This window comes from Physeter macrocephalus, chromosome 9 (assembly GCF_002837175.3).
Source record: "Physeter macrocephalus isolate SW-GA chromosome 9, ASM283717v5, whole genome shotgun sequence".
In the NCBI taxonomy this organism is placed as follows: domain Eukaryota; kingdom Metazoa; phylum Chordata; class Mammalia; order Artiodactyla; family Physeteridae; genus Physeter; species Physeter macrocephalus.
This window is the reverse complement of record NC_041222.1, coordinates 73,896,783-73,967,121: the sequence shown is the minus strand read 5'-3', so window position 1 is coordinate 73,967,121 and position 70,339 is coordinate 73,896,783. Positions and strand designations below refer to the sequence as shown.

Below are 70,339 nucleotides of genomic sequence, written 5' to 3'. Positions count from 1 at the left end.
TGGCAACCACAAGTCTATTTTCTATGTACCTGATTCTGTTTCTGCTTCATATATAGGTTCATTTGTGTCATATGTTAGATTCCACATATAAGTGATATCATATGGTATTTGTCTTTCTGACTTACTTCATTTAGTATGATAATCTCTAGCTGCATCCATGTTGCTGCAAATGGCATTATTTTGTTCTTTTTTATGGCTGAGTAGTATTCCATTGTATATACATACCACATCTTCTTTATCCATTCATCTGTCAATGGATGGATAGATGGATGGATGAATCCTTTTTACTGTTTTTGTTCTCTGCTGTTGAATACCTTAAAAGCAATGTCTACCAACTGAGAAGGATTCATTCCTAATGTGCCATCTAATTTTTGCAATTTTCTCCTGGTATCTGGGGTGCTTTGCCCAATGAAGGTCATATTTACCATTCTAGCACTTTCAGGGGCCTCAGGGTCTGCACCTGTATAATGTCTGTAGGCCTGATAAATCCTTTCCAAAAATTCAGAGGGATCTTCATTTGTTTTTTGCTGAATTTCTTGAATTTTGTTCAAATTCTTTCGCTTTGGTACTACTTTTTGAAGGGAAGCTCTGCCAAGATGCACTTATGGCAGTGCTCTAATAAGGGCATTCCTCCCTCAGTGGGGTCCCAGTCTGCTTCAGCTGTGGGTACTGTCAAGTGCTTCAGGTGTACCATTTGGGTGTGTTAGGTGGAGCTAGTACACTTCTTCCCTGGCCTTATCAGTGACCATTCTCCTTTCATCTCCTGTAAGCGTTATATTGAGAAGAATGTGCATGTCTGCCCATGAAGGGTGGTAGGTAGCAAAAATAGAAGTGAGGATCCTCCCTATAAGGAAGGTTGTGATCTTTCTCATTAAACAAGTCTTAGGTGGAGAAAGGACCATGCATCCATAGAAATCCAGCCAGCTGGCCATTTGCATTTAGACTTCCTACAGGATAACTGCGTAAGGGAAATTGCCCTGCCCCGGGAGTGGCTCCTGGTCCTAACTGGGTGCCCTGTCAGGTTTTTTTTTTTTTTTTTTTTTTTGTGGTATGCGGGCCTCCCTCTGCTGTGGCCTCTCCCGTTGCGGAGCACAGGCTCCGGACGCGCAGGCCCAGCGGCCACGGCTCACGGGCCCAGCCGCTCCGCGGCATGTGGGATCCTCCCAGACCGGGGCACGAACTCGGTTCCCCTGCATCGGCAGGCGTACGCGCAACCACTGCGCCACCAGGGAAGCCCCCCTGTCAGGTTTAGATGGACAATACCAGACCAGGTCCAGATGCCTCAGGAACAAACACAAGATTTTCTCTTTCTTTTTCTTTTTTTTTCAAATATTTATTTATTTATTATTTATTTATTTGGCTGTGTCACGTTTTAGTTGTGGCACGCGAGATCTTTAGTTGTGGCATGCAGGATCTAGTTCCCTAACCAAAGATCAAACCCAGGCCCCCTGCATTGGAAGCACAGAGCCTTAACCACTGGACCACCAGGAAAGTCCTCACAGGATATTCTTTCTTTTTTTAAATTAAATTAAATTTATTTATTTTTGCCCGCGTTGGGTCTTCGTTGCTGCCCACGGACTTTCTCTAGTTGTGGCGAGCAGGGGTTACTCTTTGTTGTGGTGCACGGGCTTCTCATTGTGGTGGCTTCTCTTATTGCGGATCATGGGCTCTAGGCACATGGGCCTCAGTAGTTGTGGCACGCGGGCCTCAGTAGTTGTGGTGCACGGGCTCAGTAGTTGTGGCCCGCGGGCTCTAGAGCACAGGATCAGTAGTTGTGGCGCAAGGGCTTAGTTGCTCCACGGCATGTGGGATCTTCCCGGACCAGGGCTCGAACCTATGTCCCCTGCATTGGCAGGCGGATTCTTAACCACTGCGTCACCAAGAAAGTCCCCCTGTAGGATTTTCTAATTGATGCCTATAAGGATGGGGCGTCAGTCTGACCACTTCCTGAGCCCCAGTGTTAGGAATTGGGTATAGGAATGGGAGGCTGTGGAAGGAGTGGATATCTTGGCACAGCGGCTGGAGTGCCTGGGACAGCCATCTCAGCCAGTAAAGCAACAAATCCTCACTCTCATCTCCTTCCTTTTTAAATTTTAATCACAGAATAGTTCTAATTGCAGGATTGTATAGAGCCATTCAAATCCACCATTCCTCAGTGTTTTATTGTAAAGCAATTGATCTTCTCTAACCATTAAAAGAATGCCTTTTTTTGCCTTGCCATCAACCAACCGGGCTGAATTCTGGGCTGGAGCTTATTGATGATTTTAGGAACCAAGTGTAACCTTTCTCTTCTCCATGGGAATGTGCCTCTTTTAGACAAGAACAGACAGGTTTTGGGTTTTTTTTTTTTGTTCTGTTCCTTTCCTCTATTTGACATTAGTAAAAGTTTTAAACATCACAAAGGATTTGGCTATAAGTGGAGAAATGGTACCAAAACAAAATGAAATGAAAAACCCAAAGGACAAAGAAAAAACCCTAAATAGACCCTCAAGTTTGGTCTTGGGGTTTCACCTATCACAAGGACCATCAAATCAAACCCCATGCCATGTGACTCCTTGGAGAGCTGTTGGTTCCAGACCAATGACACAGGAGACCGCAAACAACATAATTAACGTGGCAAGAATGACAGTACATGGTACACAGGGTCCCAAGATAATCCTGCATAAATCCCTTGTGAATATCCTTATAGGTACTATGGTCACACATTGTTCATCTTCCTCTTAGTCATGGGTTCATAGCTGTAATCAGACTACTTATCCAAAATGCACCTCAGAGGACTTTCTTTAGGGATAAATGAAACATTCCCCATCTTTTAAAGACAGAAATACAGGACAAACAAAACTCAAATGGCACACACAAATGCTAGCCTCTAAAGAAACAAACAAACCAGTTCACAAATCGGGTAAAAGTCCAGCAACTATTTCCTCTCTCCAACAGGGTACCCCACTCAACTACAAAATAGCTTGGCTTATTCCAGAGAAAAAAGCCCCAAACAGAGAGTAATAAAATTTCCGGCTGTACACAGTGGAGTGACTTACCCTACTGTATGGAGTCCATCAGCTTCCAGATGTTGATTCCTTGTTCCACCTGTCAAGTGCTGGGACAGCTAGAGCTCCTTCAGAGAATTTTGAAGGGAAGATCCTCAGGACAAGTGGTCCCAGGAGCTGCTTGGGCCTTACTTGAAAATTCCCCAACTGGGGCTGGCTGGCCGAGAGCAGCAGGGCTCCTGTCTGGCTTCTCCAAAATTTGTTACCAAGTCCAAGGTCGTACTGCTCACCACATGACAGGCCAATCAATTGAGAGACAAGTAGTGACTCCATTTGGAAAGTCCGCAAACTGAGAAGGTGGTGGACTAGTGTCCCAAAGAACCATATTGCCTGGGTTTGGATGCCAGTTTCTTTTATAGAGCAAAGAGGAGAAGGTGAGGAGGTAAAGTAAAGAAAGGGGAGAAGTTGTTGCAAATATTTCCTGGTTCCAGTGAGACTCTGGAGGGGATGTGTTAATTTCTTCTTTCCTGCAGCCATTCACAGGTGGGCCTGGTCAGGATGTTTCCTGTGAGCTAAACAAAGGATTATTTTTTGTTGTTTGTTTAAATTTTATTTATTTATTGGCTGAACTGTGTGGCATGTGGGATCTTAGTTCTCTGACCAGAGATCGAACCCATACCCCCTGCAGTGGAAGCTGGAGTCTTAACCATTGGACCGCTAGGGAAGTCCCTAAACAAAGGTATTTTTAGCTTAAACTCAGGAATGGAAGGCAGGATTCCCAGAGACTGGCCATTATGTATACATTCAGCTATAGGCAACATCCCTTTAGTGATTAACTTGTAGCAAAAGCAACACAATACAAAGGTTAAAGTAAAATAAACAGATCCAATATGGACTCAGACTTGTTGTTCCGTGTTACATCACTGATTTTCAGTTTAATTCTTCAGAGTAACACCTCCTTACACAAAAAGAGTATTTTGGGGGATGCCTTGATCTATAAAACCAAAAAACCCTCACACACTTGATAGTATGTTTACGAAATGAGGGAATTTGAGAAAATCTTATCAGAAATATGAAAATAGGGGCTTCCCTAGTGGCACAGTGGTTAAGAATCCGCCTGCCAATGCAGAGGACATGGGTTTGAGCCCTGGTCCGGGAAGATCCCACATGCTGTGGAGCAACTAAGCCCGTGCGCCACAACTACTGAGCCTGCTCTCTAGAGCCTGCGAGCCACAACGACTGAAGCCCGCGCACCCAGAGCCCGTTCTCCGCAACAAGAGAAGCCACTGCAGTGAGAAGCCCACGCACCGCAACGAAGAGTAGCCCCCGCTCACCGCAACTAGAGAAAGCCCGCACCCAGCAACAAAGACCCAACGCAGCCAAAAATAAAAACAAATAAATAAATTAATATTTAAAAAAAAGATTACTGAGGTCTTGTTAAAATGACACTGGAACCAACTTGAAGACACTTCCAGTGGCCACAGATGGGAAAATTTGAGCACCAAAAGAATACTGAGTGTAATAGGTTGAAACACGACAAATGTATAAAATCAGTACATCATAAAGATGCTAATAAAAAAAGCAAACTTCATTTAAAAAAAAGCAATATGAAAATAAAACCTGATGATACACTAAGCCTGTGCCTCCTCCTTTGTACCCATCTCAGAGAAGAGCACCACCCTAGCCAGAAACCTGAAAGTCATTCCACACTTCAGGCTCCTATACCCCCAGAGTCAGTCATTCACAAGCCCAACCCCCTTTTCCCCGCTTTGTTCCAACCACTACCATCTCCTGACTTCACTACTGCAGCTGCCTCCTAACTAGTTTCTCTGCTCTACTCTTACTCTTCCCACCCCAAATTCATGCCTTCTGAGCTACAGCCATGCTGAGCTTTCTGATACACTAACTTACCCCTGCCACTCCCCTGTTTATAGCCCTTCAGTGGCTCCCCATCGCTCTCGAGAGCAAGGAGAAAACAGTCCATGATCTGGCTCAGGCTGACCTCTCTACCATCACCACACTCCCACCATACTCCAGCCACACAGAATTTTGCTCTTGGCATTTCCCAGGCTCCCTCTGGGCCTTTGCATGAGTTGTTTCCTCTCCAGGAGAAACAATCCTTTCTGCTCCACACTCCTTTGCCTGGCTAACTAACTCTTTCTCACATCTCAGCTGTTAAAGTGAATGTCCCTTCCTCCAGGAAAGCTTCCCTGGTGTCCCCCTCTGCCCAGCTTGTTTAGGTGCCCCTCCTCTCAATTCCTACAGGCACTTGTGCTTATTATCTCTGATCTCTGCATTGTGACTTCTTATTTGCTCACCAGCTTCCCTACATGCCTTGTAAGCTCTCCAGTGCTGGGCCTATGACTTGTTCTTCATGGCACATCCGGCAACCAGCATTTGGTAGGTCTCCCAACGCTGTTGAATGAGTGAATGAATGAATGAATGAATGAGTAATTAATGAATCAAGTACCCCTGTAGGAACTGATTAATACTTCTTAAGATGCTCAGAAGTAGACATTCAGAAAAAAGATGCCCTGGAAGGATCCATAAATTCTCCAAAGGGGATGAAATTGTCTTATGATCTAAGAAATAATGTGAATTTGACAGGCAAGAATTTGGGAGTGAATGTGTAGTTAGGAACAGTGGTGTACTAAGTGAGGGGCAACGTGAGTGATCTACTCCTTCTGAAAGAAGTATTTTATTATTGACATTGTTTAGAATTGCTGCTGATGCTGATAATAAGCAGACTGACTTTTAGTCAGTTCGGTTGTTTTTAGTTCTCTGCAGGTCACGCACCCCCTATTGCCTGTCCCAAGGAGGACTGCTCCCACCCCCCCCCATGTAGTATGCCACTGGTAAGGAACACTGATTACTGGGTGAGCTGGTCTGTTTTCTTCCCCTCAACACTGAGCTGGGAGTGATGTCAAGGGTATCCAACTTCTCAAAATTCTGCAGGGCAAGGTTGTCCTCTGCTAGAATTGACGCTGGCCTCTGACTCCTCTGGTACCCCCAGCTTCCTCCGGGGAACCCTCTGAGTCTCCTGGCTTGTGGCTGTCCATTGCGAGGAGGCCATCCTGTGCAGGGATGGGAGACTATGCATAGGATCCAGCCCTGGATCTAGTCTTGTCCCTGCCGCTAACCCACCCTGAGGCCTTGGGCCGGCTCTCAGGGTCCACACTCTCAAGGCCCTCTGGGGGCCTCATTTTGCCCACTCGTAACACTGGGGCTTTTGGTCACCTGCTCCTCTCACTGACCTGAGTGAGACAGTCTACCACAGGGGACTAGCTAAGTTGGGTGTGTCAGCCAGCAGGACAGAAGGCGAGTCTGGACAGGTGGACAGTGGAGCCTGGGCCCCAGGATGGGGTGTGTGTGTTTGTGTCGTGGAGAGCGGGTAGGCGAGGGTGGATCCCAGGCAAAGGTCAAAGATGGGAGAGGTGGCTCCAGCAGGTCAGCTGACCTGGCCTGGTGACAGCACTCAGGAACTGCAGAGATACAAGCTGGGTTGGGCTAGGTCCTGGCTCTTTCGTGGGGTTGGGGAAGGGCTGGGGGTGGAGAACTACCCCTTGGTGAGGTCACTTCTAAGGTGGGAGCCAAGGTCCCTTTCTGGGAAGGAAAGGCGGTGTCATGAAAGCAGGAAGGATTTAGGTGAGACTGCAGGGGGGGCAGGTGATGGTGGATCAGGAAGGATGAGGTGCCTCTTCTTGGACTGCTTCCTAGGAGGGTGGGGAAAATCATTCCACCCAGCCCCAGTGGGAGAGAGCTGTCTTGTTAGAAGGCAGGGGAGATAGACAGGATGACCCGGGGAACAAAGTAGCCTGTAGCTCTGAGCCAGTGTTTAGGGGATTCACAGTTGAAGAGGAAGCCCTGGGATATCTAAGGCTTGGTTCAGGCACCTGCCAGCCCTGGACCGTGGTTGTTTCTCTGTGAAATAGGGAGAATCTCCTTGGTCCTCGTCTACCAAAGACAAAGTGTTTCCTGATCTGGTCACCAAAGACCAGGGAGTCTCCCTTATAAATTCCTTCTGAAGTGTTGGGGAGCTAAGAGAAAACTCCGTTGAAATTTGGGCTGAGTGAGGTGGAGAGTGGAGAGCCTGTACCTGTTGGGGGCAGAGTGGTGCTTTAGGATACAAGTAGCCTGACCAGATATCCCCACCCAAAGGTGCCCACAGCAACTAGGCAACATTCTGACCCTGCCTTCCCAGACATTCTGAACCCCTGGATTAAGCCCCTCTCATCAGCCCACTTCCCTGATCCTGTTTCTTTGCTGCAGGGTCTTTCCTCAAGGCTCCTCGGCCCTTCCCTGCTTCATTCCACAAATATTTGTCCAGCACCTGTTATTTGCCAGGTATTTTCTAAGCCCTAGGGATTCAGAGGTGAACAAGATTGCTCGTCCTTGTGCACAGTCCCCCCTCAGGGGAAAACAGGCAGGAAAATAAGTGAGGTAGCTTTGCCTTCACTGGCTACGTGAGAGAGGCCACATGGCTGTGGGAGCTCAGAGAAGCCCAGGGGAGGTCAGGGCCAAGGTAACGTAGACCCTGAGCCTGGAAAGGTCAGTGGGAGTTTGCCAGGGAGGCCATGGGGGACAGCCTGGTTCAGAGACAGAGGCAGAGGTTCTGAAGCCACTCCAATAGGCTTACACGGACCAATTGTTACGTTTTCAGGAATTTGGCAAACCGCTTGTTAAACACAGCCATTATTAAAAATTAAATTGTATAAATGTATAATCACAGAAATTATTTTTAAAACAAAGGTAATAATTAATGACACTTATTACTTCCTAATTGTTATTACATTTTATGCTTTTGAAGTTATGTATATCTACTGAATCTTTGGGTGGAGGAACTACCTAATGGTGCAGTGCTGCTCATCTCTATGTTGGTAGTTTATAATCAGTCATGGTGGTAGTATTTGCATCATTGAAAAAAAAAAATTTTTTTTTTCTGGCCGCACCACGCAGCTTGTGGGATCTTAGTTCCCCGACCAGGAACTGAACCTGGGCCCTCGGTAGTGAGAGTACAGAGTCCTAACCACTGGACCGCCAGGGCATTCCCTGCATCATTGAAATGGACTAACGCTACAGATCAGGGCTTAATTCATGGTTTTGTTGATCGCATGGACCGGGGGTTAACAAACTACAGCTTGCAGGTCAAATCCAGCCTGTGAGCTAATAATGGTTTTTATATTGTTTAATAGTTAAGATATTTTGTGACACGAGGAAATTCAAAATTCAGCGATCGCAAATGAACTTGTATTGGAACACAGTCTCGTGCCTTTGTTTACGTACTGTCTGTGGTTGCTTTCATGCAGCCATGGCAGAGCTGAGTAGTTGAACAGGGACTGTATGCCCTACAAAACCTAAAATATTTACCATTTGACCCTTAACAAAAATGTTTATTGACCCCTGGTCTAGACTTAAGAAAGCGATGGAGAAAACATTAACGCACATGAAACATAAAAGTTTGTCATGTCTATGGCCATTACATTGTGAATAGCACAAAACCTTGAGGAAACATTCTTCCAACATTTGAAGACCATCATCCAATTCAGCAAAAAAGATCACATATCTGATGTTTCAAATACGTGTCTTTGTTCTTTTACTTTTGTCTTATTCTTTAACGTAAATGAAAATATCAGCCAACATTAAGGTCAGAATTATGCTCGTTAATCACTGATGTGAATGACTTTTTGCAGAATTGAATAGTAATCAAGCATTTGTTCATGATCTGATTTTGTCAGATCTTGGATAAACTGCAACCATAGATTGGCTACAGATATAAGGGTTGGCAAAAATCAAAGAGAGAATTCTATAGAGCAATTGATGCTGTAGAATTTACAATAAAGAACATTGTATATTTTAGTAGTATTTGTAAATTGTGTGCTATTTTATAGCTTTGTACCAATAAAATTTATGATAAATTTGTGTACATATATAGAAGTACACATTATTTCTAGAAAGCCAGGTGTTAAGCATTTACCAGCACACCGTGGAACAGAGGGTTCAGGCAGAAAGGGTCCAGGGGAGTCCAGGTATTCAGGGCAGAGTGAGAGGGGAGATGGTGAGGCTGGAGCACCGGAACAGGTGTGAAGGGCCTTGTGAGCAGAGGGCTCAGAAGCCAGATACCATCCTGAGGGCTACGAGGAGCCACAAAAGCCACAAAAGGAGTACAGAAGAGATCCCACTGGATCTGTGTTTAGATCATGTTGGCAAGTTGTGCGAAGACTGGATTGTTAGGGACACCTTATAAGGCACTGGATTAGTGGAGGGAGGGAGAACAGTCACAGCAAACTCAGCACTTACCCTAGGCCAGGCCCTCTCCCAAGCACTTCATGTGTGTTATTGCCTCCCTTTTACTGATGAGGAAACTGAGGCCCAGAGAGATTAAATAACTAGTAAGCGGCAGAGTTGGGATTTGAACCCAGGGGTCTGGCTTCAGAGGCAACACTCTTAACCACGACATATTTTCAGACGTGAAAGATAACGAGACTTGGAGTGATGTTTCTTAATATTAATGCATGTACAAAGTTGATCAATGTTTACAGATACGCTTGGCAGATAATAGGAGCTTGAGGACATTCTTCAGACCCGGCAAGACTTGACTTGCTGATAATGGTGTGTGAGGAGCCAGGGTAGGTGGGCTTTACCAGCTTCCTTCATCTGGTGGACAGTACACTCACCTGGGCTACTCTGGCCTCCTGGTTCTCCCTCTGCCTTCAGCGAGCCCCCCGCCTCAGGGACAGACTCCTGAACAGGCATATACAGGTGGGACAGAGCCTGTCTGGGCCCAGAGTGGGGCTCTTGACTCAAGTGTACACAAGTTAAGAGGAGAAAGAGATGTGATTTATCATCAATAGGAAGGACTTCCATGGAGGAGGCATAGGTAGGAGGCTTGGGTTTGGATGGGGAGAGGAAAGGGATGGGTCCTGCTGGATTCATGGTTTTTCTCCGTGGGCATCTGTATTTAACAGCAGAAGTTTGATGGGAGCCCTTGAGGCACAGTGACAGACAGCTAGCTCAGCTGCAGATATATATATATATATATATATATATTTGAAAGGTCTAGAGGTGCCTTTCTGGCATGAGTTCTGGCTGAGGGTGTGGGCAGGAGATAATAAGGGTGGAAGTGGAGTGTTACGGGGGTACTGTGGGTTGGTGGCAGGGCGGGCCCCACATGGGGTGTTGGTCCCTCAAGGCCACAGCTGTCAGCTTGGGGCTTCCCATCCTGCTGGCTCAGCAGGTCCCATGGGTTGGCAGGTGACTCACCCCTCACCTTCACGTGACTGTGGTCCAGGTAGGGGCAGTGGGGGTATGTAGAATGGAACTGTGTATTCTTCCATACAGGGGTACACGCTGTGTTACATGCCTGAGTCTGAGATGTGTGCTCATGTCTGACTGTGCCTACAGGCCATGTGGGACGTCCAAAGATGCGGGCCACAGGTGTGGAGGGTGTCCCACGAAGACTGGGGGGGTGGCGAACACGTAGCTCTTCCTAGGGCACGTGTGCACGGGTTCAGGTGTCTCCCTGAAAGAGGGGTGCGGCTTTGGAGCATGGTGAGCCGGCAGAGAAGGAAGCCTGGGTGGGAGGCAGGTGAGGAATCTCCCTGATGATGGTCATCCTCCCCAAGGAAGGCTTGGCTGGACCACCTGACAATGCCAGGCACTCTAAGCCCGTGCTGATGGCAGTGGCTTCCCTGAGCTTATCCCTTAAGCCCCCGGCTACAGGCCAGGATGGCTCCCCCATCCTAACCCTGAGAGGGCAGGCACGCTCCACAGACCACAGGCAGGCCAGGAGCAGCGAGTGTGGGCATCCAGCCAGAGCTTCCTCTCACTCCCTCTGTGGGTGGGAAGGACATAAGGGTCCGAGTGGTGTCTGGTCTGCTGGGATATGGGGAGAGCACGGCGGCCCCAGGTTGCCCATGCCCCTGGTATGTGTGCTGGCATGCAGTGTGCGTGCGTAGCCACGTCTGGGTGTGCTGGCCCCTGACCCAGCACCCGGGGCTTGGTGCCGCCTTCCCGTTGTGCTCCATGATCTGAGAGATGCTTGAAGTGGGGCAAAGAGCTTGGGCTAGGAGCCAGGAAGCCTGAGTTCTACCCCAGGCTCTCTTACTGACTTTGGAGAGGTCCCTTTACCCTCTCTGAGACTCAAGTTTCCCTTTTGTAAAATGTGGAGGGGCAGCAATCCCTGTGCTGCCACCTCACAGGCTGTTGGGTAACAGAGTCTCACGGAGGTGTTGAAAAGTCAGGAAGGCTTGGTTCTGGGGGCTTCACAAGGGGAATGTTTGGTTGGAGGACTAGGGGTTGAAAGCAGGGAACAACTTTCAGAGAACCTGCCCTCTTCCCTACAAGGGGTATTCAAACCTCCTGGAGAAATGAGGTGTTTAGAGTTCTGGGGCTGAACTTCAAAACAACTTGACGTTACAAGCCAAGACCTGCCTGCAGTGAGGCTGGGAAAGTCTGTCCACCCATCCTTGCCCCTCCCAACCCTGCTTGCCTGTAGTGGGGTGAACAGCAGATTCCCTCAGACCGAGGTTGGGAACCAGCACACAGCTCTCCCTCTCTCATTCCCGCCCCCCACCGCCCCCCACCCCACTCCCAGCTTGCTGTCTTTCAGGCTCAAATGCCCCGAGTTCAGACTTCTTATCCTGGGGCTGTAGGCTTAGCCAGAGCAAACAGACAGCAAAAAGTCAACAAAAGGGCTTCCCTGGTGGCGCAGTGGTTGGGAGTCCGCCTGCCGATGCAGGGGACACGGGTTCGTGCCCCGGTCCGGGAAGATCACATATGCCACGGAGCGGCTGGGCCCGTGAGCCATGGCCGCTGAGCCTGCGCGTCCGGAGCCTGTGCTCCGCAACGGGAGAGACCACAACAGTGAGTGGCCCGCGTACTGCAAAAAAAAAAAAAAAAAAAAAAAAAAATGTCAACAAAACAAGAAAGGAAGCAGCACAGGTGACGTGGAACAGAAAACTTGGAGGCCACAGTGAAGGTGTGTGGGTTGAGCTGGACGGAGCCGTGTGTCCCTCCTAAGAGCAGAACCCTGGGACTAAGGCTGGCCCAGCCAGTCCCTCGTGGGGCGGGGGTGGAGGGGGGTCCTGGGGGGTGCCTCCAGTGGACTCTGGCCAAAGGCGTCAGCTTAGGCCGCCAGCAGGGGTCGCTAGTGCCGTCTCATGAGTCTTGCAAAAAGGATGTGATTGGGAGGGGGACAGGGTTCAATATCCCCTCCCCCTCAACCGCCCCCCTGAAGCCTAGGCTAGGTTGCCTCACCTGCTGTGGAAAGCAGTTGAGAGGCTAATTGGGAGCCAGGGTTGCAGGTGGAGCAAGAGTGGAACAGCCTGGAACTAGAGCCGGAGTGAGGATCTCCCGGCTGTACACCCTGCCTGGCTGTTCGCCCCAGGGCTCAGGGTCTCGGAGCCATGAATTCCTGGGGATGCCCAAGACTTCCCCTCACCCCACCCCACCCACAGGCCTAGTTGCCCTCCCTGACAGCCTATTTCTCTCCCACTCGGGGCAGGCGGAGCTCAGTTCTCTTAACATACATTTATTGTGCACCTGCTCTGCACATCCTGTGTGGGCCAGGGCATCCCCAGGAGGCTGCCTCCTCAAGGCCCTGTCACCCCTGGAACTGACTGCCTGTTGACTGAACTGGCGATTGCCAGGTGCCTGGGGCAAGCCCCGCCCCCAGACCCTGGGTTGTGGGGCGGCAACCGGTAAGTCAAGTCCAAGAGCTGAGCGGCCGAGCTGTAATGGGAAGCACTGGAGACCAGATGCACCCAGCTGGCTGGAGCGTCTTGAGATCAGGGCGGAAGACCATGGGCTTTGATTTTGCTGTCTGCCTGTGGAATGAGCACGGTATCCTTCCCTACCCCATCCCCAGGCCCCGCAGCCCTTCTAGCTTTGGCCCTGGAGTCAGGCAAGGGTCAATCAGGGCAGAAGGGATGGGGTGCTGGGTTCCTTTCCTCAAAGAGGCATCCTCTTGGGAGATTGGATTGACATATATACACTAATATGTATAAAATGGATAACTAATAATAATAAAAAAAAGAGGCATCCTCTCCACCACAGAGTGTTTACTCCCCACCAGGCACTCACCACCAACTCATTCTTCCAAAACACTGTGAGGTGAGGATTAGTATTTCCATCATACAGATGAAGACACCCAATTGAATATCTTGCTCAAAGGCACCCAGCACCAATTAAGAAGCCAAACTGGATTCAAGCTCAGGTCTGCTGGCTATAAAGTCTGAGTTAGGAACCACAGCTCACTACCTGGATGGGGGGAACCATCCCTGAACAGCCAAGCCCCAAAACAGCCCCACACTTAGGCTCCCAGCCAGGAGGTCCCTGGGGTTTTCATTGCTCCTTTCTGCTACCACCTCACTCTTTCGTCTTCTCATGAAGCATCCCTGATCTGGACTCCCCTCTTTGCTCTGATTAACTCAGTACCTGAGATGCCACCATTATTAGACTATTTTTAAAAAAATTAATTTATTTATTTTATTTCTTTTAGGCTATGTTGGGTCTTTGTTGCTGCACGTGGGCTTTCTATAGTTGTGGCAAGCGGGGGCTACTCTTCGTTGTGGTGCGCGGGCTTCTCATTGCAGTGGCTTCTCTTGTTGTGGAGCACAGGCTCTAGGTGTGCGGGCTTCAGTAGTTGTGGCACATGGGCTCAGTAGTTGTGGCTCACGCGCTCTAGAGCGCAGGCTCAGTAGTTGTGGCACACAGGCTTAGTTGCTCCGCGGCATGTGGGATCTTCCCAGACCAGGGCTCGAACCCATGTCCCCTGCATTGGCAGGCAGATTCTTAACCACTGTGCCACCAGGGAAGCCCTGACTCTTGTTTTCTTGTGGGTTAAGAAATTGCTGCTCAGAGCTTCTCCTTTAAAATGTTTTACTGTAGAAGGATTTTTTATATTGATTTAGGCAGAAATCAAAGGATGAAACCAGAAGGTGTATGGCTGATGGGGAACCTGACAGTGGTGGGATCAGGCTGCCACCCTCTGAACCCACTGACTGGTCAGCATCACTAAGCTTGGGGCAACTAGACATTATGTGTCTCTGGATGAAGTACAGTAGGAAGCACACAGGACTGTCCACAAAGGGTTCCCTACCCCCCAGATTGATCCTAAATAAAATTACACGATTAGAGCTAACTTCCTATATATTCTAAGAAATACAGGGGATGGAGGAAAAGTTAGATGACACCACAAGGAAGCAAACACAAACCCAGAACTGTGACTTCCTATGGAACCACATTTACTCAACAGTGACAGTGACAGGAACAGAATGAACTGAACAGAAAGGGGAACTGGTCATATTTAAGACAACATTTAACCCAGTGCAATGTGTTTGGATCCTGACTGGAACAAACCAACAAATTAAGATATTTGGAAACAATGTGAGCACTTGGTAATTCCATGGAATTGTTCATTTTGTCAGGCATGGGATTGTCATTAGGTAATTAAATGTTCATAGATTTGAGAGATGAATACTGAAGAATGCAGGAGTGAAATGCCATAATGGCTGGAATTTGTTTTAAAATACTTCATAAAAAAAAAACCCAAAAACATCTGTGACACCAGAGTGCCGAAAGGTTGATGATTTTATTGGGTGAAGGTTATGTGGAGGTTCGTACACTACTTTGGTGCATGTTAGAAATTTTCATTTAAAAATGTTTTAAAGGGGTATGGAGCCTGCTTCCAGGCATTGGGCTTGGGCATCTGAGCTGACCTGACTGCTGGGAACTCATCTCTGTCCAGTCCACCACCTCCATCTCAGCTCCTCTGACATCTGCATAGCTGGTGGGAATCCTTGTTTGGAACTGAAACATAGCACATTGTCCCCAAGACGGGGCAGGCCCTCTGGGTCAGCCTAGGCAGACATAGGCAGCCCTTCTTCCAACTCCACTCACTCTGTAATCAGTCAAGCCTTCCTGCCCTCCATACTTGTCTCTCCTGCCATGGAAACCTGACCAAAGATGCCCAGTCTTTGGGCTGAGGGACATCAAGAGGAGAGCTCAGACCTGTAGGCAGAGGAAGGCCTCTGGCCCTGTTACGGAGGTGGGAGGCGGGGAGATGAGGGCCGAGCTACTGCCCCCAGCCAGACGAGATGCGAAGGGGCCCAGAAGGCAAGACCAGCTCTCTGGATACCCTCCTTGGTGTGAGACAGGGCAATGGAGGCACCTAGACCATCACCAGAGCTGAACAAGTTGTAGTCTGTCTTGGGAGGGTCTCTCCCCCAACCTCTGCTGACTCTTCTGAATTCACTCAGCAACATGTCCTCATTTCCTTCCTGCAATTCCATCCAATTACAATGTCAACCACCGTCATATTCAACCACCCCTTCTGCAGTCACTGCTGCTAATTCTGCACCGTGGGGAACAACACTGCTGGGGTGGTCCTCCTCCCTGTACGCTCCATCCTTGTCTCTCCCATGCAGAGATGCATTAGGGCATCCTCAGGCCGGGCTAGGAGCCAGGACACCTGGGCTTGACTCATGCTGGACCTTCGGCTATGCCGAGAGCAGAAGAGACTGTGTCTATCTGCTCAGTCCAATCTGGCTCAGCTGGTACTGCAGGGGACCAGCCTGGGCGTGAGAGGAACCTCCATTGATACTGGGAGAGGCCTGGGAACTGGGAAGGCCCCACCTCGCCTTGGGCCCCTGTGTTCCATCAAGCCTTCCTGGGCTCAATGCCTGTGGGTGCCTGGGCCCAAGTCCCTGCCCACACAGACCTCCGGACAGCCCCCTGGGCAATCACTGTGTTCCTGGAAAGCTGTAAATCAAATCCCACCTTCCCGCAGGCTATCACAGGCATTTCAGAGCTGCTTTCCTGCTGAAGGGGGGCACCTTGTGAGCGTTTCCTCAGGGTCTCTATTCCCTCTTTGTCCTCAGTGGAACATATATATGTGTGGAGAGGTCTCCAGATTTGGGCAGAGATGACAGGCGGGGAAGGTATCTCAGGGAGCAGCTGATCTTGCCCACCTGGAAGGAGGTAGGGAGACGGCTCCACTCGGGGAGCCGCCAGTGTGATTGGGGAGATGGCGTAGTCACATCACACCCCGGTAGCCAGGCCCCCTGGGCGTGCCTCCTTTTTCAGGCTGAGCAGGAGAGTGGAGAGAGAGTAGCTTGCCTGGGGTTGCTGAGATAGGCTCTCTGCCCACACTCAGCCCCCTGTTCCAGATCAGATAGGGCACGTTTCTGCAGTGAGTTGCCCGCTGACGGGCACCGTGCTGACGCAGGCAGGAAAATATTAACCCAGAGGAATGGGCGCATGCTCGTGTGTGCACGACTCTGTGTGTTTGTGTGTGTGTATGAGAGAGAGAGTGAGTCCACAGAGAGGTTTTCACATTCAAGACCAGACATAGACACGCACATATACACACACACCTACTCACTCACACGTATGTCCACATACAGATATATACAAAGATACAAATGCTTCTCACACATGCAAATTTCTTCAGTGTCGTCTCCCAACTTCTTCTGTCAATGAGACCCCCTCCTCTAGGAAGCCTTCCCTGATAGCTCCAGCTCATACTAAAAAGTGACAGGCCTGAGCTCTATGCCTGGTTTCTGATGCCAAATTAGGTAGCCTGATGAGGACTTTAGAGAGGAGGAGGTGGGGTTTGAATTCTGATTCCATGACTTATAAGATGTTTGTCTTTGGGCAAGTGGTGGTGCCTCCTGACCCTGTCTGCCTCAGTCTCTGTCCACTCTTTCCTGGAAGCCCAGGTATGACTCTGAGAAGGAAGGATGAGAGCCTGGGCTCAGGGGAGGGTCTGGTCATTGGAGACTGTCAGGGTTAAAGACCATCCTGGGTCCTGCCTGTGCCCCCAGCCCTCGCCAGCCCAGCCACCTAGCCCCCAGTTCTCCTAGCTTGGGTCCCTGACCTCCTGGGCAGATCTGGATGTTCTAGTTCTGGGTCATCTTGGGTAAGTTGCTATCTTGCTCTGAATCTCAGTTTCCCTACTTGAGTTTGAAAGGGGACACTTACCTGGGTGAGGATTAAGGGTCTTTTCTTTTTTGAGCAGTCTGAGAATTTTCAAGGTGTCAGGTGATTTCAGAGAGACCAGGGTTTGTCAAGGTACAGGCACTGCTCTCCCACCCAGCTCCTTGCTCCTTCAACCAGAGCTGCTCATTTCTTACTGATTGATACCACAGTGCCTGAGTTATATGGACTCTGTGGCTCCATGCTTCCACTGCAGGGGGCATGGGTTCGATCCCTGGTCGGGGAACTAAGATCCCATATGTTGCGTGGCCCCAAAAAAAGTTCTTAAAAAAGAAAAGTCTGGAAAATCCCAAGTGGAAAACAATTTGATTGAAAGCTAGTTTACATGATAAATAAGTTAATCAAATGGCATGTTAGTGGAAATAAATAGTTGAAATGATTCATTTTTTACACATTGATACTTTGGGGGGCATTTGAGGGAAATTCAGAGAAGTTTTAGTGTATCTGGGCATTTTTCTTTATTCTGATTTTTTAAAATTTCTATTTTAAATTTTTAATTTTCTATTTCTATTTCATTTTTATTCCTAACTGGGTTTCAGCCAATTGTGTCTGCCCCATGCTATTCATGATAGAAAAGAGGTGGCTACATTTAAAATTGGAGACAATTCTGTGCTGTAGAGCCACATATATGACATGGATGTGGACCTACTGGCATGGAAAAGATATCTTAATGTTTGAGTGAAAAAAGTACTTTACAAAACTTTATAGAAGTTTCATTCTACTTATTGTTGACAAAGTGCGGGGCGGGGGAGGAGAATGTGTGTATGTGTATACATTAAAAAAATACATTTTTTATGTATACATAAAAAAAAAGGATTAGAAAGAAACCTACCAGAATTTTTGTAGTTGTTGTCATGGAGGGAAAATGCTCTTTTTGCTTATTTCTATTTTAGGTAATAGAAGAAGTAAAAGAAAAGAATCTGAGATATTTTTTCCATTTTTTAAAACTTTCCACTCCAATGATGGACAATTATATCTGCTTGACTTGTTTGGCTATGTGTTCATAAACATTTAAATTTTCAGTTAGGTTGAACATTAATGTCCCCAATCACTAGATCACATTAAAAGATTTTTAGTGTAGTGAGTAAGAAAGGGGAGGTTGATGAGCACTGGGTTACTTCCAACCTATTTACTAGCAAAAGTAGTGTATTGCAGGCAAAATTAAAATAAGAAAACTGAATGACTTCTGAAAGAGGGACCAAATGCCTAAAGATACATCAGAGTCTACAAAAATTGCCCTGTAGCTCACTAATATTACCAATTCATTTCAACTGATTTATCATTTCAACCAAATTAGTTTTTGAGTTAATGGTCTGCTGCTGCCTTTGTAAACCTTTTCCTGGATCCTTTCTCGATGCCCAAAGTAGTGGGGTGAGAGGACTGCATACCCTCCAACCCCATTTCACAGGTAGGGAAACAGAGGCTCAGGGGCAGGGACTGAGCCAGGGTTGGGCAGTGAATCTGATGCCCAGCTGGGACTCAAACCCAGGTAAATGTGCAAGACATCTGGCAGGGTCTTCACTGAAGCCAGAGCTAGGATACTTGGTTAAATTTGAATTTCAGAGACACTGTGGGTAATTTTTTGTTTGTTTTTCCTTTTTTGTTTGTAAACTATGGGTAATTTTTTAGCATAAGTATGTCCCAAATATTGCATATATTGTTTCTCTGAAATTCAAATTCAAAACTGAACGTTTTGCGTTTTATTTGGCGGCCCTACTCAGAGCCCACCCTGTGCAGACGGGACCCCGGGTATTCCCTGTCTGCCTGCACCATCCCCCTTGGCCCTGGAGATCCCCCCAGGCTCTGTCTAGACCCATCTCTGACCCTAGTGTCCAGCCTCGCAGACCCTCTTGCTGCCTGTCTTCTCTCCACGGTTGAGCTTTCTGCCGCCTCAGCCTCCACTTCTTCAGCGCTGTGACCACCCTCCATCCCGCCAGTTCACCAAGGCTGGCCTCTCCTCAGCATGCACCTCTGGGGCCACAGCCTCCCTGAGCTTCCAGTGTCCTCTTGGCAGCCTGGTGTCTGGGTTTCTATCTCCCTCCTCAGCTACTGAAGCCCACTCGCCTAGAGCCCTTGCTCCGCAACAAGAGAACCCACCACAATGAGAAGCCAGCGCACTGCAACAGAGTAGTCCCCTCTCTCCGCAACCAAAGAAAAGCCCGCGTGCAGCAATGAAGACCCAACTCAGCCAAAAATAAAATAAATAAAAAAAAAAACAGAAAGACCACTACCACCCCATCCTCCCTCTCTCATTTTAGAGGACTCAGTGCCCATGTCATCTCTTCTGGAAGATTCTTGCCCACCTCCAGCCTGGCTTAGCTGTTCTTGTATCCCCTCTACCTTAACACAGTGTATCCTAAGTCACCTGCCCTTTTTTTTGTTTTTTGAAGGTTGATTTTAATGAATGAAAATCTCTGTATAAAAACATTTAAACTGGGCTTCCCTGGTGGCGCAGTGGTTGCGCGTCCGCCTGCCGATGCAGGGGACACGGGTTCGCGCCCCGGTCTGGGAGGATCCCACATGCCACGGAGCGGCTGGGCCCGTGAGCCATGGCCGCTGAGCCTGCGTGTCCGGGGCCTGTGCTCCGCGACGGGAGAGGCCACAACAGAGGGAGGCCCGCATACCACAAAAAAAAAAAAAAAAAAAATTTAAACTTTATCAAATGGTTTAAAAATACACACACACACAGATCCAAATCCAATACAGAATATTTTGAACATTATCATTTTTCACCTCAGCATAACATGTAGAGGGATATTTCTGAATAAAACTTTACATGTGAAAAAAGACCCATAGTCTTACACATGCACACACACAGTCACAATCAGGAAGAACTAAAGTATATGGTAAGAATGCAAACAGGATGGGAATGAATTTCTTGTAAAGCTTATATAAAAGAACTCTGCATGAGTAAAAGAACTTTCTATACCAAGAGAAGATGCAGAGAGGGGAAAGAGAAAGCAGAGGTTAGTCTAACTCATTAATAAATAGTTTGAGAAGGTCATTCAAGAACAGTGAATTTGGGGAGTTACAGATAATCCCTAGTTTTCACCACCTCAAATTCTGTGAATCTGGTAACTGATGATGCTTTGAAAGTGTCTATGTTTTCATTTTTTCGTAGGTCTTGATTTGCTCATCATTATTTAGGTGTGGTTTGTCCCTTTTGGTGTTAATTCCTCAGTTCTCGCTCAGTGTTACATCCAATTCACCAGAAGAGCCACAGTAAGAAACGATGGCAAGCACAGAGGACTGCAAGGGTGGCAGTCACAGATGGCAGTTAATAAGAGCCAGACGGCCTGGGTTTGCATTTCAGTGTCACTAGCTGCTAGCTGCCTGTTACTCAGCAAGCTCCTCTGCCACTCTCTGTCTCCATTTCCTCATCTTCAATTAGGGATCATTATTACCTACTTCATATAGGGCTATTAAGAGGAGTTAAACAAGATAATCCACTTAAAGAATTTATCACACTGCCTGACACAATTAAATGTGCAATAAATGTTACCTAAAATTACTATTAGTCATAGAATTACAGGGGAATCAAAAGAAGAATTTTCTTCTTTCCCCATATTTCTCTTTAATGAGGTTTTCAGAGGCAAAAAAGATTGAGGATCTAGTCTTATGAATATAGATGTTTGCTTTTTTTTTTTTTTTTTTTTTTTTTTTGCAGTACGCGGGCCTCTCACTGTTGTGGCCTCTCCCGTTGCGGAGCACAGGCTCCGGACACGCAGGCTCAGTGGCCATGGCTCATGGGCCCAGCCGCTCCGCGGCATGTGGGATCTTCCCGGACCAGGGCAAGAACCCGTGTGCCCTGCATTGGCAGGAGGACTCTCAACCCCTGCGCCACCAGGGAAGCCCGATGTTTGCTTTTATGTTGGAAAAAAAAATTACATGGCTCCATATCACAAAATTTAACATCTTTCCATTAAACATCACACAATCCTCATCATCATTATGCCCTACACACACCCTAAGTGATGTGGAGTTTCTACTGATATTCAACAACAATAGGGTCCAGAAATTTTAAATAAGAAATAGTTGCAGAAATGCATGTTGGGCAGTAATCTGTGGGTGCCCTAAGAGCTTGGGCCAACACAGATGCCTGGGATTCTGCCTCCAAGGCCTGGACCCGCCCACACACAGTCAGATGAGTCAGGTTCCTGCAGCCCTTCAAAGCTCCATTTGCGTCCCCCTTCAAGAGGGGAGTTCCCAATAGGTGAAAGCAGCAGCAGCCACTGAGGATGGAATGCCCCACACCTACTTCAGTATGATATGATAGCTATCATTGGTTTCTTTCATTGTGTCCAGAATAAAACAGGCTTCTTCCTGAAAGTTCTGTATCATCTCATCACTAAAGAGCACATGGATTCCTGCTGGCCCCTGCTTGTGGACCTGGCTCACCTGGCAAGGGGAAATGCCGAAAAGCTGAGCAATTTTTTCTGTCAGTTCAACAGCCGTCAGTTCTTCTAGGTAGATGGCATGGTCAGCGAAGACAGTACCCTTTGCAGTACCTCCATCCTCATGCCTCTGCCACTGCTGCTGCTCCCTCAGCTGCAAGGATTCCTGACAAACATAAATGGTTAGCCTTGGATGCACCATCTGGCCTTTTAATGCATTAAAAAGTCTGATTCCAGGCTTCTCTGGTGGCGCAGTGGTTGAGAATCCGCCTGCCGATGCAGGGGACACAGGTTCATGTCCCGGTTCGGGAAGATCCCACATGCTGTGGAGCAGCTGGGCCCGTGAGCCATGGCCGCTGAGCCTGCGCGTCCGGAGCCTGTGCTCCGCCACGGGAGAGGTCACAGCAGTGAGAGGCCCGCGTACCGCAAAAATAAATAAATAAATAAAAAGTCTGATTCCATCTGCAGGGCCACAGATTTGAATCACATCATCTCTAGTTAGTTTCAATAAATCTGCCCCTGTGAAGTTTGTAAAAAGTCTCGTGAATGTGGAAAAAGGGTTTTGATGCAACCCCTGCTGAGCCTCCTGAGGTGTGGTTGTCGGCAAGAGGTTATCTGTGACTGGAGGGGGCAGCTCTGGCTGGAGACTTGGTGAACCATTTCCTTCCCCAAGAGAAAGACTGCTATGGGAACTGCTGAAGCCAGGTGATGGGGAATGACTGACATACATAATCTCGGGCCATGGAGAGCACTTTGTGAGTATAGTTGTCTCATAGGAAGGTTGATATTTCTGCTTCTCATGAGGCATTCGTCTCTCCATTTTCTCCCTATTTATTTTTATTTTTATTTTTTTTTGTGGTACGCGGGCCTCTCACTGTTGTGGCCTCTCCCGTTGCGGAGCACAGGCTCCGGACGCACAGGCTCAGCGGCCATGGCTCACGGGCCTAGCCGCTCCGCGGCATGTGGGATCTTCCCGGACCGGGGCACGAACCTGTGTCCTCTGCATCGGCAGGCGGACTCTCAACCACTGCGCCACCAGGGAAGCCCTATTTTTTGTTTTCTGTCTGCACCTTTGGGCTTGAAGACTTTGATCTGGCAGCTGGCTGAGCGTAAGTGCTCAGTAAGTGCTCCGTTCTCGTTCTCCTTGAAGGTATCGATTTGTACTCTAAATGGCACTCCCTTCGCTCCACCATGTTTCCCCACAGTGAACTCTGTGCTAATATAATGCACCTGAATAAGCACAGATGTCCTCTTTGCAGGGTCCCACAGGAACTCCACTGTATTTCGTTGCTTTGGATTAGCCCTAGGATCGATTATACCCACAGACATTGGGATATCTACGTCAAGAATTCTATCTCCAGGTCGGTTCCACCTCCAGCCCTCCAGCTGCTGATGTTCAGTGTATTGTAGCCGTCTGTCATGGAACACGACATGGAATATACTCTTCACCAGCCTGCCATTAATTTCTGGAAGTTCTCCAGGTTTCCTATTGTCTAGCATTCGGATTTCATAAGACTGGCCTTGATTGAGATATGTCAGGGTTTCATCATGGAGTCTTACTGCTGGAGAGGTGGCAGCACAAAGCACGTATTGAAAAGGGAGGGTTTTATTCTCATTATCTGGAAGCAAACGTGACTCTTCTTGCTTAAAAATGGGCAATGCTAGGACATCACCTGCACTCCCACGCCGCTTTCGCACCTTTTCCCCTGCCCCTTTCTGCGGGAACCACCTGCCGTTTATCTGTCTGTCCCAAGACACAGGCAGGAGGGTGTCTGCTCTACCTCTGGGTCCTCAGCGTACAGCCCAGTAAATGAGCCCAGGGCTGGGTCCCTGACTCCAACGTGGTCCCCATTTCCCTCCCTCACCAGCCTGATCCCAGCCCGATCCAGCTCTGCTCAAGTTCTGACCTCATCCAAGACCCCAGCTTCATTTTTGACTCTTACCTCGCCCTGGCCTCAACAGCACACAAAGGAAAGGAATAAAGGCAGGTGCCCCTCACTACCAGGGGTACATCTCGACCTCCCTGAAGAAGGACTCAGCGTCCTGGGCCCTCTTCGAGTCTGCAGAGGGGAGTGAGGGGCAGAGCCTCAGCCAAGGCGCTGCAGCAGAAGAGTTCGTTCCTTCAGGATGGTCTCTGACTGGGCAGCCTACCTCTGTCTCTCCTTACAGAGGGACCTGCTTCGTAAGTAGGCTTGGGGACCCGGGTAAGTAGGGGTGGGAACCTGGGCAATGCAAGTTCCAGACCTGACCTGGTCTGTTGGCACCCTCTAGAGGACAGTGCTATTACCAGAGCTGGCTTTGCAACTAGATCCTATACCACCTCTCCACAATGAGGGGCTGCAGGCCTCAGAAGCTTCTTGACCCACTGCCCACCATTCACTACTCCAGCTGGTGGGTCTCCTTACATTCTGCAGACCAGCAACCCCTCCCTGGTTTCTCAGCACCGGGTCACCTGCTCAAATCCCAAACTGGCCCATCTTTGGAGGCTCAGCCATTCCCTGGCTCCAGAAGTCCTCTCAGATGGCAGCTGGTGCCCTGGTTTGCTCCTGACCCCTCCTTGGTCACCCCACCTGCAGCCTTACATTCTGGTCCAGCTTGGCTCCTTCCCAGAGGCCTTGCTTGCCGTTCCCAAGGGAGGTGTCTTCCTGAGGGCGGGGCCTAGGGCTCCCCTTCCCCCACTCAGACAGGGGCTCCCAGAGGACGAGGCCCAGGCTCTTTCTCCTCCCCACCAGAATAAGAACCTCCAGAGAACCAGGCCTGGCTTTCTACCTCCCCTCTTAGACTGAGGTTTTCTTGCAAATATGGCTTATGTCTCTTCCTTCCCCTCAGACTGGGAGGCCCCTGAGTCCAGGGCGTGAGTCTCCCCTTCTTCCTTTGGGACGGGCACTTCCTTAGGTCTGACTCAGGGTCTTCTCCCCAACCCTTCCACCTGGCTGTTGATCTCCGGACTTTTCCACCTCCAATCCCCATTCTGTGCAGTTCTTCCCACAGCGGGGGCACTCAGGAGCCTCTGGAGCCTCCCCCAGGTCTGGGGCCCTGGGAGGGCTTCCTTTGGCTCTTGGCTGGACCCTTGGCTTGGAGCACAGGCCCTTCCTGTGGGACCATGAGGCCCAGAGCACCCACCCCGAGCTCCACCTCTGACCTCACAAAGGCTGCCTCAGAACCTGGTCTCCGTGGTGCTGCTGGCAGGAGAAGGGATGCTATTTTGGGCAGTGCGTCCAGACTTGGTTCAAGTGACAGGGCCCAAACCCCTGCCCCACTGACCTCTTCCCTGGAGCAGCAGAACAGAGCAGTGCTCGGGCCACCCCGAGGAGGGCCGAGAGGCGGGCTCTAGCTTGGGGACACAGGGACGGCAGAGCCCTCGCAGGGGCTGCAGCCAGAGACTGAGACAGTCGCGGAGGAACAAGTTCAAGACCTGCTGTGACTGAGAGGCCTCCAAGGCAGACACTGGGAAGCATAAGGCACTTTGGCAGAGTGAGTAGGGCTCCAGGCAGGGCTGGGACAGGGGGCCTCCCCTGGGACCCAGACCTGGGAGTGCCACTCCTGGGGGCCACATGGGGAGGAGGTGACCGTGGGACTGTCCGGGGAAGGAACCCCAGCTGGGAGTTGAAGGCCTGGATATCCGTTCTGGTTTAGTCCTGAGTTGCTGCGTCATATAGGCGCGTCACACTTCCTCTCTGGGCTTCAGTTTCCCTACCTGTAAATTGACTGCTGGGAGGCCCAGTGGTGCAGCAGAGACTGGGAGGATGTGTGGGGCTGGGCTGCCAGCAGAGCCTGTGGGGGTGGGAGTGGGGGGGCGAGTAGAGACTGGCAACACAGGACCAAAGCAGAAGGGATGCAGATCAGAGTAATGGGTGGATTTCTGGCTTTGCTGGAGTGGTTCCTCCCTCTGAAGTCCCCTCCTGAGAGGCTGGGGCTAGAGGGTTTCTGCCATCAGGGCTAGGGATGTGAACCTAGGCTGCAGTTAGAGGGAAGCAGGCTAGAGAACAAGGGAGCATGCAGGATGGGGAAACTCCAGGGTTACCTTTGTGCTGTCATTTGTGAGGAAAATGGGGATTAAAAGGGGGGAATTTTCAGGAAATGTGAGAGGGTAGATTTTGTTCTGAGGTGGGGGTTAGGACTAAATGAACTTTCAGGACCTCATCCTGTGTGTGTGTGTGTGTGTGTGTGTGTGTGTGTGTGTGTGAGTGTGTGTGTGTGTGAGTGTGTGTGTTCAAGGGGAGGCAGACAAGACCCTGGAAAGTCACAGTTTAAGTCAGCAGCAAGAGAGCTTGAGGTTAGACTGAAGACAATAATACCCGCATATGTGAGGGGTGGAGCTGCTGGGGGGAGGCTGTGGGCATCTCCACTGTCCAAAGCTGGGCTGCAGACTTGGGAAGGTCAGGAGGACCTCCACAGGGCCTGGTCCGGGGGCCCACGAGTCCGGGGGCCAGCAGGGGTGAGGGGGTGGGGCTTCAGTGCCACTCCCCATTGGCTGAAGACACCGACCCCTCCTTCTCCCTCCCTGCCAGCTCGGCTGGGTTGAGGGGTTGGCACTGGCAGGAGCTGTCCCTGTGCCTTTCTCCCCTGGGGGAGCTGAGGTCTGATGAGAATGAGGGGCGAAGTTCTGAGCACCCCAGCCCTAGTGACCTCTCTCTGGCTCCACAGCATCTAAAAATCTCAAAGACAGAATATGACTCAGGCTGACAGGAAGAAGCGGTAAGCATCCCCCCCATCCCCCCACCCCAGGCCTCCCGTCCTGCACCCAGCACACCCCCAGGGCCCTCCCTGCCCCTCTCTCAGCCTCTCCCTCATGGTAGCTGATTCCCCCCAGACTCCTTCCTTCCCACCCCGTGCCAGCCCATGGGGCCCAGAAGAAGGGTCTCTCCCACCTGTGCCCATAGCCAAGCATGGGCTGGGCCCTGGGCTGAGGGGGCGCTGAGAAAGACCCAGATGAGGGTCAAGGGGTTGGGCAGTGGGTTCCAGCTGCCCCTGTGTAGGTTGTGCTCGATTGAACTGAACTCACCACCTCTCACCCGCTCAGGCTCAGGTCTCTTTGGGGTGAAATAAAAGTCAAAGTCCTTGCAATGGCCAAGGCCCTGCCTATCTAGTCCCCGCTTCCTCTCTGACCTTCCCCCACCCCACTCTCCCCTCCTTTCCTTCAAACATGCTCAGAGTCCTTCAGTGACCATCCCCCCTGCCTGAAACGTTCTTTCCGCAGTTCCCCACAGGGTTTGCTCCCTCCCCTCCTCCCTGTCTTTTTTGTTTTTAAAATAAATAAATTTATTTATTTATTGGCTGCACTGGGTCTTCGTTGCTGTGCGTGGGCTTTTCTCTAGTTGCCGCGAGCGGGGGCTACTCTGTGTTGCGGTGCGCGGGTCTCTCATTGCGGTGGCTTCTCTTGTTGCGGAGCACAGGCTCTAGTTGCACCGGCTTGAGTAGTTGCGGCACACAGGCTCAGTAGTTGCGGCTCGTGGGCTCTAGAGCACAGGCTCAGTAGTTGTGGCTCACGGGCTTAGTTGCTCCGTGGCATGTGGGATCTTCCCAGACCAGGGCTCAAACCCGTGTCCCCTGCATTGGCAGGCGGATTCTTAACCACTGGGCCACCAGGGAAGTCCCCTCCTCCCTGTCTTTGCTCAAATGCCACCTTCTCAGTGAAGCTCACCCTGACTGCCCTGCTCAGTCACTGCCCACCCCCTTTTCCTTGCTCTACCTTTTCCCGTACGATGTACTACCTTCTACCACACAGATGACCTACTTAGGACATTTCATCTCTGCCTGTCAGCTCCACATGAGCGTGGATGTTGGTCTGCTTGTGTGCTCTTGGATAGAGAGAATGAATGGGTCCCCTCTGTGCCGATGACATCGCTGTCTCGCCCAGGACTCTCATAGGGCTTTAGATCCTTTTTCCAAAGACCCACTGGTCCTGCAGGCAGCTCAGTCCCAGCTGAAAACAGCCTTCTCCACTCCTCTCCCGCCATTCCTGTGGTCTCAGCTCAGTCAAGGATCCCCTTCTCCTCCGATGCTCAAGCCAGAAGTCAAGGCCTTGTCCTTGATATTCTGTCCCCCACGCCTCACATCTAACTACCAATCTGCTAAAATATGTAAGATATCCTCACTCCCACATCCCTACTCCCTCACAGCCACTTTAGGCCACCACCTGCCCATTCTTCAAGTCTCTTCAGGGCTTGCCTCCCACCCGGGGGCTTCTTGCTCTGACGGTGTTATCCACCGCCTCCACTGGATGAAGCCATCCAAGGGCAGAGACTGGATTTTTACTTTTACCCCTTGTGCCTGACTTATAAGGAGCTGCTCAACAAACATTTGTTAAATGGATAAATATTGGTTAGCCGGTTAAATGGTTGGCTTGAGGTTAGTTGGATAGTTTGCAGCTGGTTGGTTGATTAGATAATTAAAGGAGCTGGTCAATAGGAGAATCAGTTAGTTGGTTAAGTTGCTAGGTTGATGAGTTGAAGGGTTGGTTGGTGGGTTGTTAGATATTTAGTTTCTTGGTTAGCACATATTACTTAGGTAATTACCTCATTGGCTGTTAGTTTCTTGATTTGTAGGCTAGTTTTCTTAGATGCGCTTTATCATTCTATACCCTTCCCTGAGCTCTCTCATCTATGCCCATGGGTCAGATGACCATCTATGACACGGTGACCTCCAAATGGGTATCTCTAAACAAGACCACAGGACCAGCAGCCTCCTGGTCACCTCCACTTAGCTGTCTAGTGAGCTCCTCAAACTCACCACACCCAGAAGGGGACCCCTCATTCTCCAGCCTAAGCCTGCAGCTTCTCTCATGTGCCTCACGCAGGCCACCGTGCTGCTCTAGCCAGAGCCTGGGGTCACCCCTGACTCTTCCTTCTCCATTCTCCTCTCTAATAAGACACCGAGTCTGTCAGTTTGACTGTCTTCCTCTCACCACCGCCACTGCACCTTCTTGGCTCAGGCTGCCGTCGCCTCTCAGCCTGTCTGATTGCTCACCACGCCTCTACTCCTGCTCCCTTATTCCTGCCTCCAAAGAGGAGACAGTGCTTCCGCTTAGATCCTCCACCCCACGGCCCTCTGGGGTGAGGTCAGACTCCCTAACGTGGGCCATGAGGCCATCTGCCCCTCTCTGCCCATCTCGTGCCACTCTCCCTTCTCTCTCTGCAGCCCATCCTTATAGAATTCCTCTATACATCACACACTGTCGTAGCTGCAAGCCTTTGTCCAAGCATTAGCCCAGAACCTTCCCCAGCCTTCTTTGATGCTCCTTCATCTGGTCGGTCTTGTATTCTCGACCTATATTTCCCTTCCTCTGGGAGAGCCTCCTACTCCCTCCTCTGGGTCATCTGCTTCCTCCCTGCAATCCCATAGTGTCCACTCTTCACTTGCGGCAACACTCTTTACACTTTTAAGTAACTGCTTAGTTAACTGTTCGTCTTCCTAAGAGCAGGGATCATGCCAATGTTCTTTACTGCAGTCACTGAACATAGTAGGCATGCTAGGCATTCAATAAATCTTTGGTTCATTGGCTCCTTGGTGGTTGTCACTTACTGCATCCTGCCTGCTTTGTGGTGAGGAGGAAGGGGCCAGGGTTCCAGAGCTCTCTTGGTGTCTGTGATTTCCTGCTTTGTCTACCGCTCCTCTGCCTCTGTGGTACCTTCCCAGGACTGTTCTTGAATTCCTGCTGTCTCAGGCTCTTCTTCAGGGCTGAGGGGGCATAGGGGCAAGGCCACCCTTATATGATGCTGCATGGGAGCTGCAGTTGGATGGGAGCCAGTGGACCGACCATCCAGGCAACTCTACATCCCCCTCCATATGCTCAGTCCTGGGTTTGTTTCCCTGAAGTAAGGAGAGAGCAAGGACTAGGGTGGGTGAGAAATGAACATGGGGTCTCAGCCAGAAAAGTGGAAGGTGTTCTATCCATGCCTGGTTTACATTTCTCACTCCCTGCCCTTACTCTTTGCTGGTGTGAGGCTGGGGAAAGTCAGCAAGCTGCAGCGGGGTGTGGGTGATGTTGCTGACCCCAGCAGCGTGAGGAAGGTGAGGGTCACTTAGCGTGGGAGGCGGGGGAGGGTCACCAGTCTGAAGAAGCACTAAGGCTGCACTTAGAGGCATCTGCACCCCTCCTCCTCCTCCTTAGCCTCCGGACACCGTCTCCTTCCTCACACTCAAGTCCTATTCCCCCACCATCAACAGAAGATAGAGCCTCTAACTCATTTTTTCATCTCTCTATCCATCCAATCATGCACTTACTAAACAAACGTTTATCAAGCCTCTACCATGGGTCAGGCACTGTGGGAAGTTCTGGGGATCTAGTGGAGAGTAACAGATGAACTCTCAGTTTTCGTTCATTCGACAGTGTATATTGCACACCTACTATGTGCCCGGCACTGTGCTAGACAATGAGGATACAGCAGGGAGTAAGACACAGTCCCTCCTTTCCTCTGTCCCTCCCATTCATTCGTTCATTCATTCACTCACTCACAAGCATTTATTTGTGTTGACCTTGCTTCAGAGCCTGGTATATTCTGCTGTCCCCGTCATCTCTGGCAGAACCTGGGGCATGCTTCAGGCCTCGGTGCTGTTTCTAGAGCCCGGGAGCAGACTTTGCCACAACCTGTGCTGTTTGCAGAGCCTCACTGCTGCCAGATCCTGCCTGATGCCTTACCTGTGTCCACAGAGCTCTGGCACCAGCAGACAGGCAGACAGACAGACAACTGAGCTCCACTCTCCTGCCTGCTGTCTCCCACCTGCTTCTCCCCTGAGGCTCTTTGGCAGCACAGATGGCACTTACTGGCTTCCCAGCTGCCCCCTCTGCAAGCTGGCCTCATTAGTGTGCCCTTCCCAATGGTCCAGTCCCCATCAAGAGGAATAAGGGGCATGATCTGGATACCCTCAGTCCCTCTCCACATCCCTGGGACTCTCACATGCCTCTGACCCCAGCAGTACCAGCTGCCCTGGGCAAGAGGAGGTGTGTGGAGTGGCCACTGGGTTACCCATTAACTCAGCCATGAGTTGAAAACCCGATGGACTGTAAGTGCGCCTGATCTCATTTCTGCCCATGGGCTCCGGCTGCTGCTTCAGGTCCACCTGCATGTCCAAGATGGTCACACCGCCTGCAGTAACAAGGATGCAAAAAGTACTGCAGAAGGAGATGGTGCGCGAGTTCCTGGCCGAGTTCCTGAGCACATTTGTCATGATGGTGAGTGGGTGGGTGGCACAGGGTGAGCAGGCTCTGAGGAAGGGGCCTCAGGAAGGTAGGGCTCAGTAAGGGCAATCCATGACCCCCTCCCCACCGCTGGGCCCTGAGTCACACTGTCCATTCCCCGGCCTCTGAGCTAGGAGCCTGAGGGAGAGGCATAGGAAAATAAGGAGAGAGCTCTGTCTTTCTCACCAAGTCTTTTTGGGAGAGAAATGGCTCATGGTACGTGGGAGCAGAATGAAATCCTGGGCTGCTTGGGGATGGGTGGGTCGGGGGCATGCCTGGAAGTGAGGAGAAGGGGAACGAAGAGCAAAGAGATTGGAGAGGACATTGAGGCTTTGAGAATTAATCCTGAGGGCAGTGGGGAGACATCGAAGGTTCTCAAGCAGGGGAATGATATGGCCAGATTTGGATCTTAGAAGGAAATTCCAGGCGCAGTGTGGAGCCTAAGCCGACTGGGCAAAGCTGGAGGGAGGGGAACCGAAGAGGCTGTGGCAATGACCTAGGATAGAGAGGGTGTGACTGGTCCAGGGATGGAGAAGAAAGCACACATATGAGAGAGTTATGGAAGATGGAACCTGTGAGGAACAGATGTGGGGTAAGTGCTTAGGGGGCCGTTCCGCGGAGTCTGCGGCCCAGCGCAGGGCGAGGCGTGAGGTCAGTTTTAATGTGACCAGGTGAGGTGCTGGGGGGAAATCTCGGGGGTGGTTGGATATAGAGGTCTGGAACTCTAGAGAGTGGCTTGGGCTGGAAGTAAAGAGTTAGACTACATCAGAATATGAATTGTGGTTATAAAAATTGTCCAGTGAGAATGTACAGAAAGAGAAAAAAACTGAGTTGAGGACAGAGCCTGAAGAATGAAGAGGAGCACACAAAGGGGCCTGAGAAGGAGTGACCGGAGGAGTGAGAGGAGAGGTGGGGGGGACCAGGTTACAAAAGCGGTGGGGTCCACAAGGAGGGAGTGGTCAGCAGTGTGGGAGGCTGCAGACAGGCCAGAGAAGTGAGCGCTGACACCTTCTTGTAGAGTATGGCAACCTGGAGGTCCCGGGGCACCTTGGTGAGGGCTCTTTTAGTGGATGATGGGACAGAAACCATATGCGAGTGGGATGTGGGTTTTCTTGGAAACTCCCTGTCCCTCCACCTGCGTCGGCCCTGCCACTTATCCCATCCAGCCTCTGCCCTTAAGCTGTGGCCATGCTTGTTTGCACCTTACGAAGGCCCAGGTCCATGAAAAGAAGGGCTAGCCTCTGGGAAGGGAAGCAAAAGCGTCAGGAGCACGCCAGAGGCAGCAGGGGGCTGGGAGTCGGGGGGAGAGGATGAGTGTGGTTGTGTGTGCGTGTGTGAGTGTCTGTGCGTTGACTCACGGTGTAGGAGACAGTGCGATCCACAGAGCCCAGGAGACTCTGGACACCTAGGTTCTTATCCTGATTATCCTGCTACTGAGTCACCAGCTGGCCTTGGGCAGGTCTCTCTGTGGCTCAGAGCCTGTCTTCTCAGACATTATTAAGTGTGTTGAATCGGGCCTCCATGGGCTTTGGAGCTGGGTTTGAATTCCGGCTCAGCTATCTTCTAGCTCTGTGATCTTACATAAGCATCTTAACTGTTCAGAACTTTACTAATATCGAGCTGGCCAACTTGTGTGAAGAAGGTCAAGAGCCCGACGCCCAGCGCACACATAGGACATATGTGTTGGTTGATTGTCAAACTGACAAGCGCTCTCAGCTGCTCTCCCCTCCCTGCCTCTCACTGTCTCCCCCTCCTCCATTACCTGCCCTCCTGAGCTGTGATAACAGCATCTGGATCCGCTCTTGCCTTAATCCAGGGCAAGGTAATTCATTTATGACAAGACATTCCAGCCCCGTGAGGGCTGTTAAACCTTGGAACTGTGGAGGCGGGAGGGTGCCTCCAAAGAGAGCTCTTAGGGAAAGCAAGCACTGACCACATGCATTCATGCCTGCCCACTGCCCACGTTTGCGTTTTGCTTTCTTTTTATTGAGATTATTATTGAGCACCTACTGCATACCAGGCACTATAATGCTAAGCCCTTATGTGCAGCATCTTCCCAAATCCTCACAACAGCCCTGTAAGGGAGGTACTATTATTATCCCCATTTCACAGGTGGGGAGACTGAGGCTCCGTGAGACAAAGTCACTTGCCCAAGGTCACATTTTAAGTTGAGATGAAATCCAGTCCAGTCTAATATCCCCGTCTTGACCCTTCATCGCTCTGCTCTGTCCCTTAGCTTAGCTGTGGATTTCTGACTGTCCCCCAGCTGAGGTAAGGCCCTCATTTTGGGTAGTTCAAGACGACTCTCCAGGCCTCGGTTTCCCTTGGGAGCAGAAACATTTGCCATTCAGCTGCTGTGAGGATCGAAGGGAAGTTACCCTTGTAAAAGAACTTTGGGAGGTTCATGCTCACAGAGGACATCGTGTTGTTGTTATTTTTAGGTGTCGGGCCTGTGTGCCAAGAAGTGGTGGCTTTTTCAGTTGATAGGAAGCTCAGTGAGTCATCAGCGCAAAGGTTTCCCCAGAAAAGCTAGAGTGACCTTGGGCCCCATTTACTGCTGACAAGATGAGGGAAGCAGACTGTTCCACTCGGTTCCACTCTGTAACCTCCAGGGCTGTTGTCCTCCGGGCTGGGCCCGTGGCTATTGGAGGGACCTGGACAGGCTGGGCCACGTTCACTGACCAGAGAGGGTGGGCGCTGGGCTATCAGGGTCCTGGCAAACCAGCTGTAGTTGTGAGTAGTAGGGCAGGGGTTGCAAACTCGTGCTGTGGGGGGCCAGAGAGAGTCACCTGAGGCTGGTGGGGATGGTAGCTAACGGCAGAGTGCTGACCTATGCGAAGACATGGCTGCCACCACTCCAGCCGACCGTTGCCATGCCACGTAGAATGCAGGTCACTGTTGCAGAGCTTCTGATTTTGCAAGAGAAGCTGAAACTTCTGTGCGTGTGTCAAAACCAGTTTATCCAAATAAAACGTGTGCTGGATGGCTTAGGTCCAGGGGCTGCCAGTTGGCAACCTTGACACAGGAGATCACGTGGGGTTTATTCACTCATTCATTATTTTTAGTAAATGGTTTTGAGCTCCTACTTGGAAATGGGGACCCTTGGTCTTCAGACCCTCCATGCCTGCTCCAGCCCCTGCACCTCCTGACCCCCCAAGCCTGCCAGCCTGGCCTGGCCTTGCTCCCCACCCCCAGCGCTACTCAGACACTTTGCTCGTCCTTTCCTCTCTCCTTTGCCTTCAGCCCCTCCCTCTCTCAACCTTAACACACTCAGGTCTCTCGACCTAAAACAGCAGAACACAGAACATCCCTCCTTTCACCCCGTGACCCCCTTCATTTATCACACTCACTCTCCCTCCCTCCTCAGGTAGGTTCTCAAAGGCATGTCTACCCTGGTCCTTTCAACTGTTCACCACCTACCCCCCTCACGCTTTCTGGGACCTGGCTTCATCAGACCCCATGGTCTGATGATACAGTGCTCACCATGCTACTCATGACCACTGATGGTCACACCCAAAGGGATGCTTTCCAGGCCTTCCTGTGCTTGACCCAGAGTCTGCACATGACCGTGTGGGCCACACCCTTCTTGGGAAACTCTGCTTCTCCCTGGGGTCCAGGGCACATTCTCTTTGTTCTTCCATTTCAACAGCTGCTCCAGCTGGGGTTTCTAACGCCCACCCCTGAGGGCTGATGTTTGGCCCTAGGTTCAGCCCTCAGCTGCCCACTCACCCTGCGCCCTCTCCCAGGGGGTCTTCATCCTGCCCGACGGCTTCAACTGCAGCCCTTGTGTCCACAATTCTTCAGGTTTTCTTTTTTCAAAAACTCTAGAACTGTTCAAAGGAAATACAATATGAGCTACATATGTAATCTAAAATTTTCTAGTAGCCACATTAAAAAGGTAAAAAGTGACAGGTGAAATTAATTTTAATAGTTATTGTATTTAACCTATATACCCAGAATGTTACCAGTTCAACATGTAATCAGTGTACAATTATGAATAAGATCTTCTACATTTTCCTTTTCCTACTAAGCCTTTGAAATCTGGTGTGTGCCTTACACATACAGTAGATCTCAATTTGGACTAGCCACATTTCAAGTACATAATAGCCACATGTGGTTCATGGCCATCATATTGGATGACATGGGTCTAGACTCTGACTTCCAGCAGTTTGGACATCTAGAGGTTCCTCAAAGACAACATATCCAAAACACATAGACTTTTCAGAGGAGGTGCCGTCTGAATGTGGTCATTTTTTAAAAATAATTAATTAATTTTGGGGGCTGCATCGGGTCTTAGTTGCGGTGCACGGGCTTCTCTCTAGTTGTGGAGCACGGGCTCCAGAGCCTGTGGGCTCTGTAGTTTCTGGTGTGCAGGCTCTCTAGTTGAGGCACGTGGGCTCAGTGGTTGTGGGGCACGCGGGCTGAGTTGCCCCGCAGCATGTGGGATCTTAGTCCCCCGACCAGGGATTGAACCCGTGTCCCCTGCATTGGAAGGTGAATTCTTAACCACTGGACCACCAGGGACGTCTCTGAACATGGTTTTAGAGTATCAATTTTTCAGGATCTAGGATCAGGTATTCCAGAGGGAGGGAGTGGCGTATGCAAAAACACAGAGGCATGAGAAAGTAAGGCATGCAGGGAGCAGTGTGCTTGCTTGCTCTGAGACTGGTACAGGTGACTGCTTAAATTCAAAAACTGGCTTACCATGTGTGAGATGTGTACTTCGGACAAGCCACTCAACATCTCTTAGCCTCTGGTTGCCCATCTGTCAAATGGGGAGAATAATAGTACCTAATGCATAAGTTGGTTTAAGGGTTAAAGGAGGTGACAGAACTTGCTGTCATATAGTAAGTGTTCAATAAATGGTTATTTTTCTTAATAATAGTAGTAATGCTATTATTAGTAATGCTAGTGCTCAACATAGAGAACACTGGAGCAGGTAAGAAACTGAGAGGCAGAAGGCATGAAATCAAGGGTCTTAAATGGTGGCTTACTGACTTTGGACTTCATCCTAGAAATGGAAGGGAACCAGCGAACGTTTGAACAAAAGGCAGACATGGTCAGATTTTTGTGTTAGGTCACTGGCTGCAAGGAGGAGACTGAGTAAGATCTGGGAGAATGTAAGCTGAGCTGATTGTGTGTGGGGGAGGAGGAGGAGTGAAAGAAAGTGAAGAAGCTTCACTTTCTGGCTTGGCCAACTGGGATGGGGGAACATGGGATGAAGATCACATTTTCTGAGAGATGGTGAGCTTTCAACATAGAGCTGGAGACGCTTGTGAAGCACCCCGGAGACTTCCAGTGGGTATCTGGAAATAGGGATCTGGCTCCCAGGTGGAGGTTTTGGGAATTAGTGCATCAGGCATATCTGAAGCTCTAGCCCTGGTAAGAAAATGCAGGAGTGACTGGGGTGAGATATGAAAAAGGCCCGGGATAGAACCCTGGGATCATCTGTATTTTATGAGGCAGATGAAGGAAGAAGAATGTGGGAAGGAACTGTGGACCGGGGGAGGCTACAGAGGGAAAAGGAAAACCAGGAGACGGAGATGTCATGGAAGCCAAAGAGGAGGTACTTGCCAGAAGCACAGTGTGGTTAAGGGGGTGAAAGTCAGCACAGTCAAGTGAGATGATGCCTGAAGGGACCTCTGGGCAATCTGGAGGTTGGAGCCCTGGGACAGAGCGCTGGTGTCCGGTGTCCGTGACGGTTGGAAGCAGAAGCCGGGCTGAGGAGGGAGGGCAAGGGAAGGGATAAAGCAGCCAGCCAGCGGGTCCTTCCTGGAGCCTGACTGACATGGGAGGGGGCGTCCAGGAGTCCACCGGTGGACAGGGAGGCTGGGCTGAGGCGGGAAGCTTCACTTTCAGGAAGAAAGAGACCCGAGCGAGCGTGTGGCGGACGGTCAAGGGGAGTGTGGAAGATACAGGCCAGGGGAAGGTCTCTGCAGAAGGAGAGAGAGGTGGGAGCAGGGGCCAGAGCTGAAGGGAGGGTGGATATAGGGGCAGGTGGGTGTTGTTGAGTGAGGGCCTCCTTTCCGGTCTCTAAGCCCCCTGTGAAGGGGGTCACTGGGCCGTGTCACCTGCTGAGATCTGGGGATGGGCAAGAAGTTCAGGAGCGACGCCCCAGGGCAATGGGAACGAGACTGGCTCCGGGTCTGAGTGTGTGGGGCTCCTGATGGTTGGAGGTTCCTGGCAGAGTCCAGATGTGAGGCTTGGAGATTCCTTGAAGAAACTCCCTTCAGGCTAGGCTGAAGTGTGAGAAACTCTGAGGGGTCGAATCCACACCAGCCCTGCCCTCCCGGAAGCCCTGCCTTCTCCAGGCAGCCCTGCCTCCTCCAGGCCCTTCAGGTGTGCCTGGAGTCTAGGGACCTGGACATGCCCGTGAGAGCCCCTCACTCCTCTGCCTCACCCCGGCTCCTCGCACAGCCCTCACCCAGCTCTCACTGGTCATGTCTGAGAGGCCTTGGCAGGGGCAAGGGGGAGAGGTCACGAGGAGGGAAGTCTCTGGAGGAGGGGGGCAGGCAGAGGGTCCCCAAGAGCACTGCCGGGGAGGCCTAGCGCGGGATGGGCGGAGCGCCGCTCTGAGGTTGGGGTTTCTGGGTGGGCAGCTCCCTCAGAGGCCCTCTCCCCCAGGTGTTTGGTCTCGGCTCCGTGGCCCACATGGTTCTAGGAGACAAGATGGGGAGCTACCTCGGTGTCAACTTGGGCTTTGGCTTCGGAGTCACCATGGGAGTGCACGTGGCAGGGAACATCTCCGGTGAGTGGGCTGGGCCCCGCCTGACAGGCATGGCCAGGTGCCCCCTGCGGGCTCCTCCTGCCCCCTTCCGGCCGTCTCCTTCTCCAAGCCAGCCAGCGCCTTGCCCTCACGGGCCGCTTGGAGGGAGAACACCCTGAGCCCTTTTCCTCTGCCCAGAGGCTTCAAGAGCCCCCTTGACCCCTTGTTTTTACTAGCTGGGTCCACTTAGGCAAGCGATTGAACCTCTCCATCCCTCACTTTCTGTAATGGCTAAATGGAGATGGTGGTGCCTGCCTCGCCGGGTCCTTGTGAGGACTGAGTGAGTACGCTCCACGATCGCTAGCCGTTATTATCGTTGCTCTCAGTATTACTGATTATTGTTGTTTGTCTCTACACCGACACACTTGACCCTCCCTACAGGGGCCCATATGAACGCGGCCTTGACCTTCACCAACTGTGCACTAGGCCGCATGTCCTGGAAGAAGTTTCCCGTGTATGTTCTGGGTCAGTTCCTGGGTTCCTTCCTGGCTGCTGCCACCATCTACTGCCTCTTCTACAGTGAGTGTCCCGCCCTGGGTTGTCCTCAGCCTCCTCCCCTGAAATATGGGCTGATCCAACCGAGTGTCCTAGCCTGTGAAAATGTCTGGGAGAAAAAAGTCTTGGAGCTGCTCCCTGCCCTCCATCCTACAACCTCATCTCTGAGACTGCAGTGGGGTTTGGCTGGGGGCAGGCTTATACTCAATCTGTGTTTCCACAGCCGCCATCATCGACTACTCAGGGGGAAGGCTGACAGTGACTGGTCCCACAGCCACTGCTAACATTTTTGCCACCTACCTTCCTGACCACATGACCTTGTGGAGGGGCTTCCTGGATGAGGTCAGTGGTCCAGGGTTGGGTGCCCCTCCTCAAGCCCTCCCCGACTCAGGAGGGGGCCAGCAGGCAGCCCCTCATGGTGAAGAGCACAAGAACCCTGGATGGGGACTGTACCAGGACATGTCTCTGCCGGCGGGTTTGGGCTGGGGGCACTGCTGAGGCCCTATGCTTGGCTAGGGGGTCCCAGGTGGCTGCCACGGTGTCTGCTCCCCAGGTGTTAGTGACAGGGATGCTTCAGCTGTGTCTCTTAGCCATCACGGACAAGGGGAACAACCCAGCACTGCAAGGGACACAAGCCTTGGTGATCGGCATCCTTGTTGTCATCATTGGAGTGTCCATGGGCATGAACTCAGGATATGCCATCAACCCCTCCCGGGACCTGCCTCCACGCTTCTTCACCTTCATTGCTGGCTGGGGCACACAGGTCTTCAGGTACTGCCTTGCCCAGCCCATTCCTGTGAGTTTTCTGTGGGTTCCCTACATGTGGAGGGGTGGAGTAGCCTGGGAGCATCCTGCAGAGCTCCCAGTGGCCTGGGGAGGCAAGAGTGGGTCCTGACTTTCCTCCAGACCCTGCTCCTGGACTGAATGTCAACCCTGCCCCAGACCCGCCTCTGTCCCCGAATCAGGCTGAAGCTGATCGGTGCCCCAGGCTCAGGGGCAACTCCCGGGCTAGGGTGGGGTTTCTCCTCTACTCTCAGGCCCTACTCTCTGTCTCTGCCTGAGGTAGATGCAGGTGCCATGCTGGGCATCGGCCCCCTAAGCAGGCCTCTGCCTCTCGCCTGCAGCACCAAGGACTGGTGGTGGGTGCCAGTGGTGGCTCCAACCCTGGGTGCCTACTTAGGTGCCATCATCTACTTGATCTTCATTGGCTCCAGCATCCAACGGGAGCCCCAGATACTGGAGACTCCCTCGACATGTGAAGACCGCAGAACACCTGTGTTGCCCAAGACCACGTCTCACCCACCCGTGACCTCTTCCCTCACCCCCGTCTCTGTGTCCCCCGACAACAGACCTTCAGTCCTGTCCCAACCTTAAGTGACTGCATCTGCCTAGAGCACCTCTAAGTAAGACTATTTGTGACCCCATCCCCATCCCAATAAAGAAAGCCTTGTCCCACAGTGGCAACCCTGGTTCCTGGGTGCCTCCTGTGGTTGGCCTTCCCTCCTGGATTCTTCCAGGAGCCCCAGGGTTATGCCGTAGCCCAAGGCTGAGCATAGAGCTGAGAGGCCTCCGACTCCTTCCGGCCCTGGGAGCTGGGTCGCCCCTGGGGAAGAAAGTGGAAGGGCCAACCTGTGGCCTCAGTAAGAACAGCATCAGATCACAGGACACAGGACACAGAACAGTGGACTTTCAGGCACAGGGTAGGAGGGGATAGCTTGGGGGAAGGGACACCAGCTAGCAGCTGGGGGTCAGTTCTGGATATACCTTGAGTGCCCTGGGATAGGACTCTACACTCTCCCTCAGTTCTGGCCAGTCCTTGGACCAGGCAAGGCAAGTCCCAAGTGTGTAGGTCAGAGTTTCTCAATCTTGTTTTGATTATCGCCCCCTCAGGAGCCTTTTAGACATTTTTTCCTTAATCACACAGTATTTTAATACCACAGATATACTGTATAACTGTTTATGTACTGTACATATATCTTTGCTTTATACAAACAAAAATAAGATTTTTAAAAATCTCTCCCTTCCAAGGATCCATTTTTTCTCCCATGGGAGCAAAATCTCCCCCACCCTTGAAAATGCCTGATGAAGACTGATAGGAGGTAAGAGACTGGGCTCCTCTTCCTTCTTCCTGAGGCCAGAGCTCTCCCACAGTAAGGAGCTCGAGTTGGAAAGGAAGATGCAGAGAGGAAAATCCTTCCAAAGGTCACAGGAAATGGTCTCGTGGGGTGCAGGGGGCCAGGTGCAGAGGTTGGGTGGCGGTGGGGCAGCCAGAGTCCACTGACCCCGGGGCCCGGTGGAATCATCTGCATTCTGGGACTCAGAAGGCAGCATCACCCATGGCTCCTGTCACTGCTCGTGCATTTAGCCTCCCAACAATCATGGAGCTCCTCCTGGGTGCAGGCCCTGGGGATGAGGCTGGGTCTCTGCCTTCGATGGGGGCAGCCCCTACTGGGGACAGGCAGTCACAAGGAAGGAGCTAAGTGGTGAAGAGGGGGCTCGTAGCCCAGCCTCAGGAGGAGACAGAGCAGAATGGGGGCTGGGGGGTGTCCTTCCTGGGGCTGGTTGCCACACTTTAAGGTAGGAGGAGACAGCTGGCAGAGGAGGCTGGGCTTTCTTCTGGAAGTGCGGGCATGGCGAGATGAGGTTTAGAAAGCCCACCTGAGCTGCAGTGTGCAGGATGCTGGAAAACAGGGAGACTGGGGCCTGCAAGGGAGTGTGGTGTGAGGCTGCTCCAGAGGAGTGGCAGGGCAGCTAACAGGTCAGCGCTGGTGGGCGGAGAGGAGAGAAGGGATTCGCCTAATACCAAGGAGGTAAAACCTGCAGAACCTGGGCTTGGACTGGAGGAAGGAGTGGGTGAGGAAGAGGCGGGGGCCAGCGCTCACTTCCAGTTTCTGGCTTGGGCCCAGGGTGTTGGAGATGTCCCCACTGAGCGTGGGGCGTGGGAGAGGAACTGGTTTGAAGAGGAAGATGATAAGTTATATCGTGCACACATTGACTTTGAGGTGCCTTTGGGACTTGGGAAAGAGATGTGTAGTCTTGGGCAAGTTACTCAGCCTCTGTGGGCCTCGGTTTTCTCATTTGTAAAATGGGTCTAATAATATTACCTGCCATTTGTGTTGATGTGAATATTCAATGAAATAAAATATGTACAAGGCTGAGGATAGTGCTTGGCACAGAGTAAGTGCTCAATAAACCATTATGCCTTTTGTGTGGTCTGGAGCTCAGAAGAGTTGAAGCAGAGATTGGGGAAACTGTGGTTGTGTGGATATAGCTGGGGCCGAGGAAGGATGAAAGAAGGGTCAGTGAGCAGGGTCCTGGGAGCACAGTCAAGAGGCAGCTGTGAGGTGGAGTGGGCCTCTCAAGAGGTTTGGTTGACGAGGGGCACAAGCTGGGTGGTCAGGGGACAGTGGAAACATCCCAGATGTCCATCAACAGAGGAACAGATACATTGCAATCTAGTCACATATAGTGGAATACAATACATCAGTGAAAACTAAGGAACAACAGCTACCTACAACAACATGGGGAAAGTTTGGAGGCATAAAGAGCAAGGGAGTATGACACCTTATACCATTAAAAAACAAGTAAAAAGGAATATATTCTTTGGGTGTACATATGTGATAAAACTACTTAAAAAAAAAAGAAGGGATGCTTCCTCCATGGAGATAGAGATGGGTGATAAGATGGGGAGGAGCATGGGGGGCAAGCTATTAATAATTTTCTAGTTCTGGAGTTGGGGTAAATTTTTGGGTTTATTATGTGATTGTGCTTATAACATACAACTGTGATATACATTCATTTGTAGGTATCATGTATTCTATAAGATGAAGAAGAAATAGCAATAGCATGAGAACAGGTGGTAGGAAGAGTGACAGGTATGGGACCCACTGAGATTAGGGGGCTGGGGGTGCAGGGAGGAAGGAGAGACTTGAGTGTGTCTGACATCCCGCGGTGGGAGGAGCTGCACCAGGGAACCAGGGCTGGGAGTGGCTAGAGAGGGGCCCACAGCTGGAAATGCCAGCTATCACCTCCTCTGTGACCTTGGACGGGTCTCTTCCCCTCTCAGCCTCAGTGACCCTGTGAACACACGGTGGGTGGCCACTCTCATTCTTGGTGTTCCAGAGCAGTGTGACCCTAAGGCCTCAGTCACAGATGGGAGGGGCATATACAGGCCCCAGGGTTCTGGTTCCTACCCTCCTCTGCCCCACTGACCATTTCAGCCTTCTGGCATCCTCATGTTCCGGGAGGTGGCTTTGGAGGCAGGCCAGCCAGGGGGGTCTGTCCAGAACCCCTCCTACTGTCCACTGCTCTGCTACAGATCTATACTAGGCCCATTGCCCATAACCTCCTGCAGACGCTGATCTCAGTGTCAGGCTCTGATGAACCCTGACCCTGGTCACAGAGCATTTCTGTGCACAGGGCACACACCCCTTTTGTTCTCTTGGCAGACTTTGGTTGACAGCCTACAAACGTGCCAGACACCGTTCCAGAGCCGAGGACGTAGGCACAATTAAGATGGAAAATGTCTTTGTTCTCATGGAGCTGACATTCTGTGCAAAACATGTGGTGTGTTTGTGATACACATTAAGCAGGAAAAGCGGGAAAGGAGGATAGGAATTGTGTGTGGGAGTGAAGACTGGAGGGCTGAGGAGGTAAATGAGTAAAGAACTGAAGGGGGTGAGGCAGTGAGCCATGTGGACATGTGGGGGAAGAGCATGCCAGGCTGAGGGAATAGCCAGTGCAAGGAACCTGAGGTTCGAGCATGGAAGGACCATTGCTGGAATGGAAAGTGGGGGAGTGGAAGAAGACAAGGTCAGAGAAGTGGGGGGGTGGGTAGGGTGAACCCAGCCCAAGCCTGTGGAGAGGTGAGGCCAAGGCTTGGGGTAGAGGTGAGGGAGATCTCTGGAGGAGAGAGGGAGGTGCCACTAAAATGAATGGGTTACGTAAGTCAATTATTTTGGTTTTCCATTTATGAGAGCTTTTTCCCTCTATGTGCTATTCTAACAAGAGTTTATATGCCCATGTATTTAGAAAGAAAGGCAAGAAAGAAGGGAGAGAGGGAGGGAGGGAGGGAAGGAAGGAAGAGGGAAAGGGAGGGAGGGAGGGAGGGAGGGAAGGAGGGAAGGAGGGAAGGAGGGGAGGAGGGGAGGAGGGGAGGGAGGGAGGGAGGAGGTGGGGCGGGTGTCGTGGCGCCTTACGGGTCCCTGATCTGAGTTCTGCTCACACACACAGTCCCTCCTGTAACCACTCCCTGGCTGGACTCAGGAGGGACATTTGTGCAGCTCAGGGGGCCAGAATGAGATGTGAGCTAGAGGAGCTCTGGCTCCTCTCCCACTCTCCTAGTCCCAGACCAGCAAGGACTGGCTGTGTGACCCAGACAGGACCCTTCCCTTCTCTGGGCCTCAGCTTCCCTGACTGTACAATGAGGCTTGGATCTGTTGGTGTCTGGGGAGCCTCCCAGCTCTGACTTCTTCCAGCACTTCGAAGCCTCATGTCATGACCCCATTACTGTCCCCTGCCCCTATGCCAGCTGAGGCTGTGTTTGAGATGGGGACAGGGATGGGACAAGAATGACCCCCCCAGGCCCAGGCCAAGCCTCTCCAGGGCTTTGCCGATGAAGGCTGGGTCCTCAGCTTGGTGGTCCCGGACTTGGGAAGAGCCCCTAACTCCCTGTCCAGCCTGCTGCTCTCCCACTCAGGGCCTCCGAGGGACAGACACACACAGGCAGCACCTCAGTCTGGCTGGTCTCATTGTCCCTCCCTCAGATGAGGTCTTGCAGCCCCGGAAGAGGTGGGAGAAGCCATCTCGGGCTGGACCTTGGTGTTGGCGCCCTCAGAGGGAGAAGGCTGTGGCCACTTAGAGCCATGCAGCCTGAGCTTGGCTCTGCACCCACCCCTGTGCTTAACCCACAGTGGGAATAGGTGTGCCCCCCACCCCCATGTGCTGCAGGGCTCATAACTGTGGCACCTAAGAGCACAGACAATGAGGCCAGCCGGCCCAGATCCAAATACCGCTCTGCCACTCACTAGCTGTATGACCTTAGGCAGGACAGGAGAATAATAGCTCCCACCCCTCACGGCTGCTGGGATGATGACATGAGTTTGCCTGGCACATGGGGAGGGTGTGTGTTGTTATCACTCTACACCGTCTCGTGGTCCTCATGTCACCACGCCCACCTGACACCCAAGGAATCTGGGAGCTGGGGAGGCTGGCTCAGTAAGGGGTACATAGTGCCATCATCTGGAGACTCCCTCGACGTGTGAAGACCGCAGAACACCTGTTTTGCCCAAGACCATGTCTCACCCACCCGTGACCTCTTCCCTCACCCCTGTCTCTGTGTCCCCCGACAACAGACCTTCAGGATTCCAGTCCTTTGTTGATATGATCTCTGCCGGGTTTTGTTTGGTCTTTAAATTGTGAAATATATTCTGTAAACATATGTATGAAACATACAGTTACAGTTAAAATAACAGTAAAACATTAAAAAACAAAAACAAAATCTCTAAAGAAACAAAAAAGCCCAAACACTCAAGTGCCCCCTACCGAGTTCTGGCAGGTTATTGAACCTCTCTGGGCCTCAGTTTCCTCATCTGCCAAATGGGGGTCATGTGGCCCAGAGGAATGAGGTGCTTCAGGTTTCAGTTATGCCATCAGCATTCCACTATGATGGAACAAGTTTACCAGAGTTCACGGTCTCCCCTTGGGTCTGTGTTCAGGAGCCAAGGTGGTGGGGGGAGGTGCTGGAGGGTGTGTGCAGGGGACACTCTGGGCTCAGCTGGGGGCCTGGGTGAGTGATGGAGCTCAGAGGCTGAGAGATGAGACACACGGTTCAGAGCCAGGTACGCCCAGGCACACAGATGAGGTCATAAATCTAGGGCTGAGCCTTTGAGTCCTCCAAGGATCCAACAAAACCCTTGTTGGCTGATAAAAAGGATTCCTCAGATCAGGGTTCCAACAGGCCCCTGGAACAGCCCTGCCAGGGCCAGCAAGAATGTGTTCCTGCCCTCACTGCCCCGCCATAATCCTCCACCTGTGTCCTGGCCTCTGGCCCCAGGTCAGGGGACATTAGACCGAAGATAAATTCCTAACAGAGGCCCAGTGCCAAGGCAGGGGAGACTGGATGGCGGAGACTGGTTGGAGACACAGGAGACAGTCTAGAGGTTGGATGTGCTGAATTAGAGGGACTTGTGGGACATTGTGGGAAAGGCACAGGCCTGGGCCAGAGAAAGAGCTTTGAAGCCCAGGGTGGTAGCTGAAGGCTTGCAGTTGGATGAGGTGCCCAGGGAGAAACGATGGAGCCCTGGGGAGCGCCCATGTTTTAGAGATGGCTAAAGAGGAGGAAGCAGCCAAGGCCCATGATCTCCTGGGGCCCCGGGAGCCCGAACACTCCGGGGTCTTAACTGACCTGTGCCTTGGGGCCGGTTCCTTCCTTCAGGTGGTTCAGACGGTCAGGGCAAGTGAGGGAAGCTCATGCCCTCCTGGGCAACGTGGAAAAAAGCCCTAGAGACCCTCACTCCACAGCACTTCCCTGTATCACTGAGTTCTGCAGCTTCAGGCCCCAGCTCTGGCTCTGGCAATTTCTGATTCCTGCCCTGTCCTCAGCTCGCTGCCCTCTGGATGACAGAGTGCCCAGGGCAAAATCCTTGGACCTCTTCTCTTTCACCCTCCCTCCCAAAATGATTTCACCAGCCTTTAAATACCATTATATGCCAACAGCTCCCCAAATGAGATCTCAAGCTCAATCCTGTCTCCAGGCTTCAGACTCCCACAGACAACCACCTACTGGACAGATTCTCATCCTGCAAGCCTGCTCCTCCCACACTCTTTCCTATCCCAGTAAATGGCAAATTCAATCTTCCCATTGCTCAGGCCCCAAACTTTGAAGTCATTTCTGCTCCTCTCACACTCCACATGCCAGCTGTCAGCAAATCCTATAGGTGTTATCTGCAAATTGTATCTAGAATCCAACCACCTCAGCATTACACCAGTGGTCTTCTGACTGCTCTCCCAGCCTCTCTGCTTGCTCTGACTCAGCCCTACAGTCTAGTCTCAATACAGCAGCTGGGATGATCCTTTCCAAAAATGAGCCAGATCTCAGCGTTCACTCCTCTGCCCGAAGCAGTGACCTCAAGGCCCCTGCTACTCTCTCCTCTATTCACCCCCTTTTGGCCTGGTGGCTCTGCTGTCCCTTGAAGGTGCATATGGCATGTTTCTACCACTGAGCCTTTCGCCATGGCTGCTCCCTCTGCCTGGGATGTTTTTCCTCCTGTGCCTATACTGTGTCTGTCAATAACCAGAGAAAAAAACAGTATGAAAAAAAGAGATGAAAAGGTAATAAAAGATATTGGTTATAAACTCATCTAAAAAGTTTTAAAGAGTGTTTTCCTGAGGCAAAGTGTTAAGTACTTCCCTCGCCCCATGCCCAGGCTCCTGGTTTGGGGATACACACTGCCCCCTCGTGGCCACCGTAGGAAAAGGTCTCATCTTCTGGGGGTATTCTCTACATTGGGACATGGTATAGGCTTCCCTCCCACTTGTCCTGACCTGCTGGGCCACGCAGTCTTAGGGACTCCAGGATGAGCTGTGTGAGCTGCCATGTGCCCGTGGAGTGGGGAGGACACAGGTTTTGGGGTCAGACCTGGTAGGAATTTCAGATCCCCAATTCACTGAGTGGTCTTGGGCAAGTGATCTAACTTCTCCAACCTTGTTTCCTCATCGGGAAAATAAGGATACATACTTTATGGGGCTTTGAGGAGTAAAAGAGATGAGCACAGTGCTTGGGGTATCCAAAGTGCTCAAAAGCTATTATAAACTATTCTTCTATTAGAAATTCTTGGGAAAGTGTGGGTAGGTGAAGACCCCTGACTCCCTCACCCATGTGGTAGGCTTGTGGTGGGCGGGCGGGGGGTAAGGGGGGAGGTGACTGAACGCCCCAGCCCTTGCCAGAGCAGCTTCACGACTGCTCTGTTCCTTCCCTCCCTATGCCCTGAGAGACAGTCCTGGGACAGGCTCCAGAGGCTTGACCATGCTGAGATGCCACATGACACTGGGAGAGCCTCCCTACCCACTACCCTCCCAAAGGCTCGGGGCAGAAGGCAGGAACTATCACCCAGCTGACGGGTGGGAAAATCAATGCCTGGACACTGGAAGCAAACTGCTCAGGCACAGAGCAAGTTGAGGCAGCCAATCAAGGGTCCCGGCAGTTCAGCCGGGTTCTCTGCAGCAGGGTCTCCCAAGAGGCTGTGTGCATGAAACCTGGGGCTGAGGGCAGCCTAAGCCACTGGGAAGGACTCCAAGGGAACTGTGTGGGGAAGACAGCTCCCCCTTTCCTGAGGATGCAGCCCCTCCTGGCCTAGATTGGGAAACCCAAGGCCTGGATTCCAGTTCCGGCCTGACACACAGCCCTTAGAGCCCTGTCCCTTCTGGCTAGGCCTTTCTAGACTGAGGTTGGTTTGGCTTAGAGAATGCCCTGGGGATCTGTGAGCTCTCAAAGGCCACGGGAGACGGTATGGGACACCTGTGCTGAGGCCACGTGGTGAGTTTGGGAGGTAGAACTTTCCCGATGGCTGTGGCAGGTGTGTGAGTGAGGGGACTGATGAAGAAGGCAGGTCTGTGAAGGGGAAGAAGCTCTGGCCTGGCCTGGCCAACCCTCTCCAGTTCTGGAAGAGGAGGCACACTGGCAGGTTTTCCTTAGAGAACAAGATCTCCAGGCTCTCAGGCATGAAGGAAGGCCGGCACCACATGGGAAGGACTCCCCCAGACCTCAACTTCAGGAGCCACTGTTTGAGACTCTGCACCTCCCCCACAAGACTGACATTCCTTCTTCCCCTCCCCTGGCCTCTTCCCCAGCCTGGACAGGCCCTGTCCAGGACAGAATCCACAGTGGCTTCACAAAGAGCCTGCAATTAGGAGGGCTGCTTTCATCTCCTTCCTGCACACAACCTCCCACCACACGCCAGACTGTACCACTGCTGAGGAGCCAGCCCTGTTAGACAAGCCAGAGGGAATTCCAGAGTTAAGAACTTGGCCTCTGGAAAGCTCTGGCCCCATGAAGAAACTCCTGTTGGAGAAGACTGTGGGGCTGGAGGGGTAGGAAGATACTACCAGATTCTTAGGGAGCAAAAGTAGGGTCCTGATGCCCACTGGCTCCCTCCATGTAAGGGGTGGAGGTGTCTTTCCCTTTAGCCCACACTAAATGTAATTTACTTTGACGGGTAAAATTTTGTCTAAGGCCACTGCTTACTGAAGAATCCACCAAACACATGAGAAACAGCTTCCCTTTGCTGAGCGGTCTGAGGTCCCTTTGGTGATCCAAGGGAGGCTAGCTCCCTGCTGAACCCTGGCAGCCTATCCTACCTCCTGGACCTCCTGAACCTCTTCCCTCTTTGCAGCACCAACTCCCACCACCCTCTTCCTCTCACTTGGATCACTCTGGCAGCTCTTGGCTGGGTCTCTTGCCTCCAAGTTAGCCCTCTAATCCCTTTTACTCACTCTGCCTGAGTAACAGCTCTAGGAACAGCGTGGGCAAACTAAGGTCATGGCCAAATCTAGCCTGTTTTTGAACAACCCAAAAGCTAAGAATGTTGTGTTTTTTTTTTTTAATTTCTAAAAGGTTGGAAAAAAATAAAATTATTTTGGGACATGTAAAAATTCTATGAAGGGCTTCCCTGGTGGCGCAGTGATTGGGAGTCCGCCTGCCGATGCGGGGGATGTGGGTTCATGCCCCGTTCCGGGAGGGTCCCACGTGCCGCGGAGCGGCTGGGCCCGTGAGCCATGGCCGCTGGGCCTGCGCGTCCGTGGCCTGTGCTCCGCAACGGGAGAGGCCACAACAGTGAGAGGCCCGCGTACCGCAAAAAAAAAAAAAAAAGTATTTGTATAACACTTTTATAAATGGAATCAGTATACATGTCATTTAGTAATATGCTTTTTTAAATTCAAGTATATTGTAAACATTTTCCCATGGCATGAAATCTTACATAATTATGGCTTTGTGGTTTTTTAGATTGATTGACTGATTGATTTTGGCTGCGCCGGGTCTTAGATTTCTATGAAATTCTGATTTGGTGTCTATAAAGTGTTATTACAACAGAGTCATACTCATATCCCCTCATGTACTGTCTGGGGCTGTGTTCACACGACGGTGGCAGAGTTGGGTAGCCACAACAGAAAGTCTAAAGTATCTGGCCCTTTACAGAAAACCTTTGCCAACTCCTGTCCCAGGTCATCAATCCAGCCATGCTGCTCTCTGCTTAGGATCCTTCAGTGGCTCCCTGTGGCTCTCTACAAACTGACCCCTGTCTACCTCTCCAGCTTAACAACTGTCTCTCCAGTTGTCTGCCCACTCTGGACAACTAATCCTTCCTCAAACCTCCCACAAACCACAGCCCTGGGCTTGTCTCATGCCTTTTACCTTTACTCAACATGCCTCTCTCCTACAAATGGCAGTCTACCATCTCAAGACTCAGCTCAAATGCTTCCTTCTGTTTTTGTTCCCCATCCAGGGGTCCTTCCCCTAAGCATGAGGACTAATCCGTTCCTAGCATGCCACAAAAAACTCCTGGTACAGCCCTTCAGCTTTTAATAAACAGACTAATGACCTATTTGTGCCAGCCCAAACAATTTCATTTTATTTGTTCAGGTATGTGTCCCCCACTGGATTACTAACTGTAAAAGAACAGGCCATGTCTGTTTCCCACAGCCCTAGCACATGCTGGCATGGGTAGGGACGCAAGCATTCAGCAGAAGTGGGCTGCTTAGCATTCTAATTTTTCACTTGGCTGGTATTATGGAGAAAAAAGATGCCTATATATTTTCCAGCTACTACAAATTTCAGCACCTATAACAGACCAGGCACCTCCATGTACATCATCTCATTTAATCCTCCCAACCCTGGTGAGTTAGGTGATATCTCCACTCCACCAAACAGCAGCAAGCTGTTACATGGCAGAGCTGGAATCTGAGATCAGGTCTCCTGCTTCCTGCTGATTTTGAGATGCTCTCAATGTACAGTTCACCCACTGAACTCACTGCTTGAAAGAAGTAACAGATGCTCATGAGCTTCCTGTTGGGTGTGGTGCCACTGACCCTCTGCTAAATGGGCTCAGATAGAGGTGGTTTTGTAGCTCTCCGTCTCTTCCCTCCAGTCACCTGTTCCCATTGCTGTACATCATGTCCTTCAAGGCAGATCATCTGGGTCAGGACCAAAGGGCAGCCCTGCTCTTCCTAGTAAAATTAAGTGCCAGGTTTGTGATGTCACTTCTCAATTCTCCTTCTGTTGCTCTGGGGCTTGTGGCTTGTTCTGGAGAAGGAAGCTGTTGGAAGTCTGGCCTCCATACTGGAGAGGTGCCAACGCAAAGAGCCAAACTAATGTAACTACTGATGTACCTGCCTTAAAAGGAGCCTGAAGAATGCCTCCAGTGGGCTGCTGGCATAAGCCCTGGACTGTCCACATGGTTTTTTGAATATTCAAACAGAGGTCCAGAGCTCAGAGACAGGAAAAGCCAATATGGCTGCTGCAGGCCTGGGAGAAAGCAACAGAGGAAAGGTAAGTGTCCCAGAGACTCTCTCAACTAGAGAGGAGGAGTTAGGGCTGCACTGGTCAGTACACAGAAGCTGCAGTGTGAACCTGGTAGAAGGAGGAGCTCGCTCTATGTCCTCCACCACCACAATGGATAGGCTAACCCGTCTGTCACCACACAGGCTCAGCGATGTGCTATGAGAGGCCCTCCCCCGGACTCCAGAAGATGGAATTCTGTAAAGTCACCTGACCCCTCTCCTAGGTCTGGAACTGATGGTACTGAGGACCACTAAAGTAAGTTCAGCTAGGTAGACCTACGAGAATTTTTGACAAAAGACTCAGCTAAGACAGCTGGGTTTAACCACATGTGTGATTCCAGCTGTGGTGTACCAATTCAATGTTTGGTATTTTGGATTGAGAAGTTAGCCTATGTCTTTCCAAAGACAGTGATCACTTTGGATTAAAAAAACGAGGTGCACTTGATGCTGCAGGCATTTTCAGGAGGAGGATGGATAACTGGGACAACTGAGACCATGACTAAGTGACATTTTCAGGCTAAAATTCTGGTTTGACTAAATCAAGCCCCATGTTCCCCCAACCATCAGAGCGATCACAGTGGTGGTGTGAGGAGCCTCTGCAAATACGACTGAATCACTAATGACCGTCCAGTCAGAGACAAACTAAACACTTTATACAGACAGAATAGAGGACAAGGGGATTTCTGACACACTCATGCTTTGGATGTATCAGTTCAAGACAGTATGTGAGCTCTGAGTCCACCAAGCAGTTGAGAACAAGCATGATTTATCTGCTGGCAAACTTGTCTCCACCCCACCTAATCATTCTTTTTTCTAAGTGCATCTTGATCACCTCAGTCCTGGACATCAAAGTAGTCAATTACTGGCTCCTTGGCTATTTTCTGTAAATTACTGCTCCCAGGATTCCTGAAAAGCAAACACAGAATGATCAATCTTTTCTTGCTTGGGGGAAACAGATTCAGGTCTTGGAAAGTTCAGGATCAGCTGATTTACCATATGTGAAGCTTTGATAAGACAGTGGGGTCCACATGAGCTGGTAACTGTTGAAATTTGGTGATGGGCACACAGGGGTTTATATTAATATATTATATTAATAACATTCTCTCTACTCTAAAAATTTTCCACAATTAAGTCTTACAAAAAAAAAATACAGCAAGCAAAGGAAAAAAAAAGATAGCATGTCATAAACAGGCCAGTAACTTTACATCCCCCAGGTGGTACTGGACACAGCTGTGGAGTAACATGAGGAAACGCAGCTTGTGCTGCTGGGAGTCCAGGCCGCCTGCTTCCAGGGCTAGAGCAGGGCTGGTGCTGGGGAGCTACACGGCCCCAGGTGCTCCTGGCTGAGGCTGTGCCCAATGGGCAACACCTAGTTGTCCCGTCCAGTTCCAGGGGAACACAGATGGCTAGGACGCTCATGGTGACCTTGCAAACTTCCCTACCCAGAGGTTCTGTGTAGGAGGTACTGCTAGACTTCTGTGTGGAAGGCCAGAACAGGAGGAGGGACCCCACTGTGTTTCCCAGCAACTTCCAGCAGTGTGGCCTTGTCACAGCAGGGCAGCTGGCCCCCTCCTGGGAAGGGAGAGGAAAGGAAGGAGGGATGAAGACCCCTCTCTGCTCCTGAGAAAACACCTGCCAGATTTGCTGCTTGCCAATGTGGTTTTCTTTTCTCCTTAAATCACGAACATATGTTTTTGTTGTAAAAATGCTTCAAACCATATATAAGCAGACAGAGCAAAACATGAAAGTTCCCCCCTTCACTGTCAACTCCCGCCTAGAATCCCATTTCCATCTCCAGAGTAACTGTTGTGGACCACATGATGTCCCTAAATCATCTGGTGTGACAGACTGAATCCATTTCCCAGTGTCACCACCTACACTGTGGAAATTATGGCCAGTGACTGTGCTCCCTGGAGGGGAAGTGGGCATTACAAACATCAAACTTGGGACCCCTCTGGAATGAACATATGTGTCCGACATCTCAGTCAAACCTTATATATCTGAACACAGCACCCCAAAGCCAGGCCCAAGGAGGCCGCCAATGGCTGGTGCAGCCCAGGGCATTCAGGCCCTGCTGGCTTCTCTGAACAGACAGGGCTCTTTGGAAAGCAGCTGAAGAATCCTTACTTGTCTGTCTGATGTCTGTGATGAGGAATCGGTGGTGGAGGCCGTGACTGTATCTCCTTTTCAAGTACACCTGTCAGCGTGGTAGGAGGACAAATAGATTTCCCTCTGATAAAAGTAAGAACACAAAATATTGAAAAGTTAGAACTGTCTGTGGAGAGAGGCAGACAGCTGGAAATCCAGTCCGAGACTTTCACTGTGACGCTGCGGAGCACTCTCTGATATGACCCGTCTCCTCTCAGGCATGGTCAACTTTGTTTAACCCTTGTCCCTTTCATCCACCTCTGCTGGGCCTGCTACCTGCTTCCTCTCATCTCACACTTGAGTTTTCTTTGTTGGGAGGTTCTTCCGACTCCCCCTGGTTCTGACAGTGATCTTAGGTCCTACTGTCCCCTCCTGGCCCACACTACTGCCTTGGTTTCCTCTAATGGCAAACACTGTTTTCAGAGGATGCCTTGAGTCACAGGTCAGCACTCTGTTTCCATCATGCCAGGAGGACACAAGGGAAAAAGGGACAGATGTGATGGGCAGGTACCCACTCCAGGCCCTCAGGGTCTGACGTGGATTGTATCCTTTAGGTGTGTCTGGCCTGAGGACTGAGGCATGGGCTTTACTTTCTGGTTTGGACCTTTAGATCAGTCAGAATGGCTGGCCCAGAGGCAGACTTTCCACCTCATCTTCCAAGGAAGGAAGGAAGGAAAGCAAATATTGACCAGCCCTGTTTCCCAGGTCCAGCTTGCTCCACCGAGCAGTTCCTTCTGTAATGGCAAGATTCACCCACCTGACCGCAGTGACCACGACGTTGCGCTTCGGTTCACTGTCATAGCTCACGCTCTCCAGGCCGTACACTTGGGCCAGGTCGTGGATGATCCGGCGGTGGTCTCTGTTCATGGGAGGGAAGCAGTGGCTCTTCTTACTATGCTTTCCCTGTATTGAGGGAAAAGATGACTGATTGATAAAAATCATCTTGAAAACAGGATATGTCCACAGAGGTCCTTCCCACCATCCCAGAACAGCCTGGGTCAATAAAGAGACAGCTGAGTTTTGGAGGCCCACAGCACACAGCATTTCACTGACTGCTAAGCAAGCCGAGGGTGTGGGAGGATGAGGGCTGATGCACTTCCTTCATCTCCTCTGTGAGCCACATGGTAGCAGTTGGCCGGGGTTAGAGGAACAAAGGGCAAGTAAACTGAGACTTACACGGACAGTGCAATGGTTCCTCCTGTGGGGCCCGTAACTGGGGAGTGAGTGATGTTCTCAAGAAATGACTAAATAAATTGAAGACTTAAAACAAGAAAATCTCACTTCCTATAAAAAGTACATTCTACGCTAAAAATCATGAGTGTACAGATACAGACACGCTAGCACAGAAATACATTTGCTCAGGCTTCCTAATTAGGAGGGGAACAATGGTTCCATTTTCTCCTCTGTGTTAGTATCCTGCTGGGAAGTGGGAACAGAAGGGAAGGGGATGAGGGGATGGTGGGAAGGAATCCTATCTTCACTAGATGTGGAGCTAAAGTAGCCACCTTGCCCTCACCCACAGGCCCCTGAATGAAGAGGGAGCCACTGAAGGGCTGGCTGCCTCCAGGACAGCTTCCCTCTCTTGAAGGAGTCTGTGCCACTACCCATTCAACTTTTCATCCTTGCCCAATGGTTTCTCTCCTGCCTTTGGGGGTACTAAGAACCAGTGTGTCCCATTATACAACAGCCCTTCAGAGATCTGAGGACCGAGCATGTCTTCCTAAGTATCCCTACTGAATCCCCTTCATCCGGAGTTTCTTCACCCATTCTTAGGCACGGAGCTAGGATTTTTATTTACATTTAATATTATTGCAGGTATCTTTTCTGAACCAGGACAGGGTTTCCATGGATGTCACCATGGATGGGCTTTTGGGAAAGATAAGGATCCTCAAGGCAGCTGTGACTTTTTCCTATAACTACTTTATACCGACAGTGTTTCTGGGACTTGACTTTTTTTTATCAAGCTGGCCTTAGAGACATGTACAGCTGGATGTTTTGAACTTCAACCTTATTCACGGCCTCCACAAGGGCTTCCATTTCCTTTTCAATGTCGCTGACAAACTTTAGGTCCTTCCTGAAATGAGAAATAACCAGTTAATTTCATTTGTTTCTGATCTTCTGAGAATCCCTTCTACCCACCCTCTGCCTGTAAAGTGCAGGCAGTGGACAATGTGGGCAGAAAACCTGCAGAGGTCAGGAACTATCAGATAACAGAAGGTTGAATGTGATGGAACAAAGGAAGAGAAAGTAAGAAAACAAATATGAGAAAAGGGAAGATGGAAGGAGAACTAGCCACCAGAGGGCCAGGAGACTGGAGGAAAATAAGACTTTTTACCACCCAAGTGAGGACCACCCATGTGATTAAGACCTGGGCAGAGAGACGTGGAATGCAGACAGAAATCCTTCAATTCAGGCTCGTCCAGCCCCTGGGGGGTCCTGACTCCTACCACAGGGCACGCGCGCACACACACACACACACACACACACACACACATACAATCTTTCTCCCCAAGTTCAATTCTTCAATGGGACAGTTTTAAGAGACCAAGAGAAGGATTTTTATGAAACATCATATAATCCCTTATAGATATATAAACTGGCTCAATCACAGAGGACTGCATATTAGTTACTATATCTTAAAAGATCACTCTGGTAAGCCACAATTAAGAAAGTAGGTAACAACTTACATACCTAGCATCTTCTTTCAAACTGTCACTGAATTTTGACCCTGAAGAACGTACGTTGAAAGGATCAGAATCATCACTGATATGAAATGCCTCTGCTAACCGCCTGAAAGTGAGAGAGAAGTAAGTAAATGAAAGGATAGGAGGGGAGGAAAACTATCTCACAGTAACAGAGTGCCCTTGCCCCCCAGGTCCTAAATTCTTTATACGTTAATGATCTCATTTCAATAAACCTAATTATTAAGGAGAGTAAGAACAACTTGGGACAAGATATTGAACTGTCTTCAAAGAACAAAAAAAAAAGATCTAGATAGTTCTGAGCAAGCTGTAGGCTGATACTGGGGACTTAAGATTGTTAGGTGAAGAGAAGGCTGAGGGAGGGAAAGCACTGGGGATGGTCAATGGGGGATGCCTTCCTCTGAGGTTTCACCTAAACATCAGATACATAGACAGATAATATTAAAATTAATATCACTTTAGAAAATAAAGAATTGCATTTACAACATAAGCTCTGCATTATTTTTAATGTATTTCCTTTCAGATTTTTCCTCTGTAATTTTAAGTAGTTGCAATCAGTATATATAAAACTTTGAATCTTTTTTCACCTTATTATTATGTGATTAGCATTTCTCATATTACTACTTGACTTTCACACTCCTTGTTTTAATAGCTGCATAATCTTCTAATTATATATATACCACAATTTACTTAAACAGTCCCCATTTAGGTTTCTTTTATTTGTTTTTTCTTGTTTTGTTCTTTTTCTTTTTTTCAAATTTATTTAAAAAATTTTTTTATATCCCATTTAGGTTTCTTCAACAGTTCTCCAGTTTCTCAATATTATAAGTAACACAATATCTCTGAACAAAAAGCTTTTGAGATTATTTTTCTGGAAAATGTTTCCAAGGTGTGGGATAACTGGGTTAAATGGTATGGACATCAGACCCTTGATCATTGTGGTCTAAGGGCTCCACAGTGCTGCTTCTGTTTTGACCAGCAGTATGTGAGTTTCGTGGCACCTCACCAACATCCAGGTATGTATGTCGGTGTTTGTTTGTTTTTTTAATATATTTTAAATTTTATTTATTTAATCTATTTATGGCTGTGTTGGATCTTCGTTTCTGTGCGAGGGCTTTTTCCAGCTGTGGCAAGCTGGGGTCACTCTTCATCGCGGTGCGTGGGCCTCTCACTGTCGCGGCCTCTCCCGTTGCGGAGCACAGGCTCCGGATGCGCAGGCTCAGCGGCCATGGCTCACGGGCCCAGCCGCTCCGTGGCATGTGGGATCTTCCCGGACCGGGGCACGAACCTGTGTCCCCTGCATCGGCAGGCGGACTCTCAACCACGGCGCCACCAGGGAAGCCCCTGTTTGTTTGTTTTTAAAGATAGATAAAATTGAGCTTAGCACTTAGTACAATTTTCTTTTACACAGAGATAGGGGTCTCTTACATGCTTCATACCCATAAGAATGTGGTTTACTCTTGCTAGATTTTCTAATTTTTTAAGAGGTTTAATTTTCAAATTTTTAAGAATTCCTAAGGGGGAGATATTTCGATGTTTTGATTAGTTGGCCACTAATTCAAACACAAACACCAATAAAACATGTCTGTGGGATGAATATGGCCAGCCAGTTTTTCATTTTTGCAATGGAGCATATATTTGCAACTTTATTTTTTACTTATCTATCTATTTTTTATTTTGGCTGTGCTGGGTCTTCGTTGCTGGCTTCTCTCTAGTTGCAGCGCACAGGCTCTAGAGCATGCAGGCTCAGTAGCTGTGGTGCGTGGGCTCCAAAGCACACAGGCTCAGTAGTTGCAGTGCGCGGGCTTCTCTCTAGCTGCGGCATGCGGGTTTAGTTGCCCCACAGCGTGTGCGAATCTTAGTTCCCCGACCAGGGATTGAACCCATGTTCCCTGGATTGGAAGGTGGGTTCTTAACCACAGGACTACCAGGGAGGTCCCTATTTGCAGGTTTAGATGGCATTTTCCTTTTCAACTCACATTTTTTTTTCTTAGGTCTGTGAGTATTTAAGAAAGAATCCTTACATAAAGGGTCATTATGTCATCATTCAAAGATCGAGGAGAAAATCAAAAGGCTTTCAGAAACAGCTAGTTCTAATCAATAACTGACATTTGCCGAGCATCTACTATGGTTTAGGCTTGTGCCAAGAGTTTTATGTATATCTTCCTTAATTTTAATGTATAATCCTCATAATAACTCAGGGAGGTAGGTACTACTGTCACCATTTCCCCAAATATTTAAGAAAATTAAGGCTTGGAGAGATAATGTGATTTGCCCATGGTCACTTTGCTAATCGATTTGTGAAGCTAGGATTCAAATCTGGGCAATCTAAGCTAGAGCTCTGGCTGGCTCTAACTACCATCCAATACTGTCTCAACTACACAAAGGTGCATTTCCATGTTTTTGAGACCTTCTGTGTATTTACCACAGCATTTCGGAATATTCAGGACTCTTAGTTCACATTTTGGAGTGGAGAACAATGTTACAGTCCTTAAGGGACAAGAGTTTTGAATAGCAGTTATTACAAAGTTACCATAAGGGTCAAACCAAGGGAAATTTGGGCAGTGCTATTAATCATCATACTACCTTCTATACATTTAGCCACCTAAAGAGGTATTGTTAACAACTGTTGAAGGTCAAACTTCTAGGTAAAACAAGACTGCACTTTGTCTGCATTTGTTTGTTTCTGCTTAACTTTTTATCTTGAAAAATTTTCAAAGAAAGGTAAGTTACAAGAATAATACAATGAACTCCTACATATTCTTCAGCTAAATTCTCCAAATGTTAATATTTTCACAGAGCTATACCTTTCATCTTTGTTGGAACCAGAAAGTTTGCCAGTCATTGAATAAATGCCCCTTAATCTGATAAGGAGTATACTCAAATAACTTACAGCAAACATCATACATAGTGGTGAAATACTTAAAACTTTCCCTATGAGACTGGAGATAAGTTAGAAATACCTATTATCACCACCCTTCATTCAACACTGTACTGGAGGACTGCCCTGGTGGCACAGTGGTTAAGAATCCGCCTGCCAATGCAGGGAACGTGGGTTCGAGCCCTGGGGAAGATCCCACATGTCACGGAGCAACTAAGCCCGTGCGCCGCAACTACTGAGCCTGCGCTCTGGAGCCCCTGAGCCACAAGTACTGAGCCCGCGTGCGACAAGTACTGAAGCCCACACGCCTAGAGACCGTGCTCCACAAGAGAAGCCACCACAATGAGAAGCCCGCGCACCACAATGAAGAGTAACCCCCGCTCACCGCAACTAGAGGAAGCCTGCGCACAGCAATGAAGACCCAATGCGGCCAAAAAATAAATAAATAAAATTAATTAATTAACAAACAAACAAACAAAAAAACATTGTACTGGAGGCCTAGCCAGTGCAATAAGGCAAGAAAAAGATAAAAGTTAAGAATTAGAAAGAAATTAGAAGAGGACATGATTGTGTACATGCAAAATCTAAAAGAAGCTAAACTATTAGAAGTAAGTAATTTAGCAAAGTTGTGAATACAGGTCAACAAATATCAACTGTATTCCTATATGCCAGCAACAAGCAATTAGAGAATTAAATTTTAAAAGTGATACAAGAAAAAATGCCAGTTATAATAGCATCAAAATACATCAAATAGCAAGGAACAAAATCTATTGAAAGATGTACAAAATCTATATGAAGAAAACTATAAAATATCATTGAGAGAAAACATGACTAAATAGAAGGATATACTTTGTTCATGGATTAGAGGCCTCAATATTATAAAGATGTCAAATCTCTCCAAACTGATCTATAAATTAAATACCAGCTCAATCAAAATCCCAGTAGTTTTTTTTTAATGCACATACTGATAAGCTATTTCTAAAATTTAAATGGACATGCAAATGGCCAAGAACAGCCAAGACAATCTTGGAGAAAGACCATGTTTGAAGAGACATGCTACCAGTTATAAAGGTACAGTAATTAAGATAATGTGATACAAGCACAATGGAATAGAATGAGCTCAGAAATAACCCATACACAATATGAATACTTGATTTAAGACAAAGGTGGCCCTGCAGAGCACTGGGTAAACGATTTCTTGATAAATGATGTTGGTCAAATGAATATTTGTATGGAAAAAAATGGAATCATAAACCCTCCTTATACCGTGCTTAGAAAAAAAAAAATTGGTCCAAGTCAACTGTAGATCTAAATGTGCAAGGTAAAATAAGGCTCCTAGATAATAACACAGAATATCATCACAACCTCAGGATAGGCAAATATTTCTTAAACAAGACATATAAAGTACTATTCACTAAGGAAAAGACTGATAAACTGGACTACATTAAAATTAGAAACTTCCGTTTATCAAGACACCAGTTAGTGAAAAGTGAAGGCACGGAGTGTGAGGAAAACAATATATAAAACAAAGGACACATATCCAAAATATATACAGAATTCCTAGTAATCAATATGAAAAAGACAGATGATACAATTAAAAAAATAAGCAAAGACCTGAATAGGTATTTCACAAAAGAGGATATCCAAATGGCCAACAAACATATGAAAAGGTGCTCAAACTCACCAGTCATCAGACAAATATAAATTAGAAGCTCAATGATACCTAGTTATACATCTACAAAAATGGATTAAAATGAAAAAGACTGACAATTCCAAGGGCTGACACAAACAGAGAGCAATGGAAAATATGACCCTGCTCGTGGGCGTGTAACTGGTACAAACATTTTGGACACTGTTCGGCAGAATCAATTAAAGCTGAAAATATGCATACCCTATTAATCAGCAATTCTACTCCTGAGTTTATATCCAACAGAGATGAGTACATACATATAGCAAGGCAAGTATACGGATATTCTTAAAAGATCATTATTTGTAATAGCCCAACACTGATAACAGCACATATATCTATAAACTACAGAACAGATAAATGATGATAAATTAATACAATAAAATATCACGCAGAAATGAAAATTAACAAAATGCTGCTACATGTAACAACAGGAATGAACATCACAAATGTAATGAAAGAAACCAGACAAAAATAATACAAACAATATGATTTCATCATTTACATAAAGTCCAAAAGCAGACAAAAATAATCTGAACTGTTAGAAGTCAGGATAGAGGCTATATCTCGGTGGAGTGTAAGAGTAGGTTCTGGTAGTTTTCTGTCTCTTGACCTTGGTGCTGATTACACCACTGTATTCCCTTTGTGATGACTCACTCATCAGTATAGTTCTGATCTATATGAAGTATATTATACTTCAACATAAAAGTTCATTAAAAGAATTTTAAGCCTCTTGTCTCCATTGGAATCAGGAAGTCTGCCAGTCTCTGAATTAGTATGCTTTGGAGCATGTGATGTTTATACTTGCCTGAAACCACACAAGCTCATGTTTCAGAAATATGCTGAAATCACCTAACTGGTTTATCCTCAGACACTTCGATTCTTGATGATTGAATTTCTCCTGCTCCCCAACAGCAGCAAAAGACTCAGAGCAGGTGCTGAATGAATGCTTGAAGGGTTGCTCCCTCCCACTAATTTCACAGAGCTCAAGGACAATTAGATCAACAGCAGTTGAAACTACTTACTTTCTCCTTTCCAAGGCTGAACACTCCTCATCACACTCCAGCCTTGAGAAGCAAATGAAAAAAAAATTAAGTCAGGGTACAAGTTTCACAGCTCCTACTCAGCAATAAGTTCTTAGATGGTCAACCTGGAGACAGAACAGACTGGCCAAAACAATGGCTGGATGAGGTCCTTCTCAAGGACAAGTGTGCAGGCCTCTGAGTTACGGGAGACTAGGAGTTCTCAGAAGGGCTTCAGAGTGTCCCCTGGCTGCTCAGCCCCCAAAATGTTCCCGGCGCCCCCGCGACAGCCCCACCTCCTTCTCTCGACACAGCAAACTACTCTGTTCTCTGTTCTCCTGTGGGTTGGAATGGACACGTCAAGCTCTCTGCTTCCTCTGGCTACTGTCTGCAGTGAGGCCCAGAAAAGCCTCCTCTGGTCTTAGCTGTATCCCGAGCAGGACTCACTGCATTGGAGTGGGTGTGGTCTCTTAATATCAGATGTCTGTTGAACATCTACTGTGTGTGCAAGGCTTTCCTGTTGCAGACTGACACAAATGAATGGTTCCTGCCCTTTGGAAATTAAGTCTAATGGGAGAAAGAAGACACAGCTACACATTTAAAAAATTACCTGGCTTGGTGAATTTCCTTCTTAGTAATTAACTTGCTGATTTCCACTGAATCTCCAAGCTGCATGTCTGTTATTTTGGAGGCCATGGAAATAGCAGCTATTCTGAAGTATAAAAAAGAAAGGGAAGAAAGGCGTTGCAGTTTCACAAGAACCTCCCCATACCAGGCACGCAGAACACTTCTTTCAAGGCAAATCTACCACTCGACAATCTGTGTGGCCTTGGAAGCCCATCTATTATGAACTATCCACACGTTTATGTGGTATCTCCTCGATCAGATGCTAAGCAGCTCCATAGGAAATGAGGTAATCCATTCCTCAGTACCCCCTTGAGCATCCGGGCCAATGCCAGGCACTCAGTGTGTATTCAAACATAGTCAATCTGATGTCTGCATACTCCTAAAGTCCCATCTCCATGGTGCATCTCTGCCATCTATTCGTCCATCCATCCCTAAACACCTCCACTTCTGTACGGTGTGACTACACAGGTCCCAAGATTTCAGGAGGCTGCAAAGACAACTCACAGAACAGTCAGAACCCCCCAGACCACAGCCGGAGCGCAGGACCTGGTCCTGGCTGTGCCCCAAGCGGTGGAACGCTGAAGCAATGCACGCAACTTCAGGACATCTTCCCTTCTGATCTCATGGTGTCATAAGACCAAAAGGGAGAGAGAGAGGAAGGAGGAGGAGAGGAGAGAAACAAAAAGGTTATTTCACAAATTAAAGTTAGGGAAGGTAAGGTACATAAAGCAGTACTTTTTCTTTTAACCAGAAAAACTAGACTCAAGAAAATTTATTTAAAAAAACCTTCCTTAAAAGTTGCAAAGATCCTACAATAAGCTCCTGTATACCCTTTATCTAGACCCAACAATTGTTAACATTTAAGTAGCACTAACCTTTGATAAGTACTGGATGCTTCAGAGCAAATCATGATTTCTTTTCTTCGTCCACATTCACACTGCAGCTCTATCTGAAATAAGATTAACATGTAGCAACTTTCAGCCCACGGTAAATATGTGAATGGGCAGGTTTCACTTTTAAAGCCTCTCTCAAATCAAACCACGGCAGAGAATAGAGAGACAGTGAGTGGCTACCCTCCAAGATGGAGGAGCTAACCACACATGCAAACTGACAACGTGGTGGTTGACATGCTAGGAGGGAAGTGTCCAGTCGACAGTGCCCCTTACTGGGAATGACTTCTGTCCTTAATCTTGCCTGAAGGGGCAGGCCTAGAATGAAGTTTTTACCACTGAACCAGAGGTAGACACTTGACCCAGGACCAGCCAAGGTCTAATCGACTCCACTTCATCCCTCTGCTTTCACCTCCTCGGCGGGGGAGACCTTGCTTAATCCCTCAGACCAGGTAAGTCCCTCACTCACATGTTCTTGTGGCACCCCCTACAAGGGGGTAACTACTCCTTCACGACATTACCACAGTCACAGTTAATTATCTGAGTAATTAATTAGTATCTGTCCCTCTAATTAAAGGAACCACATGTCCACTGTTCACTGGTGGAGCCCCAGGACCTATCACAGCATTACATCTTATACAAAATAGACACTTATGTATTTGTTGAATAAGCAGACAATCAGAGTCTCTCTTGAGAATTTGATCAAAGGGAGACAGAAACTGGTCAGGTGGCAGTGGGTACTTTCTGAATTAAAAGACCACCTCAAGCTTGGCAGATAGAAGTCTGTACAATTTACTCCACCCTTCTTCTCTTGTTAACTTAACTTGCAGTTCCTTGCAACCAAAGACCCCTGGTAAGGATGTGTGTCCAGGTGCCACTGTAGGCAGTTCTGGACTCATCAGCAGCCCCAGAACCACAGTCAGCGCCCCACCAGGAGCCAGGATTACTCACCTTGGCTTTGCAAGCAGTCACAGGGCAGGGTGAGCTGAGGTGGCAAGGTGCCATACATGGGTGGCCACAGTCAGCTCTGGAGATGGTGCAGGGCTGCTTGCAGACCTCATCCACAAGACACTCTCCTTTGTGACAGAGTCTCTGACACCTGTGCATCCCACACGGTAGCGTGGCACTGCAGGGTAATCCGCAAGAGATATCAACCAGGTGACAAGGGATGTTGCTTCGTAACTAGGAGAGACAGAAGTAGCCAGATTCTCATCTCCATGCAGGACTTGGGGAGGATTTTAACTTCCTACTTAAACATTTCTGAACTTTCAAAAAGAGCATGTTTTTAAAAAAGTTATTTTTATCTGAAACAAAAATCAGGCTGTTTTTCAAAGTCTGAAAGGTTAGTTTGAAAAGAAAACAAACCTGAACCTTATTTAATAATGCTTGTTATGGGACTTCCCTGGTGGTGCAGTGGTTAAGAATCTGCCTGCCAATGCAGGGAATATGGGTTCGATCCCTGGTCCAGGAAGATCCCACATGCCGCGGAGCAACTAAGCCCGTGCGCCACAACTACTGAAGCCCACGCACCTAGAGCCTGTGCTCCGCAACAAGAGAAGCCACCGCAGTGAGAAGCCCGCGTACCACAACGAAGAGTAGCCCCCGCTCGACACAACTAGAGAAAGCCTGCGAGCAGCAACAAAGACCCAATGAAGTCAAAAAATAAAAATTTAAAAAAAAATGCTTGTTATGATCTAAAAGGATTTGTTTTAGCAGCCGAGTGTGACTTGAAACATAAACTTCCCAAGGTGGTTAACAAGCATGTGAAACCAGATAACTAGGGAGTTTCTGAAAATTTTATGACTAACTGGGAGGATCAGGTGACCTTTTCCCTCTGCAAACAGCTAGGGCACTGAGTTCACAGAAACCCTGGGGGTGGGGGCACCCTTGGCTCATTGTTTCAAGACTGCTTGCAGGGCTGTTTTATGTAATTAATTACTCAACTCTCCTCACATCTCCCAACCCATGATCTCCATAGTTTTAGACAGCTCTGTCATTAAAAAAATTAAGAGGCAACAGGCCGTGGACCAACCAAATCATTTTTTTTTCTTGAGAAATTGCCTCCATTCAGGATTCTTCACTCCAGGAAAAAGATGCCAGAATTTTATTCCTGTGGAACCAAAGGTTAGTCTTACATATTCACTCAAATTCTTTTAAGAACCCTCAAAATTAGGAATATACTTCGACTCTGGTGACACATAACTTGTACTCTTGAAGAGGCTCCCAAAGCCTAGGATGTACATGCTTTGGAATCAGTATTTTGGTAGAATGTAGTTTCCAGTCATTAAACACTCACCTACTCCACCACTGGGATAATTTGTGCATATGCTATGCCCTCTGTTGTCCCCTCCCCACATTACTTGCCTATCTTCTCACTGTCCTTTAGATGTTACTTATGATACTTCCTCCAGAAACACCTTTCCTGGGTAAGGGCCCCTTCTATCCCCTTCAGTACTCTGTACTTCCCACACTACTGTACTTTTTTTTTTTCTCAGTATTTATTTATTTATTTGGCTGTGCCAGGGCTTAGTTGCGGCATGCAGGATCTTTTAGTTGTGGTATGCATGATCTAGTTCCCCGACCAGGGATTGAACTTGAGCCCCCTGCATTGGTAGCACAGAGTCTTAACCACTGGACCACCAGGGAAGTCCCACACACTACTGTACTTATAATCGACTGTTTACACGTCTGTTTCCCGCCTCAGAGTGAAGGCTGCACAAGGGCAGGGGTGGCACCTGTCTTGTTCATTTCTGAATCACCCAAACCTAGCCTGTTACCTAGTACATAGCAGGTACGCAGTAAGTATTTGTTGACTGAAGTCCATGAACACAAAGATGACACATGGATGTCTAAGAATGGTTACTCTCAGAGGAAGTGAGATTTTTAGAGGAAGAATAAATACCAAGGATTATGACTTGAGAACCACTGACAGGAAATAAGTGGAGAAAAATATGTCCATCAAGATAAGAATACTGAAAGCATATTGTCATAGTTGTCAAGAGTTTCAAGAAATGTTGGTCAACATGTTACAAAGTAAAAAAAGCAGGTTACAAAACAGTATAATCGTCATAGAGTAGGGGAAAGAGTGTATCACACATGCCTGGAAGTCTATACACCAGGATGTTAAGAGTATTTCTTTCTGCATAGCAAAACTGTATTATCTTAATCGTCTACAATGAATATGCGTTTTTAAAATAAATAAATCTTTTTAAAGTGTTTCAAAGTGTCTATAGTCAGCAGTGCCAAATACAGCTTAGACACTAAGAATAAGGATGAAAGTTCTTCATGGTAATGGCAGCGATTAGCCTGGAGGAAGGTGTATGGCCGATCAGGCAGGATGGAAAGCTGCGTAGGGAGTAGAGAGAAGGAATGGTGGCAACTGGTGGAGAGCCCACTCTCACTCGTGGGATATTCTCACTGTAACACCTTTCCCCAGACTAGCAACCCCTCCCCATGCTGGCTAACCTACAAGTTGTCTCTGAACACGGCTCATGCTCTCAAGGCCAACCGGCTGAGTTTCATTTGATTGTAACCAGATTAAAAATGAGAACAGGGACTTCCCTGGTGGCACAGTGGTTAAGAATCCGCCTGCCAATGCAGGGGACACGGCGGGTTTCAGTCCTGGTCCAGGAACATCCCACATGCCACGGAGCAACTAAGCCTGTGCGCCACAACTACTGAGCCTGCACTTCAGAGCCCACGAGCCACAAACACTGAGCCCGCAGGCCACAACTACCGAAGCCCATGAGCCTAGAGCCTGTGCTCCGCAACAAGAGAAGCCACAGCAATGAGAAGCCCACGCACCGCAACGAAGAGTAGCCCCTACTCACGCCGCAACTAGAGAAAGCCTGCGCACGGCAATGAAGCAGCCAAATAAATAAATAAATAAATAAATTTATTTTTAAATAAATAAATAAATAATGAGAGCAGAATAGACTCAGAATGCTACCTACTGTATGATTCCATTTATGTGATATTCTGAAAAGGCAAAACTACAGGGGCAGACAACAGATCATTGGTTGCCAGGGCCTGGAGGTAAGGGGAGAGTAACTATGAAGTGGCCCAAAGGAATGTTGGGGGTGAATGAATGCTCCACATCTTGACTGTGGTGGTGGTTACATGACTGTACAAATGCTTTTGTCAAAACTCATAGGTTTGTACACTAAAAAGGGTACATTTCATTTTATGCAAACTATACCTTAATGAAAAGAAAAAGAAAAGAAAAAAAGTGGCAACAGCAAATCTCTGCTTCTTGGAGTATATTTATTTTGAGAAATAATGAGGCTAACCCTCTTAACGAAATCCAATCATAAATCTCTGGTTGGAACAACGAACACTTGAGAGAGAAAACTTACCTCATGTTTGCCCATGCACCATTTCTGAGTTAGAAAAGTACAAGGGGGACACTTGTCCTCACTATGACAAGAATGATACACTGTAGAAAGAGAAAGGTAAAATTAGGAGTAATGTTTAAAATTAGGAATGATGTTTAAACATAGACTACTATACATATTATAATGGCATATGACATGGAACTTTTAAATTTCAGAGCTGAGTACTTTTTAAAATGGTCACTGGAAAGTAAAAGTAGTTGGCTTTAAATTAAAGTGTTGAAAGATGAACATGGGTGAGAAAAAGAAACCCAACTGAGGGGCGAGAGACACAAAAGCAGAGAAGGAGGCAGTTTTTCTATTCCGTCTCCTGTGGCACTGCCACATGGTCTGTCCACATTACTCAGTCATTCTTTTGGTCCTACCTTACACAGCAACTGCTCCCTTTTGTTCAGACATCTTTGTTATCTCATCTAACATGCTTCCTCTGACCCCTTTCAATTTCCTTACTGCCTGGAAGAGGCAGTTCATTCAAACTCATCTCCTACAACAAAGCCTTCCTTGGCTGACCACACCCTGCCCTGAGCGCTCTTGCTCTCCCTGACCTCTTAGTTCTTACACAGATGGCTTGCTGCCATGCTATCTGGCCCTCCTTCATGTATTGGCTGGTTGTGTCATATGTTTTCAACTACCATCTTCTTCCTCTCAGAAACAACAGAAAAACCTCAAGGTCATGGGCTATTTTTTCCTTCCTCTGAACCTCCCTCTATGATGGTCACCATGCTGGATATACAAGAAACACTCAAGAAAAGTTAAGTGAATGCTGAATGAAAGCAGGCTAAAACAAAACAACTCACAAATAGTTAAGTTCTCACTATGGACATCAATCAGCAGGATTTGGACTTCATTTGTAACATCTGCAAGTGACTATAAAGGAAGTGAGTACAAGTGAGTGGGTGAGTATCTGTTTGGACATTAACTTCATGCTGGTGTGAACACCACAGGAAGGGCTTGCAAACTAAGCTGGGAGGGCCGCCTTAAGGTCTCCAGGAAAGGAGGGACTTTTCACTTCATGAGGAATTTACTTAATTCTTTTCCACTCTATTAACTTAAAAAATTGAGAACTGCTTGTCTATTTGTCAGACTAAATCATATGGCCAGATTTATTGTAAGTATCAAATCCAGTGACTTAAATTATATCAGGTTTGCCTCTGGGACTTGGTAAAATGAAATGATAGGGCCAATATGGTCCTAGAGGAAAACCAGTGACTAGACTGGACAGAAAATGGGTGATGTCAAGTAGCTATTTACCTGGTATCTACAGCAGTCTATCACAGAAAAACTGGAAACAAATGTCCAGCAACATGAAACTGACTGAATCAGTTATGGCCCATCCATGTAACAGGACACTCCACTACCATCTAGAAAAATATTCACTGATACGGAGATAGATTAAAATTACAATAATAAGAGGGAAAAATATCTAGTTAAAATAAATTCATTAGGATCCCACTTTTATTTTAGGAAAAAAAATGCAAGTATATATTTTTGCCCATGGAAAAAGGCCCTGAAAAATATACACCAGGGCGTAATTCCTAAAAGGTGACATAAGAGATGAGTTCATTTCAATCTTTTGACTTTATCTCTATTTTCTTTCTTTCTCTCTTCCTTTTTATGTAATAAATATATATTGCGTCTACAAAAACAACAAATCCGAATTACTTTTAACTTTACAAAAAGATGCTTAACTTTGAAATATGCACCAGAAGTGGAGGCCACAAAGAAAGAAGACAAGACCAGCTGGGGATTCTCCCAACTCTTTGGATGTGTTTTTGACATCCACAGAGTAAAGCATTGGAAGGCACTGTGATTCCCAGCTGTGGCCCAGATCTCAGACCCATCTTCACAGAAACAGCCTCTGAACACAGGGAACAAGGAGGGGCTACCACAGTGTAACCTCAGAGCAGTGACGACCATCATGCAACATCCTAAATGACACAGTGTGAGCAGGCTGTGAGGTGTGGAGGCAAGGAGACAGGACCCACCTGGATGGTCACATTCATGGACTCTGGCACAGGTCTGGGTACACTCAGGGGGCCTGGTACCACAGGGAACTGGAGGGTAGATCACTGATGCGCCACAATGGCAGGTTAATTCATCAAAACCTGGTGAAGCAGCAGGTGAAACAAAACAACACTTCATGAATTTGAGATGTGCACAAGATAATTACACACACACTTCTTTTTTTTTTGGCTTGTGGTTTTACAGGAGAATTTTGGGGCGGGGGGCTGCTCTTTTTAAAAAGGTTTTTATTTCATTTAAGTTGAGCTGCTGGCAAAGTGTTCAATTTTTACTTGCAACAAACTTAAGTCCATGAGTATCCCAAGACATTTTTACATGTATTTTATAAACAAAAGATCTACAGACCATCTCTTTTGACAGAACAGGAGACTTCCACTAAAGAAACAGATTCTTTTTTTTTTTTTTTAACTTTTTGGTTAGGAAAATGGATAGAGATTATGAAAGCCACAGGTAGCTAACAAACATAGAAAAACAGGCTTTTGAATATAAACCTCAGAGAGCCACTGAAGCCATTAAAAAAAAATTCTTATAAGTATAACCGACATCTACCATGATAAAAATATGAAGTTGAGATGAAGCCGAGAGCTACATCTGAGTTCACTAGGCACAGTTCACAAGCCCAATCAAAATGAGAACTCACGTGGGGCCTCCAACAAGCGGCCCACTTTGTCAAGAGCTCTCCTCACCCTTAGACCCAAAGGGGAGCTAGTTCTTCAATCCTGGTCCTTGGTAGAGGCTGGGTCTTTGGCCATGGTTCTCAACTAGGGACCAAGAGTCAGAAAGCCCAGGCCCTCCAGGATTCCTCTACCCACTCCTCTTCTCCAGTCAGCACTCTCCAGAAAACTCTTCAGAGGCTACACAACGTGGTGGAAAGAGCCCTGTAAATATAGCAGGAGACTTAGGCTTCTAGTCCTGGACCTACTTCTCACTTGTGCGGTGACTGTGGGCAGGTAACTTAACGACTCTGAGATTGCTTCCTTTTGGTCAAATGGGGATACCAAACTTTGACCTGTCCACTCAAGTTTATTGTGGGGGTGGGCTAATATATGTGAAACAGCTAGGGAAAGAGTAAGAGGCTACATAACTTGTTTCTACGGAACTCCATGTGTGTGATTTATAACAAAGTACTTAACTCCTTTTTGAAATATGGTAGGCCTAGTATTCCACAGAAGATATGTTGGGAAACCCTGATCTAGGCTAATCTTTTAATGTAGCAGTTCTCAAAGAGTGCTCAGTTGACCCCTAGGACTCCCTGATCTTTTCAGGGAGTCCACAAGGTCAAAATTATTTTCATAATAATACTTAGATACTATCTGCTTTTTTTCACTATGTTGACATTTGCACTGATGGTGAAAAAGCAACAGCTGGTAATACTGCCAGGGCATTAGCGCAAATAAGGCAGTAGTGCCAAACTGTAACCGTTGTATTTTTCACTGCCATGTACTTAGAGTAGATAAAAGATGACAATTTCACTTAAGAAAGTCCTTGATGAAGAAGTAAAAACAAAATCGTGACCCTTAAATACATGCCTTTCTAATATTCTGTGGAACTAAATAGGGTATATGCTTCAAGCACTTTTGTTGCACACAAAAATAC

General features: G+C 48.7%; 3 protein-coding genes and 1 pseudogene across 3 annotated transcripts in view; 2 read left to right on the top strand and 2 right to left on the bottom strand.

Moving 5' to 3' along the window:
* Nucleotides 1-21,847: 21,847 nt before the first annotated feature.
* LOC102973199 (alpha-globin transcription factor CP2-like) lies at nt 21,848-25,719 on the bottom strand. Its single transcript, XM_055086925.1, has 3 exons — nt 25,675-25,719; nt 25,074-25,150; nt 21,848-23,159 (listed from the first exon to the last, which is right to left on the bottom strand). The coding sequence occupies exons 1-3, from the start codon at nt 25,717-25,719 to the stop codon at nt 22,397-22,399; spliced, it is 885 nt and encodes a 294-aa protein (XP_054942900.1). The 3' UTR covers nt 21,848-22,396.
* On the top strand, nt 24,857-39,282 carry AQP7 (aquaporin 7). The gene is given in 8 exon segments (XM_007111402.4): nt 24,857-26,074; nt 30,434-30,551; nt 37,182-37,305; nt 37,705-37,842; nt 38,042-38,160; nt 38,372-38,589; nt 38,943-39,156; nt 39,158-39,282. Coding segments are annotated over 8 exon segments (996 nt in total). The 5' UTR covers nt 24,857-26,048; the 3' UTR covers nt 39,197-39,282.
* Nucleotides 39,283-48,872: 9,590 nt separating this feature from the next.
* NFX1 (nuclear transcription factor, X-box binding 1) overlaps nt 48,873-70,339 on the bottom strand; it is an 83,439-nt gene continuing 61,972 nt past the window's right edge. The window contains exons 14-25 of the mRNA XM_024132854.3: nt 68,707-68,826; nt 66,686-66,765; nt 63,282-63,512; nt 62,316-62,389; nt 61,424-61,525; nt 60,817-60,858; nt 55,213-55,311; nt 54,529-54,595; nt 53,279-53,424; nt 52,501-52,605; nt 51,206-51,279; nt 48,873-50,338 (exon numbers count right to left, since the gene is read on the bottom strand). Of these exons, the coding sequence (XP_023988622.1) occupies nt 51,207-51,279; nt 52,501-52,605; nt 53,279-53,424; nt 54,529-54,595; nt 55,213-55,311; nt 60,817-60,858; nt 61,424-61,525; nt 62,316-62,389; nt 63,282-63,512; nt 66,686-66,765; nt 68,707-68,826 (1,139 nt within the window). The 3' untranslated portion in view covers nt 48,873-50,338; nt 51,206. The remainder of the gene's footprint in view (nt 50,339-51,205; nt 51,280-52,500; nt 52,606-53,278; nt 53,425-54,528; nt 54,596-55,212; nt 55,312-60,816; nt 60,859-61,423; nt 61,526-62,315; nt 62,390-63,281; nt 63,513-66,685; nt 66,766-68,706; nt 68,827-70,339) is intronic.
* Nucleotides 68,841-70,339, top strand: part of LOC102995751 (heterogeneous nuclear ribonucleoprotein A1-like) — a 4,127-nt pseudogene continuing 2,628 nt past the window's right edge.

What these genes read in the sequence shown, in the direction of transcription:
- LOC102973199 (XM_055086925.1), bottom strand. Translation starts at nt 25,719, where the DNA reads ATGCCCACAGCCTCCCCCCAGCAGCTCCACCCCTCACATATGCGG. An exon ending in TCCACCCCTCACATATGCGG is followed by an intron (nt 25,151 to 25,674) that starts GTATTATTGTCT and finishes CCACCCCCACAG; the next exon opens with GCTCTGCTGGCAGCCCAGCC. An exon ending in TCCCAGCAGTCAATTTACAG is followed by an intron (nt 23,160 to 25,073) that starts GTAGGGAAACTG and finishes CTGAGGACCCAG; the next exon opens with AGGTAGAGCAGACACCCTCC.